The following is a 72,089-nucleotide window of genomic DNA, read 5'->3' on the forward strand; positions in this document are numbered from 1 at the left end:
CCAATTGATATGAAGCCCATCAGAGCACCTACATCTCCACTTCAGCAAAAGTTCCATGTCTCAAGTTTCAGATGGAATTTTGCAGCCATCAGTAGACTGCCCATCTCCCCAAAAAAACACCTTACTTCAAGAAGAATTTTCTATATTAAACAATAAATTACCTTTGAGCAGTTGTTCTTGACTAGATGATTGGGTGAGAAGAATATGCCATTAGTCTGCAACAGAAATCTTAAAATAAATGAGTTCAAGCACAAAACCACTATAAATTTCAGTAGTACAGCATTTCAGTGCTCTGTTGGCAGTATTTAACCATCATCAGGAGCTCCACTCATGGACATTGCTGGAACAAAAAGGTAACCCCTGCCTCAGAGACTTCAAACCTCAGTACAGACCAAGGTACTATAAACCAAAATACTATAACTAAAGCAAGTATCACAGGCCTTAATAGTCCAGCCTCCGTTGCAACCTTGGGAAAAAGGACTGGTGAAACTACATAGGGCATTCTAAAACTGAATAGATATTCTAGGAAAGGACATCTGCAGATGTCTCCATTCTAGACACGAGACACCTGATTTTTATTATTGTAGACCTGCCATTCCATCTAAAAATGTATATCTAAAGCTTGATTTATCATCAAAGCTTCACATCTGTCAAATTTATCCTTGGATCTTGCTTAGGACAAATTATTTGTGGAGTTTGGTTCATTTAAAAGAAAAAAAAAGAAATGATATGTTAAAAAGATAGGCTGGTCACCCTTCTGCTTTCAATGTATATCCAATTAGATATATTTTATGTATGCAGAAATATAAGTAAGTATCAGCACAAACATCTTCACCCTCAGAAAAATAAAGGTGCAAAATCAGGAACCTCAGATTCACAAAATTACTACTTTCCTTTGATTAGTTGTAACTGCATTGCTGGCATATTTAACATGACTCTTCATTTAGATAAATTACCATTAATTTGAAAGCATAAGAGATTTAAATTCCATGAAGGAGGCTATAGGTCAAAATTAAGTATGTATTAGCCTATTTCTGTTGTTTCCTTTATACTCAAATGCCTTAAGCATATACAAGTAATCTCAGGGAAAGGAGAAATAAAATAACTGAAGTATAACAAAGCACACTGATATAAGGAAATTGAGTCCATTTCAATTACCTTTTGATGGTCATTAACTAAAGTGAAGACATGGAGATTCTTTTAAGGGGCTAAGTGATACTGACACATTAATTAAGTGTACATCATAACAGAGTGGCAAAGTAGTTGACACAAAGGTGATTCCAACTTTGCCTTTTCTCTCACATTAATAATGTAATTAATAAATGTAAGTTCATGCAATTAGGTCTGTTCCTAAGTTCATCAGATTTTACTGATATTAAAATCCAGAACGTACCACTTGCTTAATACAAGCAAATTCATGCTTTCCAGCTAGTACTTCAAGAAAACTTTGGCTAAAAAAGGTTCTTTTGGGGTTAGAGAACTTCAAACTAAACAATTTAAAACATTTATAAGAATACCAGCTAATATTACTCACAGCAAGTTAACCCATCCATTACACCACCGGAGCAGTGATGCATTGGATTTGTGACTTTCCAGAAATAACATTTAAAATGTGGAAGCATGGACAGCATGAAGCTCTAATACACATTTTTGATTCCTGATTATGTACATCGTGCATAAACAAAATAAACACATATCCACATGAAGAACAAATGTGTGATAAAATCCAGGAAGTTTTTTGACACACATGTTACATGCCATCTACCTGGACTTACGCAAAGTGCTCAACACTTCCCACATGACATTTTTGTCTCTAAATTGGAGAGACATCAATTTGACAGGTGGACCACTCGGTGGATAAAAAACTGGCTGGATGGCCGCATGCAAAGAGTTGTGGTCAATGGCTCAATGTCCAGCTGGAGACCAGTAAAAAGTGGTGTCCCTCAGGGATCGGTGTTGGGACCAGTCTTGTTTAACATTTTCATCACTGACATGGACAGTGGGATTGAGTGCGCCCTCAACAAGTTTGCCAATGACACCAAGCTGTGTGGTTCAGTTGATACGCTGGAGGGAAGGAATGCCATCCAGAGGGACCTTGACACGCTTGTGAGGTGGGCTGATGCCAACCTCATGACGTTTAACCATGACAAGTGCAAGGTCCTACACCTGGGTCGGAGCAATCCCAGGCACAGCTGCAGGTTGGGCAGAGAAGAGATTCCGAGCAGCCCTGCAGAGAAGGACTTGGGGATGCTGGTTGATGAGAAAAGGAACATGAGCTGGCTTCAGTGTGCGCTCGCAGCCCAGAAAGCCAACCGTATCCTGGGCTGCATCAAAACGAGTGTGACCAGCAGGTCGAAGGTGATCCTGCCCCTCTACTCTGCTCTCGTGAGACCTCACCTGGAGTACTCTGTACAGTTCTGGTGTCCTCAGCGTAAAAAGGACATGGAACTGTTGGAACAAGTCCAGAGGAGGGTCACAAGGATGATCAGGGGACTGTAGCACCTCCCGTATGAAGATAGGCTAAGTTGAGGCTATTCAGCCTGGAGAAGAGAAGGCTGCATGAAGATCTCAGAGCAGCCTTCCAGTATCTGAAGGGGGCCTATAGGGATGCTGGGGATGGACTCTTCATTAGGGACTGTAGTGGTAGGACAAGGGGTAACGGGTTAAAACTTAAACAGGGGAAGTTTAGATTGGATATGAGGAAGAAATTCTTTCCTGTGAGGGTGGTGAGGCACTGGAATGGGTTGCCCAGGGAAGTTGTGAGCATTCCATCCCTGGCGGTGTTCAAGGCCAGGTTGGACAGAGCCTTGGGTGACATGGTTTAATGTGAGGGGCGTTGGTATTAGATGATCTTAAGGTCCTTTCCAACCCTAACTATTCTATGATTCTATGATTCTATGCTGTCTGGATTTTTGGCAGGCATTTATTTTCACAGAACTCTAATCTTATTATTTTTAAACATTAAACCTTTAACATCAATATACCTTATACATTAAGACTCCAACCCAAGGCACCCTGTGACTAAAGACAGCCCTTGAAATACCCCAGAAGACTTTTGGGCTGGGCATTATAAAGTGGCCAACAGCTGGATCAATTAATTCTGCAGACTTGCAGGTGTTATTATAACCTTAGTACATTTTGTCTTACAACATCAACACCTCCATGTTTGTATTCCCCACCCAGCAATAACTACTGATCTTTATACCATCAGTACTTTCCTGCCATGAAGTAGGACCGGGCTAATGGGTGCAATGCCACATGGGCCAGAGGAATCAAGAAGATTAACTGTGCAGCTTGCTTTGTTACTCTAATCTGTGTGTATTGATGCAAATCCATCTTTTGGAGCCTTAAATAAATAGCTGATGAAGTTCAACCAAAGTGGAAACTAAAGGTGGAACAAGCCTTTTGCCCAAGGTGTTGTGAAAAACAAGGCTCAAAGGAGAGTTAAACTTCCCAAAATACTGTAACCACAAAAAGGCAGTACAGAGTATACTACTCAGGAATGGGTAAACTGATATTTCACCCACACAGTTACAGACATTCAAATTGCATAATTCCCAGCTCCTTCAAGGAAAAAGGAAAAAAAAAAACCCAACAAAAAACAACCACAAACCCAAACAAAAAACAAACCAACCCATAAAAAGCAGCAAAATCTAACGTCAGGTTCTTCCAATAATTTCTTCACCTTTGGAAAAAGTCACACATTTATATAAAACATATATTTACTTTTCATTTTTCTTTAATGGAATTTTCTCTGAAAGATTGTGAAGCTGGAAAATAGAAGCAATTTCCATAAATTTACTTCTGCATCTTTTGAAAACAAACAAAGCAATATTTTTTCTTCTTCTTATATGTAATTTTCTCTCTTGGCTATCTAATTTAATTTATATAACTATTTTTATAAGTTCTTTTTCTCTTCATAAATGGAAAATCTATTGTTTTGCTGTATAGCCTCTCTTAAACCTCTTACTGTTGTGCTAAATCAATGCATATTGAGGCTAACCTGTGTAAGTGGATTTTCTCTCTCTTATCCTTTTTCTCTCTCTCTGTTACAGCTCACTGATCAACTTCATGATGAGAAAGGCAAACTGCAGAAGAACACTGCCTTGTCCACTCAACATCCCAAGGGTTTTCACATTTCACACAATCACTATGCAGAGACAGAGTGAGGAACATGCTCTTCTTACTAATAAGAATATCTTTGGCAGTCCAAGGTCAAGATATGCTTGCTTCAAAGGTAATCTGGAATAGCAAACAGCTACTGCAACATCCTACAAAGTCTGTCTCAGAAAAGAAGTTCATACAGCTGAAGAATTCAAAAGACTAAGTAGCAAACTGCCTAACGCCATGCTTACCATTTCTTCTGTTGCTTTTTACATTCTCCCATACTAAGTGACCCCATCTGCTCACACAGCTCCAACTACCAGCACTCCACAGAGAGCTTCCAAGCTCCATTTTACTTTCTGTAGCATAAACCCCTGCAAGCAAACCAGCTGAAAAAAAACCCCACAACAAACTAAGCATAAAACCAAAAACCACTGGCATTACAGAACAGGAAAAGAATAGACAGTGTGTTCAGTAGCTTAAAAGACGGCAACTACCATCCCAGTAAATCCACTCTTTCTCTTTTTTGCTCATGAAACAGTGACATATTAGGCTTGAAAAAACAGAACAGCTATGACTTTTATTTACAAATAGTGGGAAGGAAATAGATATTAAAGAAGGTGGCTTTTCAGACTGGAACAACATTATTTAAAAGGGGGTGGGGGGAAATATGGGAAGAATTATCCAATGTACTCTGACTAATCAGTACCACACAGTGCCCCCACTGGGAATGAAGAGTTCTAGTTTAATCCTTAGGGCTGTTTGCTTTTTCTCTGAATGAATTTGGTAATTTAGCTAAAAGAAACCTAGTGAATGTAAGGTCTGACCTTACTTTATCCTAAAATATTTTTACCTTTTATCATAAAAAAATGGGTCATATGTGCCTTAGACTCAAAAAGGTATTATCACGTGTAAATTTAAGTGTGTAACTGAAGTCTGTATGTATACATGTTCAAAATTATGAACATTTTCAAATATTTTGCTAAATGTGTTCCTTAAACATTAATCCAGTGTTTTCTAGATCTAAATGCTGATTCATGGGCAAGTATCAGACTCAGCGCACTACGAACATTTATATATAACAGTCAATGCCTATCAGCATTTTTTTCCAGAAGGCATTCCATGAGGGAATATTTAAGTTTAAAAAAAAAAAAAAAAAGTAATATTTAAGAGGGAATCCTAACAAAATATAACTACAGAGATTAGATGCAATTTATGCAGAATTTTGTGTTATTTATTTGAATAGCCGATATTCAATGTAATTCACCTAATCAGGTCTATAAGGTCATTTACTAGCTTAAATTAGGAATTAAATTAATGCTGCATTTTACAATAAAGAGGCTTAATTAAATAATTGTGAGTTAACTCTTCTGAGCTGATTAACAGCACTGAAAGAGTTTGTCTGACAGCTGAAAAATATGTTCTGGGGGCAGCAAGCTAAGGAGAATATATATTTTAACTGATTAAACTCAGTAAGGGGAGGGATCTAAATACTTATGACTGCTCTGGGAACAACACCACTATTAATAACTCTTCAACTCCTATGGAATGACTAAAGTGTGCTCATTAAAGCAAAATGCTTATTAAGCAATCTTGAAAATGCAAATGATGCTTCCCAAATAACATTTTCTTTTTTCATTCAGTTTCTTCCCCCTGGGGTTTTCATACCAGTAGAAACACCACTGTAGATAGCGAAAAAAACAACAGCAAACAAACCCACAAAAATCACAACACTTTATACAAATATACATTTTAATATTTGAAATTACCTGCACAGTTTTTCCTCTGCTTTTGCTAGAAAATAAGAATTAAAAGAACAGTGAAGGAGCCTGCTAATCACCATTATAGTCAGTAAGGAAATTCCTACTAAAATTATTTAATCAGAAAAATATCAGATTCATTAAAGACTTTGTTTGGGAAGCAGGGGGCAGGTAGGAGGGTTCTGGGAGTCTGGATATTATACATATATATACATAAAAGTTTTGTTCAGTTTATATATAAAAATATTATTTCTGTTTTATACCAGACCAATCAGCCTTTTGTAAATAATATTCTCTCAGAGTGGGAATATAATAAACTAGTGACTATTAATTTCACAAAGAAATACTACTTTAACAACCTTAAATCATGAGCAAGAAGTCTATTTTGGTTGTTAGCAAATTTATCTGTAATATGGATAGACTTTTGCAGCCAGCTCTGGTTCATTCCTTAAGGGGAAAAAAAACCATTAAAATAAAAAAAGAATAAATAAAAGCTTGTATAAGAATATAAGCAACTCTCTACAAATGCTTAATTTAATTAATGTATGGCTCATGTCAAAATACTCAGATCTTCAAGTTCTGATAATGATCTAGTTCTTGTGATTATTTGACTACCATATTCTTTATCAAGTAAACTCATGATCATACACATAAATTATATTACTCTTCCTATCATCAACCACTTTTTTTATCAAAAGATTTTACAAAATAGCGCCACTTGGGGAAATCTTGCTTTCCATCAGAGTGTGGAAAGCTGACAGGCATCCTCTTAACTAATGCATTTCTTGAACAAATTAGTATTCTTACCCTTCCAGTATTGATCAGCATACACTTCATTTGTTAGCATTTAGAGGACAAATTATTGTCATTTGTACTGGACTCAAGTGCATTTTACTGAACTCCTCATGTTAACATTTAAGTGCCTTAGAGACCACCATCCCCAAAAGCACCAGCACTGGAATTCTGAAAACTGGATTCCCTCCTCTCAACTCCCCCCACCCTGGCCCCAAATCTGTTCCCAAGAGATTAGATTTTTCCTGGCAGTTGCAAATTATTTTTTCCTGGCAATGTAAATGAGAACACACACAGACACAATTACACCCCAAAAATCCCAAACATAACACCCAGACCCACAATGCTCTCCCTTCACCCCAAAAGCAGGGAAGCAAGCCATATGCTAGAGCAAATCTCTGTTTCAAAGTATTAAATGCAATAACTCTCAAATACAACACTGAGAAACAGAAGTTATTGAAAGAACAGGTAATATACAGAAACAAACTAAACACCTGCAAACAATCCAACATACATCTCTGTTTAAAGCAGAAAAATATCACAGAATCACAGATCAGTTTGGTTTGGAAGGGCCTTAAAGCTCATCCAGTTCCAACACCCTGCCAAGGCAGGAACACCTTCCACTAGACCAGGTTGCTCAAACCCCATTCCAACTTCCAGGGATGGAGCATCAATGGCTTCTCTGGCAACTGTCTCACCACACCCTTAGTGAAGAAGTTCTTCCTAAAAGGTAATCTAAATGTCCTCTTAAGTATGCTTCCATTACCCTCTTGCCCCTTCCTCATGGCCTCCTTCTCCCTGACGTAGCTCAATTTCCCTCCCACCTCACCTTGGCATACTTGCCCATACACTGTCTAGAATCTACAGCTGCTGATATTTCATTGTAATACTTTAGTTTAAGAAGTTAAGCCAGGCAACAAAACTGATAACCAATTAAAAGAAACATCATCTGTCTCTGAACCAGTAAATATCTTAATAGGAAAGTCTTAGTAATCCCCACCTCCAAGAAAACAAACAAAAAAAGCAATCCAATGAACTCTAATAAAGTCTGGTACCTTACAGATTTCTGCCCTGTGGTTGACCTCCATGTGTATTGAAGCTGTAAGCTCCAACTGAAGCTTTTTCCAATCTCAAACTTTTACCTCATTTTTACTGGATCATCAAGTAACACAGCATGTAATTTGGGATTGTTATCCATCTGCTTATTTTAATGTGGTTTTGTCTTTGAGACCTTTATCACACTGTCGAACATGGTCAAAATAGATTCTTATGACCAAAACCAACTAAAAGTTGTTAGAGACTGGAATACCACGTGACTAAAAAAAAACTTGTTTCTCTGGAAAAACAAACTAAAAATACCAAACATTGCTCTAGGCAGAAAATGACTTAAGAGTATCCTTAGCAGCAAGGTCCTTCTGATTCTCACAACTTTTCTACACATTTACTCCATTAAGTACTTCACATCCTATTAACCCTCCAAAATTCATATAACCTAGCTGTTCAGCTTGATCACCCTCTCCACCCCCTGCTTTTTTTAAGCTTTAACTACACTGTAGACCCTAATTTAAATTTATGAGAAAGATGTCAATTTTTGCTCAACTGCTACACTTTTTAACATTTTTATGAGTCATCAAAAAATTTGCTAACATTTCTTTTGAATATATAACTTTTTTTTAGCTACAATAAATAATATAATTCCTTTTTGTTTTTAAACAGTTTTCTAAATGTCCATGAAAACCTAAGCAGTTTATTCAAGCTATTCAGAAATTAAGGTATTCAAAATGTTTAAAAAGTTTTATATCAGCTACAACAATGGTGAGCATGACCTGCAAAGCAAGAAATAAGACAAACAGCTCATACCCTTATGTACAATCTTCATAATTTTCTCCCAAAGCCTTATTGGCAACTTTTTCCTCATTAACACAAAGCCCCAGGAGCTGCTAAAAAAACCCAACCAACAAACCAAAAAATTAAAATAAAAAAAAAAAATTAAACCATAGGAAAATTTTTAATCAAAAAATGTGCAAATCTTTATTTGCCCGATATAGTTTTAGTAAATTTCAAATTAACCAGAAAGCCAAGAAAATGACATGGTAGAAAAACATACACAGTAAAAGCACAAGGGAATAGGAAAACCTTGTCACAGTTTCACGAGAGAAAACTGTCGGAAATGCCTTCTTAGTAAACAGAAGTAGCAAGTAAAGACTACTGACGATGCTTGAAGCTGCCTATGCTGATGAATACTGAAAAAGAACAAAATCTCCACAGATAAGATGAAGCAGAACAAGGAAAATTACAAAGGACCAAACTCAAATGTTTAGTTTTCATGAAAGCCAGGAATAAGCCTAATTTTATGATGACTTTCCAGCTACTGAAACTTTTTTGTCCCTTCACAAACATATAGATTGCTTTCCTTGTTAAAATCATTTTTTTTCTTTTTTTTTCCAGATCACAATCACTGTATCTCAGGAATCAGAGGGCTGTAAATCCAGCTCTCCTTGACTGCCTAAATACAATTTAGGAAAAAAGCTACAGATCCAGTGACAGCTGTGAAAAGTACCGAATATCCCATTGCTCCCTTTACAGAAATAGTATAACATATGGCTAGTGTGGGGCTTTCCTTATCAGCTCAGACTGGCGCAAAATCATCCAGTTAGAGTCAGCTTGCATGTGTAATATCAGAGCACAGTGTCTACAGATCTATAAGGCAAAAATATTCACAACTTTGGGAAATGGAAACTTGGAATTGCAGATAGGTTTAGCTGATCTTAAGTCCCACACAGCTACTAGCTAATTCTCAGGCATACAGGGAATTAAACATGCAATTCCCATCATTATCAAAGATTGCTGCTACTCAGAGTCTTCATATGCTGAAAACCTACCCTCTAGTGTTTGCTAATAGCATCCATTTAGTACAGCAGGTGAAATGCTGATTACTTAATTTATTTCTCAGCCATTTTGAAAATGTCCCACTGCATTTAGTTTGCATATCCTGCTTTTCTTCACCTGAAGATGAAGGCCACTGAAAACTCCTCAGGGATACAACAGGACCATGGCACAACAAATGAGGATCACAGCATGCATACATTACAGGACATCAGGGTGCAACACAAAAATCTTCTCAACAATCCATTTACACACTGTGAAATAAATTCAGTCACTGTATTTGTATATGAAACTTCTACCTACCCCTGCAGGACTGATATGTGCATACTCAAGAGTACACTTCAACCTTTGATTGCTTTATCACCTAGCTCATAACTTCACAGATAGAAAAATAGATGACTCAAAAGCTTCAGAAGCATTACATGAAGTAGGGAGGTGAAGAAATACTTTGATACATCAAAATTTAGTAAGTTGATTTTCCGAACAAGAGCCAGATCCTGCACATTCTACATTCCCTACTGAGAGAAAACAACCTCAATTTGCTACTAGAGAAAAGTAAAATCTAATTTACTCATTATTTCAGACTTTTCTTGGCCCATGCACTCCTGATAGTGGCATTCCTAGTCTCTTGCTAACACTTAGATATAAACAGCATTTTATCAGGAATACGTACTGACCATAGGTTTTGCAAATAATAAATACGTTGACCTATGCAGAGAAAAGAAAGGTAATGTTTCCAGTTTGATGTTGCCTCTTATAACACTGACTTGCACAAGAAAAGGGAAAGGAATTCCTGATGTGTGGTATGAAGTTCTTACTTCATTCTGCTTTATGAAGATACTTGTGCAGTGTCCAGAAACAAATATGTAAATTCTGCACAGTACCCATCAGTACAATACCCTAAACTCTGCTAAGGTTAGGGTTTCAGGGATTTTATATGGTCTCTGGACCTCCTCCTTTCCTTGATTACAAAATGCTAAATTACATGAGCTGTCATGAATTGTCATGTTGTCAAAGACAACTCTTCTTCTACAGAAATGCTTTTATTTCCTCCCCTTTTAAAAACAAACAAACAAAAAAACCCAAAATCAAACAAAAAATTACACCACCCACATCAGCACCCAGTACCAAGCTTCCCAGCAAAAAAATCTTATTCTTTACTTGAAACAATTGTCTTTTAGTAATAGATGCTGAGGTACGACTCAGAAATAGCGGAATTCTTTGTTTCCTCTCTTCTTTTCCCAGATTTTAAAGAATGTCATCACCTTTATTCCAGCATCCATCATCTCCACACACTTGTTTGTCTTTATTATAAAGTGTGAAAGACCTGCTTACCTACTAAACAGCTAGTTTGTAATCTGGCATGCTTCTGTCCTTCCTGTTCTCTAATGGCTAAAAAAATAACTTCACTGGCTTTGCTAAGCAGTGCAGGAATCATGTAAAGGAAGATGTAATAAAATGAATACCTTTCAGGGACCATTTGCCACCAAACTTATTTTATAATTCATCTATTCTCTGATAGCAGGAGTTACACTATCCTGTAAGGTACAACTGTACTTCCAATGCACTTCTTAAATGTTAATGGAGTGAAATTGCTCACATCCATATTTTAACAGGCTTAAGTATGTCAGCTCGCTCACTTCTGCAAAGCAACTTGATCTTGAGTTGCAAAAAAGAATCTACCAGAGAAATTCAATGGAGATGTTAACTACGAACAAATTACATAAAGCTGTCTATTTCAGTGGGGATTTAGGGAGGAGGAGTGTTGGCTTTTAAGGGTTTGGTGGGGTTTTGGGGGGATATGGATTTCAATATGTGACTATATCATGATTTACTAGTAATCTTTAGCTTTTAACAGTCAAGTAGAAGATTGTGAAAGCTTATGCTTGAGAAAATTTCTTGTGCTTTAGTGCTACATGGAATGTTTTCCTCCTTCTCTAAATACACATTTTGTTACATATTAACATGCCTGTTCTCTAGCTTACAGCTGATTTAATTAAACAAGATTATTTCAGCCAATCAATGGTGAAATGCTCATGACATAATTTGATGTAACTTGTGCATGTTGTGCTTGTATAAGGAACAGAACTGAGACAATTGTGGATGCTGAAGAGCCATATAGACAAATAATACATATAGAAGATATGCAATATCAAACTGAGGCAAAGTCAACCAAAAACCAAAACTTGGACAGTTTTTAAACCCTCTAACATCATCAACCAGAAACACATCTGCTCTTTGATAAACTGTCTGCTCCTTCATAGAGGCATTTGAAGCAGACAGTTAAACAACAGGAAGGAAAATACGTGGCTGACTATATCAGTTACACCAACAGCACAGGAAGAAGCAGATGGAAACTGCTTCAGAGAAAGAACTCGAGGAAAAAAATTACCTATTGGGAAACAAAAAAACCAAAACCAACCAACATGTACTTATACTGAAACATCCTATTTTGCTTCTCCATCCCTCAAAAGCAAATGAAGTCATAATCTCAAAAAAACCAAGTCTATAGTCTATTGCATCTGCAAGATGGCAACAAAGCTGGTGAAGGGGATGACAGGAATGTCCAGGGAGAAGTGGCTAAATATACTGGGATTGTTTAGTTTTGAGAAAAGGAGGCTAAGGGGCAACCTCATTGCTCTCTCCAGCTTCATGAGGAAGTGGAGAGGGAGGTGCTGATCTCCTCTCTCTGCTACTCAGTGGTAGCACACATCAGAATGGTTCAAAGCTGTACTGGGGATGCTTAGACTGGACATTAGGAAGCATTTCTTTACTAAGAGAGTGCTCAAACCCTGGAAGAGGTAACATTTGGTCACCTCTGAACTGCTCAAGCAATTAGACAGGATGATCATCACTGTAGGTACCTTCTAGCTGAATTATTCTATTCTATAGGTGCACTAGTCTAATAAGTAACTAAAGAATCTGTGACTTTACTAAGCAATAGCGGTAATGGAGGTGAGGGTGGCCTGGCGAACTCTTGCAGTTTTCTTAACTGTCTTACCTCACTAGCTTGTTCAGTCTCCTTGTGGTCCTTATTTTCTCGTGTGCTAAACTAACAATTATTCTCACTCGACAGGAGTTAAATACAATCAACTAGCTGTTCATATGGTTGAGGGCTGTTTGAGAGAAGTATCTTAACTGCAGCTCTTGCACACAAGAAAAGGCAACATAAAATACTGCTTTTAGAAGAGTCATTTGACATCTCAGGTTCTCTCAAATGTAACACAGAATCTGACAATCTGCACTGACAGTGTGTCAAATGTGGAGATGTAATTTTAGAGGAAATGTCATTTAAATAGATCAGGTGATTATGGTGTGTTAAAAAGGCGACAAGCCAAGAGCCTCAGAAATACGTATTTAGAAGACAGAAAATGATACAGAAAAAAGTCCCAGCATCCAACTGACACAGTACGTTACCAGGAATAATGGGAGTAAGTGGTCACCCAGACAAAACAATTTGGAACATGAAAAGGAAGGAGTAAAAACTTTATAAAAATAAGGTGGCTATCCAAATAATAGCCTGCTCAACCTTACTGTGTAACGGCTCAGTGTGTTTTAAACTGTGTATAGCACAAGGGACAAATTAATATTCCAGAACAGGTTTAAGATGCTGACAAAGCTCTGATCACCTGTGTGCTTCAGAGCACACCTAACACTTGCTGAACCTGATGAAGAATCTAATTGATTAAAATTGGGGAGTAACCACAATAATAACAAAACCCAACAATTCAGCATACACCAAATGAAAGAAAATATAAGGGATGTGACTTTTAGACCCAATACCAGCCTAATTACTTGTTCAGTTCCATAAAGAATTACTTCTTTATTCAGTACTGAAAATCAGTTTCTCCCTGAGGTCTAAAGAATTCCCATAATATATATATAATGAGGGAAAAATGGTGAAGGACATATGTGCATATATACATATATATATAATAAAAAAAGTGCTGCAGTACTGTTTTTTATTGGCTGAGAAATATATTTCAAAATACTGAATAAGTCTTCTTAGAAGGGTTTGGATAATCTTATTTAGGTTCTTTAAGCATAGGAAGAAATTATTACAGGTACACCAAAGAAAGAACATCCTTAGAGAAAAACGTCGTCTTCAAGTAGGGTTATCCCTATAATCAGAGGAGAAAAAAATTCATTACTTTCAGGGGTATTATACTACTTTGGAATGTTTTTCAATAAGAAACTATGGGATTAATTTTGCACATTTCTTCCTCTTGTGAATTTGTGGTCTACTGCAGGAAGGTATAACTCTTCATACAGAAGTCAGTATCATGAACTTTGCTGCAACCTTAAGGACTGAACAAGTGCATACATGTAAATAAATATAGTTTCCTCTTATGATTTTTAAATACAAATATTTCTGTCCCTGATAATAGTCTGAGCAATAAGCTGTGAGTCATCCAGGCTCTTGACAATACAAACTATGACAACAGAGAGCAAAATTTGCCTTTACAATGCATGCTGTGATTCTTTAAAACACGTTCCTCCACATAGAACTTAAAGCACTTCAACTCTTGACCTCAGCGCAGCCACTCTGAGGTCACAGTGCTGAAAGATGGAAAACAAGTAGTGTTTCTTGAGATGAGGACAAATTTTCACCTAGGATGTTTGGGTCAAACTTCAAAAGGCATTCACTTATCTAATTCCCATTAGCTTCAAAGTGAGAAAAACACGTGAACACACGTCATAGTCTGGCCTTTTATTTATACTAAATATCTAGGGCTTTCTACCTTCATATTTTTTAAAGAAGTTTCTTTTTCCTAGTTGTGTGCAGCCTATTTCCCAAATTTCTTTTATCTTGAATTAAACAGCTTTCAGATTTTGCCCTTTTGCTCTCAAGTGTTTAAGGATGCAAAGAAAGCCATTTTTTCACCCTCTTCAGCTGCAGAGGGCAAAGGAGAAATGAGGGAGCTTAAATGTGCTGTTAAAATATGTATGCCAATTTATGACAAATGAGAAATTATTAAAAGTGTTACCACAGTTATAGATAAAAGAAACAAACAGTACGATACAAAATGAGCAGACATCTCACCAAAGCATTCTGAAATTTGCATATAGTACGAAAACATGCTGTATACTGACAGTTTCTCTTTCCAAAAGCACATTCCTTACAGCTGTGTTTGAATTAGAGCTGAATATCCTAAAAGCCAATGTGCTTCAAGATTTCCAGGTGAAGTCTGGAACACCACAGACTTCACTTCAAAATGTTTAAAACAAAAATTTGCATTATTTTATTTTTTATACATGAACTTCTTACTACTTAAGTTTTATTGAGAAAAACATTTGCTTCTCCATCAGCTAACCAAGTAACAATCCAATATGGTACACTAAAAATGCACTAGCTACTCTGAAGACATTACCCTTGCCTTTCTGGTAGAGGTTGACAATAGTGAATCCTGTCAATACAGGTTAAAAAATTAATATATTTCCCAGCATCAATATTTTCAAACTCACAGGTTATTGGTGTTATATTTGTTTGGCTCTTTTTCTTTCGAGTTTTTCTGACTAAACAATGCTTTGTGGTTTTAGCAGATAATAAGAAGACATTCATATGCAACTCCCAAGGAAAAATAACTGAATATATGAGAAAACATTCTCTAATATGATCGGCCCTAGATATTAATAAAATCAAGATAGCCAAATTTAGAGGAAATTTAAAAGCCTGATTTGAACAATTCTACTTGTTTTTATTAGAGCCTTGTTAGTTAATTTGTGTTAACTACTAAAATATCATTCTATGTTGCTCTCTCTCACACACAATATTTAAAATATGAAATTTAATGTTTACCCATCATTAAAGTGCTGTGTTCTTTTGGGCATTTCCCACCACCAAAACATAAACCATTATGAAATACACTTCTATTTCCTCAGAAAATTATCTTAAATATTTCTGAAAATAAAAACTGCAGTAAAAGCAGGATAACCTTCCCCAATACTCACTTTCTGCATAGCTTAATTTTTTCATAAACTTTTATGTAAAAAAATGTCAGCTCTAAGGAAAATAAACAAGTCAGATACTAAAAGCAGAGAAGCCTACAGAAGCATACCAATATGTCTGTTTACATGAGCTAGAATAAGCAAGCAGTGGTGCTTTTAGACTCCCAGAAACAGTCCACAAGCTCCATTTTGTAGACTCCATACTTTTATCAAGACACGTTTTGTAATCTTCCATAGCATTGTTTCCTGGTGTGGTTAAAGAGGCCACAACACAGCTTCACCTGAACACACACAGGATCCTGTACAGATTATCTGCTTGCTTCTGATTTAGTTCTACACAGCAAGGCAGAGGTGTTCTGATCCTACCTTAGCAAATTAATAATCATCCAGGAAATTTTAAATTAGAATAATAAACTTATTCCATTTGCCTGTCTTCTGGTTTTGTTAATTAATAGAGGTTGATAGGCAGCCAGATGTCTGCAGAAGTCAACAGTGTAAATGTCCTTGTCCCTATCCACAGACACATGATGTTATCATGTGTATGGTGTGCCTATGATACTGTGATTATAACACAGAAACATCAGTTAAAACTACAAAGAATGAAAATAGCATGTCTGATTTCTACTGGGTTTATACCACACAGCAGATGAATCATATACTTAAATGTACATGAAAGAAAATACACTTAACATCAATCCATGAAGCTTCATTAAACATGTTGCTCTGGCTACAACATAACACATTATGTTTTCCCAAACTTTTTAACACCTTTAGGTACTCATTAGGGTCCATTCCGCTCAAAAGCATTTAAATTAGTCTCGTATCTGCCAACACAGCTTCAGTATATAGTTAACCCAATGAGCGGTTCCCCATCACAACTCCTACAGGCTTAAAGCAGAAATGACACATCTTTTCTTTTAGGGGCTGGCCTTTTGAAACAACAATTTAACAATCAGATGAAGTTACATCAGCTTTCTTTTAAGCTCTTTGCATTAATGCCTACGGAAATTAAACATGAAGGCAAATAGAAAAGTAATGCACCAAACAATTACTTATAGAGAGAGGCCTGGATGATGAGCAGGAACAATTTAGTACATTTATTTTCAGAAGCTAATATTGTTTATACAATAAACCTGAGCTCCTGAAAGAACAATATTTCTAGGAAAATAAGCTTATGATAGCTTTTTACAAGAAGTATTTCATCATTTCAGATGAAACAGCTGAGCCCTGTGGTATTACCCTCTGTAATTTGGGTAAAACACTATGGGATCAGTTGCTCTTAGTACACTTGATTCAAAAATCTTTGTATGAACTGTAAAAAAGTTCCTTGTCTCTTCTCTCCACACATTTCTTTGAATTTACAGTACTTAAGCAAATCAACAGAAGTATTATTTACCTTTTATAAAAATTCAAACACAGAAGAAATGTGTAACAGTTTTCTGGAGCACTTGACAACAGATCCATCTTCTTAAATCCCTTCAGAACCTTTTGGAATATTTGAGAAAAACACTCAGTACCCTCAGGCACTAGCCTCAAATAACGGAAGAAGAACCGTTCTGCTAAGTCATTGTTTCAACTGTTTCTAATTTCTTTAACCCACCCAGACTGCAGAAAACTTGCCCTGTAAAAGTATCTGATCAGCTCTACACTGAAAATAAATACACTGTATTTACTACAGTATGGGAAAACAAATTTCTTTTTGCCTGCCAGTCAATGGTGTATCTAAGAAATAAAAGAGCAAGTTGTTCCCAGCCTGGAAGAGAGCTCCTGTGCCAAAAAGGTAGTAAGTGAGAAAAAGCCAGAGCAAAATACTACTCAACTCTGTGACCTTTTGGACTCAATAACAAAGTGTGTTTCTCATCACTGCCAACAAGGCAGAGGGATCAGCACTGGGAGCTCAGCTCTCAGGCACTGGCAGCCTGAGCTCCAACACACAGGGTTCCTGCAGGAGACAGCGGGCACATGTACGCGCAGGGTCCCCAGATGCATCACTGCAGACCACACATGGCTGTTGCTGCTCCTCTGTGTTGAGAGACAAGCACCAAGACTGAAACCTTTGCAAAGCTCCCCTTTAGAAATAGCCTTAAGGAGGATGCCTCAAGCCCTGCCTTTTCGCCTTGGGATTTCCTCCTGTGAAGCATTAGCTTGTATTTGTATACAACTTCAAGAGAGATTCTGGTGGAAGGAGAATGTCTCATTCCCCACCGCATAGCAAGCACCCACACCAAGAGCTGCTGAGCAGGTGTTGATCCAAAGGGCAAGCAAATAAACACAGCAACTAAGTTGGCAGGATGGCAAATACTGCCTGGGAAACACCCACCTTGCAGAAATCATGGAAACAGGTTCTCATGAATCAATTCTTACAAACAGAAAAGCTTCCTTGTTTGAGAGAGTGAAAGTTGTGGTCTTTCCTCCCAAAATACTTCCTTCATATTTCTCCATTACCTACCAATTGTAAAATTTTTAAATCCTCTGGAAGAGGAAACAGAACTTGATAGTGCACTAGTTCGATCTATAGATATTTTCTATAGACTCAGCTCAGTCCAAAAAAAAGGAAGCAAGGACAGGAGTGAACATCCTCATAAACATGCATTTCTCACTATTCGTGCAAGTGAAAAGTATAAAACATGGATAGCACATACAACACATCACGTGCAGGGATCTCATCAGTATATGCAAATACCTGAAGGAGACAAAGCCACACACTTTAGAGTGTTGCCTGTGGCAGGATGAGGCACAAACTGAGAAACGTGAGGTTCCTTCTGAACAGTTTTTTTTACTGGGAGGGTGAATGAGCAATGGCGCAGGTTGCCAGAGGGGTTGCAGAGTCTCCATCCCTGGAGATACTCAGAAACCATCCAGAAATGGTCCTAAGCTACTTGTGTGGGGTAACTCTGCTTGAGCAGGGCTTGGACCAGAGACCCCTTCCAACATCGGTCATTTTGTGATTCTGCATCAGTCCCACAGCATTCACACACACATCTCTTAACAGCAGAGGAACTGGCTTGGGGGTGAAAGCATCTGAAAGTAAACCAATCTTAAACACTTTTCCCTGAAATAGCACTGGCAATGCACAAACATACACATTTTTAATCACTAATAAAATACAACTGCTTCATCCAACTTAGAAGATTAGGTAGAGCATTGGCTGACAACACTGGTCTAAGAAACAATTTCTTCTCCCCCCCCCCCCGCTTTTTACACAGTTTTTCAAGGCCTTGCTACATGTGGTTGATATATCCCCTCATCTATCCTATTCTCACTCCTTAGTCTCATGTCACTGAATCAGGAGAGAAACATGAAAAACTTATTCTGGAGGAGGCTGCTTCTTGATTCATAAAACCAGTAAATGAGTATAATCTTGATACCAGTACTACCTCACATACTTCATAACAGGTTCTCACAGTTTCCACTAAACAAAGGTTTATACTATTGCAGCCTTACAGTAATAAATACGCAGTACTGTAGAACTTAGAAATTGTTGATAGTTACTCTCTAATCTTAGAATCATAGAATAGTTAGGGTTGGAAAGGACCTTAAGATTATCAAGATCCAACCCCCCTGCCATGGCAGGGACACCTCACACTAAACCATATCACCCAAGGCCTCATCCAACCTGGTCTTGAACACTGCCAGGGATGGAGCATTCACAGCATCTCTGGGCAACCTATTCCAGTGCCTCACCACCCTAACAGGAAAGAATTTCCTCCTATGTTTTCAGGTAGTTCCACTAGACAGTACTAAAGGTGTCATGTCTAGTCTTGATGACAAACAGACAGGGATAGCTGTTTCTCATGACTTTTGGTCTTTCGAGTCTTCTGAGATTCAGAAGAGCAGAAAAAAAATGTAATTTAGGAACAAAACCCAGAAACAACTTAAATAGACACATTTCCTCCTTTTTTTTTTTTTCCTCAAGGAAAATATGGGAATGCATACATTGCATATACACACTTGAGCAGTGCATAAAGCAAATCTGTAAATGTTATACTGCCTGTATTAGAGAATTCTGCTTGAAATTTAGAAATCTGGATTTCAAAAGTAAAATCGGACTTCAGAGCAAAGCCACTGTCTCCTGTCAAAACAACCTCCTCCCCTCAAAAAATCTTTTATTAACATGTAAGCAGATTGGCAAAGGTATCGACACAGCTTCAGGTGTGTCTTACACGTTAAACGTTACTGAAGCAATAACTCCCCTTTGGTTTCTCGCGTGGTTGCCTGTGACGCTAATTTTCAGTTCAAAAGATTATCTCACACTTCACTAGCTTTGCTACCTTAGTATAATCGTCTGCTGTGAACTTTTTTCTGCACTTCACAGACACACTGCAGGGAACAGAGCAGTCATAAAACATTTTTCCTAAAAAAAAAAAAAAGAAAGGAAAGGAAAAAAAGAAAGAAGAAAGAAAAAGAAAGAAAGAAGAGGAAGGAAGGAAGGAAGGAAGGAAGGAAGGAAGGAAGGAAGGGCTATAAAGCGCCACAGACAGTTTCATCATAATGGCTACTGTTTTCTTTAGGTTTCAGGCACATTTTCACAAATTTTCTTTTAAGTATTATTCAGGGTGAATATAGATCAGAATGCAAATAAATTACTTTTTCCTGTTCTCTTGAGGCAAGTCATTACAAGGTGTCCTGGGTTTAGCAGTAGCAGTCATTTTTTTCTCTTTCTTGATAGCTGGTGCAGTGCTGTGTTTTGACTTTCGGGCTGGGAACAGAGCTGATGATGATGTTTTGGTTTGGCCAAGGACTTTGTGAGCCTCATGCTCTGCCAGGGAGGAGGGGAAGCCGGGAAGAAGCAGAGACAGGACACCTGACCCAAACTGACCAAAGAGGTATTCCATACCACAGCACATCATGCCCAGGAGGTAACTGGGAGTTACCCAGAAGGACAGAGGGTCTTCTGGGTCGGACTCGTTTTTCGGAAGGTGGTATTGTATTCATTTCCCTTGTTATTTTCTCTTATCATTGTTGTTGGTGGTGGTAGGGGTGGTGATTTGTGTTGTACATTGGTTGCTGGACTCTTCTTATCTCAACCCATGGGAGTTGCATTCTTTCGATTCTACTCCCCATGCCGCCGGGAGCAGGGAAGGGGGGGAGCCCCCAAGGGGGGATGCGGGCATCAACTGCTTCCAGCGTGGCACCACTCACCGAGAGTGAGTGCACAAGCTGTCTGGCTGGGTTTAAACCACAACACAAGGTCAGCCCCTGCACATAAAAGAGTGTAAGTTTTCTATTTAATTGTGATTAATGCCATTTTATCATCAGACCACATACTTTAAAACACTCACGTTGCAAGTATATACTACACATACTATTACACACTCAAGTAAATGTGTAGCTACATTTATATGTAACAGTCTAGAGATAGTCCAATTTGAATTTTAAGCTGTATAAATATTATGTTTTGATATACTACTATAATTCTTTATGCTGCCCTGCTGATACAGGAATTGAGTTTAGAAACACTGAAGCAGGACAGACAGCTTATGCTACAATGAAGTAATCAATTTATAGGACCTGTCATCCTCCCATTTATTTAATAGCTGCAAGAATATAAAATTATTCAGCTCTTTGGCAGATCATTTTTCTGAAATACATATACATATTATATAAAATTAATAAATTATAAATAATATATTAAAATTGTAAAATTATACAGTCTATAGTATGCATAAAATATATACACATTCTGTAAGTATATATAAATAATTATGTACTGATAGAGCAAGCAACAGAAATTCTCCCCATTTACCCTCAGCTATTCAGTACTAGAACAGTTCTGAAGACCTGAAAGAGCTGGCGAAGTTCTTCTTGGCATAAAAAAAACAAGGCTGTATAAATTAAGATTTGATTGATTTAAAGACCCAAATCTTCAGGGTCATTTGTATGAATTAGGGGTGCATAGCTGGAATTACAATGTGTTCAAAGAAGTATACAAGGAGTTCATTTTCAAATGGGAATTTAATCAGTTATATACCTTTTTGTGTATACAAATGCTGGATTTCTGGCTTTAGGAATTTAAGGGCAAATATTTTTCCAATGGCAAACACAGATTTTCTGTAACCTAAAACTTATTAAAAATAAAGAAACTCCAGTTAAATTTGTAGCAATAGAAGAAAAAGCTTTTTTATTAAATGCAGAAGAATTAAATACAATTCCAGAATAATACTCTAATTACAATACATGAAATTTCTGTGATATGATATAGTGACTTCATTTGGGTGTCCCATATTCCAGTTGAGATCCCACAACCCTGTGTTACTCCAATACAGTCTCCTGTAGGAGTTGCTCCAGGGCTTAACTTTCACAGTATCACAGTATGTTAGAGATTGGAAGGGACCTCAAAAGATCATCTAGTCCAATCCCCCTGCCGGAGCAGGAACACCTAGATAAGGTTACACAGGAACGTGTCCAGGCGGGTTTTGAATGTCTCCAGAGAAGGAGACTCCACAACCTCCCTGGGCAGCCTGTTCCAGTGTTCTGTCACCCTCACTGAGAAGAAGTTTCTTCTCAAGTTTAAGTGGAACCTCTTGTGTTCCAGTTTGTACCCATTGCCCCTTGTCCTATCATTGTTTGCCACTGAGAAGAGCCTGGCTCCATCCTCGTGACACTCCCTCTTTATATATTTATATACACTAATAAGGTCACCCCTTAATCTCCTCTTCTCCAAACTATAGAGACCCAGCTCCCTCAGTCTTTCCTCATAAGGGAGATGCTCCACTCCCTTAATCATCTTAGTTGCCCTGCGCTGGACTCTCTCCAGCAGGTCCCTGTCCTTTTTAAACTGAGGGGCCCAGAACTGGACACAATATTCCAGATGAGGTCTCACCAGGGCAGAGTAGAGGGGAAGGAGGACCTCTCTCGACCTACTAACCACCCCCCTTCTAATACACCCCAGGATGCCATTGGCCTTCTTGGCCACAAGGGCACAGTGTCAGCTCATGGTCACCCTGTCGTCCACCAGGACCCCCAGGTCCCTCTCCCCTACACTGCTCTCTAACAGGTCGTTCCCCAACCTATACTGGAACCTGGGGTTGTTCCTGCCCAGATGCAGGACTCTACACTTTCCCTTGTTGTATTTCATCAAGTTATTCCCCGCCCAGCTCTCCAGCCTGTCCAGGTCCCTCTGGATGGTAGCACAGCCTTCTGGCGTGTCGGCCACCCCTCCCAGCTTAGTGTCATCAGCAAACTTGCTGATAGTACACTCAATTCCCTCATCTAAATCGTTGATGAATATATTAAATAATACCAGTCCCAGTACCGACCCTTGAGGCACTCCACTAGATACAGGCCTCCAACTAGACTCCGCCCCATAGACTACAACTCTCTGGCTTCTCTCCTTCAGCCAGTTCACAGTCCACCTCACTACCCGATCATCCAGACCACACTTCCTCAATTTAGCCGCAAGGATGCTGTGGGAGACCGTGTCAAACGCTTTGCTGCAGTCAAGGTAGACCACATCCACCGCTCTACCATCATCCATCCCCCGTGTTATTTCCTCATAAAAGGCTACGAGATTGGTCAAGCACGACTTCCCCTTGCTGAAGCCATGTTGACTGCCCCTCATAACCCTCTTATCCTTGATATGCCTTAAGATGGCACCAAGGATAAGGTGTTCCATCACTTTCCCAGGAATGGAGGTGAGGCTAACCGGTCTATAGTTACCCGAGTCCTCCTTCTTGCCCTTTCTGAAGACAGGAGTGACATTTGCTTTCCTCCAGTCCTCAGGCACCTCTCCCGTTTCCCAAGACTTGGTAAAGATGATGGAGAGGGGTCTAGCAATGACCTCCGCCAGTTCCCTCAGCACCCGCGGGTGCATCCCATCTGGACCCATGGATTTATGGATATCCAGATTGCTCAACTGGTCTTTAACCCATTCCTCATCGACTAAGGCAGACCGCTCCATTGACCTATCTTCATCCGAGGTCTCAGCGGTACAGGGCTCTTCAGGACTGCCTCCGGCAGAGTAGACAGAGACAAAGAAGTCATTCAGTAACTCTGCCATCTCTGTATCTTCTGTCACCAGGGCACCCGTCCCGTTCATCAGCGGGCCTACATTGCTTCTGGTGTTAGTTTTACCTGCCATGTATTTGAAAAAGCTCTTTCTGCTGTCCTTGACCCCTCTCGCCAGCTTTAATTCCAAGGAGGCCTTAGCCATCCTAGCAGCTTTCCTACATCCTCTAGCAGCAGCCTTATATTCTTCCCAAGTGGCCAGCCCTTCTTTCCATGACCTGTAAACTCTCCTCTTCCACTTGAGCATACCGAGCAATTCCCTATTTAACCACGCAGGTCTCCTGGCCCTCTTCCTTGACTTACTACGTGTCGGGATGCTCCGATCTTGAGCTCGGAAAAAGCAGTCCTTGAACGTCAACCAACTATCTTGGGCCCCTTTCCCTTCAAGCAGCCTAGCCCACGGGATTTCCCCTAGCAATCGCTTGAAGAGGCCAAAGTTTGCCCTGCTAAAGTCCAGGGTTGCGATTCTACTTGCTATTCTACTGACCCTACCACACAAGATCCTGAATTCTACCATCTCGTGGTCACTGCAACCAAGGCAGCCCTCAACCTTCACTCCTTCAACCAGACCCTCCTTGTTAGTGAGGATGAGATCCAGCAGCGCACATCTCCTGGTTGGCTCATCCACCATTTGCATGAGGAAGTTATCATCCATACACTGGAGGAACCTCCTGGACTGCGGCTGGGTTGCCGAGTAGTCCTTCCAGCAAACATCAGGGAAGTTAAAATCCCCCACGACGACCACGGCCTGTGACTGTGAGGCCGCTCTCAGCTGCCTGTAGAAGGCCTCGTCAACTTCCTCACCCTGATCCGGTGGCCTGTAACAGACCCCCACAACAGTATCGCCCCTGCCAGCCTGCCCCTTAATTCTCACCCACAGACTCTCGACTCGCTCATCATCTGTCCCCGGACAGAACTCAACGCATTGTAGCTGCTCTCGCACATAAAGAGCAACCCCACCACCCCGCCTGGCTGGCCTGTCTTTCCTGAAAAGGACATAGCCCTCCATGACTATATTCCAGTCATGTGAGCTGTCCCACCACGTCTCTGTAAGTGCCACCAGATCATAATCTCCTGACTTAACACAGGTTTCTAGCTCCTCCTGCTTATTTCCCATGCTGCGCGCATTGGTGTACAGACATTTCAGGGAGCGAGCTGAGCACACCGATTTCACCCTAGGATTACAGGAGGCCTCCCAGTCTTCATCAGTTCCGGAGCGCTGTCCCACTGAGGCAAGCCCAGCTACAACCCCATCCCCCTTCGAATCTAGTTTAAAGCTCTCCAAATGAGCCCTGCTAATTCGTGCCCCAGCATCCTTTTACCTCTGTGCGATAAACCTTTCCCACATGCCAATGTCCAGGCCGGTGCCCTATAAAACCAGCCGTTATCAAAGAATCCAAAGCCCTGCCTGGAGCACCAGCCTCGAAGCCAATCGTTTATGGACTGCATTTTCCCATTCAGTCCCACATCATCAACAGAAGATGGAAGGAGCGAAGAGAAGATCACCTGAGCCCCAGAGTCTTTCACCATCCGCCCCAAGGCCCTGTAGTCTTTCTTCATCTCCCTCAGACTGCGGGAAGCAACTTCCCCCTCACCCGTCTGGAAGACCAGCAGCAGGTAGTAGTCTGTTGGGCGCACCAGGTTGGGGAGCACCCTGGTGATATCCCTGATCCGGGCTCCAGGCAGACTACACACTTCCCTATGATGAGGGTCAACTCTGCATATCGGGCCCTCTGTTCCTTTCAGAATGGAATCACCCACTACAATGACCCTTCTTTCTTTCTTACCAGAGGCAGTCTTGAGGTGCAAAGTCAACTGCTTTTTCCTATGTGGCCTTGTAGGCGGGCCTTGCACCACATCCTCACCTACCTCTCCTTCCAGATCCAGAGCCTCAAACCTATTACAGAGGGACACCTGGGGAAGCGGGGCAGGAAGGGAGGAGGGCTGCCCACGACGCCGAACCGGAACTCGCTTCCAACCCTCCTCATCTTTTTGGTCCCCTACCTCCGGGCGACAGCTACATGACAGGGGCTGTCTCAGGCCATCCCCCTCTGTCTGAGAGGGCAGGGGGTCCATCCTCTTTTGGGGGGTATCTCCCTGGAGCCGTTCCAACCGGTCAGCCAGGGAGTTACTCCAGCAGTCGATCTCCCTTTCACACTCCCTGATGCTCCTCAGCGTCTCAACCTCCTCCTTAAGTTCAGCCACCAAGCTAAGCAAATCTTCCACCTGCTCACACCTCACACAGGTGGAATGCTGTCCTCCCTCCCCCGGCAGCAGCAGGCTCTGGCACTCCCTGCATCCAGAGACCTGAACAGCCACGGTTAGGGCCGGGGTCTCTGTCTGCGTTGCTACAGCCCTCTTACTGCTAGCTCTCTTTCTGGAGGCGACCATACTGGTCAGCACAACGACCTACCTGTTCCTCCCTGCACCTACTGGGCAGCGACGTCGCTGCCCTCTCAAAGGCTTTTTCAAGTCAAGGGGCAGGGGAGTGGTCGCCGTTCGCCGTGGGAACGCCCCCCGCCACGTCAGCCGCTCTTTCGCAAGGGCTGCTGGAACTTCGGGAATCCGGAAGTGTTGGCTAATGTGGGGAATCGCGGTGGCTCCGCTCTATCCCCTCTGATTTTCCTGATCTCGGTAGAAGATCGCGGTCGCTGTAGCGTGCCGGCTGCGGCTCTAGCTAGGCTAGCTCCAATCAGCTGACAGGTGGAAAACCTTTTCCAAAACAGCTTGGATTAAAAAAGAATATATGCACATTCTATTTCCATTAATGATCATTTCTTTCTAACTGTAATTGCAAGTCTGCTATTCCAACAACCCCCCTCAGATTTTTATTTATTTTTTTAAATGAAGATTTTCCAATTGGTTTTGTTATTTTCTGGTTTCAAAATCATCACTACAGAGCTCAGGTATGTCTAAGCTCCCCTAGTTCTACAGCTAAGTCCTAACTACCAGCAAAGAAATAATAACCATGGAAAAATAATAACCAGAATATCCAACAATGGCTCCTATACAGTAATTTCAGAATTACTTCTGGCTTTTCTAGAACAGCAATGTATTGCTAACTGCACCACTGCATAGCTAATTATTCCCCATCTCCTCACTCCCACTTGTCTTCATTGATCTTATTCATCACAAAATTTAATTTTACCACAATCATTTTGAATCTTAAACCTGGACTCCAAATGCTTGCTACCCCTTACACTGTAACACCCCTCTCTAAATTTTAATAAATACCTTTTCTGTCACAGAACGTACTAATAAAAAATGAGCTAAGACTCAACCCATAATGAATGCCTTTCTAATATTTTCATCTCAGCATCTTGTACCTTTACCTCTTGGTTATTTGCTTCTGAAATGCACAGAGGTCAGTGGAAAAAACCTCTGTGAAGTCAAAATGTGTCACAGCTGCTGCTTCTCTATTACCCAACAGTCCATGAAAAAAATACATCAATTTGATATGGGCTGTTCTTGAAAATCCATGTTGGCTGTTTCTTAAATCATTAATTCCCACATTAAATAGAAACCAGGACAAATTATTAAACATTTCTAAAGGCATTTATGCCAATAACATATCTACAGTTCGCTTTTTATTGTAACCAACACAGATTTTTGCCACCAATTATTTGGTTTCCTTTCAAATTTTGCAGCTGGCCTGTACCTTCCTTTACCTTTCTCTTTTAAGGCAAACTCCAACAACATATTTATTGCAGATTTCAGATGAGAGATTTGGATTTTACCCTATATGGTCATGGTATTCCTTTACACTTCTCATTTAAAGCACTGGTAGCCATCAAACCTCATGATTGCATCTAGCTGGATCCATGCCAGTTCAAACTATCAACACCTTACTTCAAAACCTTTATCTTTAAAAATCAATATTCACAGCACTATGTTATAGATACTGCATAGATAGTATCAATGAAAATTATTTAGTCATATTTACTGCACAGTTCTAAAGACTTCAAACAGTATGCAAATACAAAGAACATCTAAATGCATAAAGTCAGATGAAGCATTTAATGAATACATCCCTTAATGTTGCACAATAATTTCAAAGTAGTGTTTGTTTAAGCTGGATAGTCTAATCAGATTTTATTTCTTCAACTGCCGTAATTTAATTTTATGGAAAATTATCTCCAAAGCCAGCACCCACAACAAAATTAAGCATACAGAAGTTCTAGATAATCAGAATAAAACTGCTCTGAGAAAAGCAATTATCTAAATAGTTCCATTTCACTGTGCACGGGACTCAGTGGAGTTTTTCTGTTTGTGTATTCCTGAGTGGCAGAACATGGCAGGGGGGCCAGAGCACAGCCAGGGATCATCTGTGACTCAAACTCAGTTTGATCTTCATTTTCCTAGTCCCTTATCTTCAATAAAATGAAATAATAATTAAAAAAAAAAACAAAACACTCCATGAGAATGGCAACAGTCAACTGTCCACAAATAAACTCAACAATTAACTTCTTTCACACTGCCTCATGGCCCTGATTGGTATATTAGTATGATTCAGATCATGTGGGTACACAAATAACTTTTCCTATCTCTTTCTACTTCTCAGGCAAGACATAGCCACTACCACTGCCTGATCTAGTGACAGCACAGAGTTAATGTCTTTGTTGTGGGAAATTGATTGTTTCCTTCTCTTACCATTTACTATAAATAGAACATATTCCAGGATTTTTAACAAGGAAGAAAAAGAAGAGAGGGTGGAACAGTAATGGAATGACTCCACAGCTAACTTCTCTCTTTATAAATGCCTTATATATGAAAAATAAACAAAACATAAATTAAAACATTTACATTTTCCTTACAATTTTTTCAGAAGTTGAGCATGAAAAAGAATAGCAAAGCTTCAGTGTAATGCCGGCTAAAATATTTTTTTCAGTGACAAAGGCTTCAGAAAATATATTCCACACAGTTTTTCAGAGATACATCCCTAGCGTGAACATTTCATTTTCTCTGATTATCATAATATCTGCATGCTTAATTCACCACTCACAAGAGCAGATTGGTTTCTGAAAGAGGGATAGTAATGGCCAACAAAGTGAAGGCATTCAAATCCCTTGCCACTAAAAATCAATAAACTGACCAATTTGAAGCTGAGCTGTTTTATTACACAGTAATGAAGCTTAGAATTTTGTAAGACACTTTCTTAGATTAATCAAATGATTCTGCAAACATATACAGATGTCCAAAATTATTATACGTAAGGGAAAAAATTTTCAAGCCATGTATAGCTGTACTGAAATTGGCTCACTTTGTGCTTTTCATATTTATACTTTCAAAGTGGTAGAATGGTTTCACCATCTGAATCAAGGAACTTCGCTTTACTCCTGTGAGATAAAACCCACTTAAATACCAATAAAGCCACAAACCTTATTTACTTTACCTTGCATTTATAGAGACAAACTCAAAATGTTTCAGAACATCTTTTTTACATAAATGCAGCTTTGTCTAACACCAGCTGTTAACAGGGCTTGTTTTTCTTCAAAATTCAGAGAACCTATTTCCTTTGAACGACTTCACCCATGCATTCTGTGTATCTTAGAATTTTAACATTCATTACTGTTGGACTTTTCAATACTGCCACTCAAAGAACAGAGAGGTTTTCTCTTCCTTCTTCCATGATACAGGCCTGAAGGTAAATTCCTATTCCCTATGATGAAGTATAAATAAATTCATTCTACCCCATGGCCCTGTAAAAATAATTAACATGTGCTTCCATCTGATGGAAGATACAAACATTTCTGTAGCAAGACAGAGGAGACAGATGTTTAAAACTGCTTACAATTTCGGAGAGATGACTCCATCCCATCTGTGATGGGCATCCTGATGTTTCCCTGGGAAACAGTATGTTATTTATCCCATCTAGAAAATATGTTCTATGCAACTACAGAATTTATAGAGCCATTTGTCTTGTATTTCTTCATTTGCTCTTTTTAATCTTGATATGTATCACTAGCGACTTACAGCTTTTTTTTGAATTTTGATGGCTACCTCCATGCATAATTACATCAATACTTTTATTCGAGTCTCCACATTTTCAGGTTTGTCATATAGAAAAGGGAGAGAACACTTAATGTTCCTGTCTCCCACAACACTCAAGCTTTTCCTGGATTTAGTTGCCACTGATTGCATTGCTTGCTGCCTTTCCTTACTTTGCCTCATTAATTTCTGCTATCTGCTGCATGGCGTACTGAACAATAACATATGCTCTCTGATCTCTCACTCTCTCCTGCAACCTCTTCAAGAACACCTAGCAAAAGAAAACTAATTTGTTTGTAGGTTATCTCTGGAAGAATTACATTACATTTGGCAGAAGTGTGAATACTCATTCAAGGCTAAATGTTGTTTGCGCAACAGAGTGAAACTGAGTTTCACCTCAATATATTTGATCATGCATCAGTAAAGGATAGGTATAGTTTGAGTTCTATGTATTAAATATTTAGGAATACATATCACCATTATAAAAAAAAAAAAAAACAACCTTACAAATATATGCCAGTAGTATATTTTGCAATTATTCTTCTTACGTGTTTAAAGGTTGCAGTGATTCCCTCAGTTCCCCAACACTTTCATGAAGAGTCCCTGATAACATACACCTTGAGATACTGATATTCACTTCTAGACATCTAAATGGAGAATTGCACATATCTGAGTTATGTTTCAAGAGAGCATTCTGAGTGCCTTAAGAACCATGAGTGGCCAAAAGAGTTTAACAGCAATATGAAATGTTCCGAGAAACATGCAGGCATGCTACCACTGCAGAAGGTGCAGGCAAGATTGAGGGTCTCCATGCTAGTTCAACAACCAAACCCCAAAACTGAAACTCTACAGTCCAACTGAATTTTATATATTTTGGCAGTGAAAAGAGTTTATTCTTATATTTTGCATAAAATGTTATCGAATCAGAAAAACATCTTTTTGAAATATATACATGTACACGCAGACAAAGCTTCATTGCAAACATCTGTGGGAAAACAGGACCTTCAATTTCAGTGACATTTTCATCTCCCCTGAGAGTTCCACTTCTCCCTGTTTTTAACTGTCTGGTGTGGCCACATTCTTGAAAAACTGCTCATATCACTAATGTTACCTGCATATAGGAGATTTTTTGATAACGTGTAAAAGAAAAAAATGTGTCAAGTTCTATGTGCTCAATTCCATCCTCTGTCTCATATGTAAGTGAAAAGCTTTGCAATGCTTTTTTTTAGCAAGAAGAAGCCTGCTCTCATTTCTATTTGTCTACAAAGTCTATGAGCTTATTTCCTTTAAAATAAGTTGAAATCTGGCTTCTTAAGAGGCATCCATATCTTCTTTTGTCATTTTGCTCTTCCTAGCAAAACCAGCCCTTGCATATCTGCTTTCCTGAATTTTATTCAGGATAGAGCACTTCCTGAAGATTTGACTTTTATCTCAGCTTTGTAATTTGAATGGATTGTAACTCATATAAATGTTAAAATACTGCTCTACTAGAAAATTAAATATATGCTTATGTAAGAAATAAAAAGGCACAAAAACCACCCAAGCAAAATCCCTATGCAACAGAACACGATTTTTTTGAAATTAACTTTTTGTATAACACTAATATAGAAATGATTGTTATGAGTTTTGTCAGTTTTGGCCAGAGTAGCAAGTCCACGGTCTTTTCTATCATTCCTTCCTACATGAACCAGAATTTGAATTCTTAGAGAGAAGGTGCAGAAGGCTTCACAGAGCTGTCCATACCTCTTCATACACTACCTGAAACACAACAAACTTGCTCCTTAGCTGAGAATCACGTTCAAGATTATTCAAGAATCACCTTAATAATCACCTTTTACCTTTATGAAAAGAAAATCATGGCCACCCATACACAAAACTGAATCCCGTTTACCATGACAAGAGTAATTTTAGAATTTTCCAGAAAGAAATGGTCTAAAAAAAAAAGATGGTGAAGAAAACTAGAATCTATTAAGGACAAGAGAAGATAATTATATAGCACATAAAAAATGGATGGTTTATGTATCACATTTTGTCAGTTACCATGCTTGGTGTTTCAATATTTTAGCTGCACATGATGGTTTACCCATCAGAATAATTTCCTGATTCGAGAGGAAGCATTAAATAGCTAGAATTATTGTTCATACAATGATTCAATAAGTAGGCTTCTAGGGCTCATCCACTGTCTGAATTTTAAGTTAAACAACAAAACTGTAACCCTGTATGCAATTAATTCCCCAGTGTTTCAACAAATTGTGTTGTGAGAGTATTCACCTGACTGTGACTGCAGGAACTGACTGACAAGGCTCTCGACCTGTCCAACACTCCAGAGCAGCCTTTGTTAGCAAATTCTTCTCCCTCAGCCTCTCTGCAACAGTTACAAATAAATTACACCCTGGATTCCCATACGTACATGGCTAAAGCTGAAGCTCGATAAGCTTTATACCCCTAAAATGCTATACAGTCAAAGCAGCAATGATAGCAAAAGGATATTATTCAAGCAGTGTTACCATGCCTAAAAAATCTAATAGTGCTACTAGACATAACTTCTGAGGAAATTCCCATCAACAGTATGGAATATTTTTTTCACACTTCTAAAAGCCACTGCTGAACCATTTTACACTATGCCTTGGGAGTTTTAGTCAAAAGAATGAATGCAGTATATTATTTTCATTCAAGAACCACATCTCAAAACACGGTTATAAGCAGACATTTCGTTATAATAATGCTTCTCCTGTGATAGAATTTTTTGTTCTCCGTAGACCTTAGAAACCACAGAAACACAAAGGAGAAATCCCCATTTATTTCATCATGAGTTAAAGTAGTGTCTGCAAATCTTGGAAATTCTATCAACCTAACACAATTTATAATCCAATACAAATGCAGCAGGAATACTTAATTGTGTTTTTGGATCCTGTGTCATTGGGCTGTCATGTAAACTATAATTAAGGAATCCTACTGTTATCAAAACTCAAAGCTGAAGAACTCGTCTCTCTTGGACTTATGTCAAACAGAAAAGTCAGGATTGACCCGTAACTTAAGCACCTTTAATACAAGAAGCAGCAGTAAGCATGAACACCCTTATTCAGTCATTTTCTAAGCAAAACTCTTACTGTACTGCAAAGCATAGTATCATAAAGTATAACAACATTAATAAAATTTCGAATTTATAATTCATTAGAAAGTTCAATTTAAAAGCACTCAAAAAATGAAGACTTTTGTCTTTCCATCATCTGTATCTTCTCCTTGGAAATATTTTACTTCCTTTTGTTATTGTACTTTCTCTGACCTACACAGAAGTATCTTTGTAGCCTAATTAATGTCACACCTTAATTAGAGTAAGTGAACTTCTTACCATTGCTATCTCCGTTATACTGGGGAGCCTTCTCTCTGCATGCACACAGTTTAGACAGTGACATATGAAGGATGGGTTGTGAAAAGCCAAGAAAGCTTCAGATCCAGCAAAAGAATTATGTCAGAAAATGTTTGAAAATACTAAAATATTTACAAAGGGTAAAGCAAATCCCTTCTTGTAACACTAGAACTAGCTGGCCCTTAATCAAATGGGGCTAAGTTAAGAAACAGTATTTTTCCCGTACTCTGCAGTTCGCAGAGTCACAGCATTTTTACTGGAAAGTCATTTAAAAGTTTAAGAAGTAATTACATAAGTTAATGGAATAACAATCTATGAAAAACCTTTATTAAACCACTGTTTCCCATAAAAAAAAAAAAAAAAGGTCAAAATCTCTGTGCTGCTTATTGTAGAAATCTGAGACTGTTTTTGAGGAAAGACCACTGCATACTTATCTTCTTTCTTGGTTATTTTCCTAATCATCCCTCCTAATCACTGCTAGAAATAACAAACTGAGTTAGGAACACCTCATCGCTCAGTCAGTATGATCATTCTTCTCAACAAAGCACACAGGCCTCTACTTGCCAGGTGTCTTCACAAGCAGGACACTACTACTATTCTGGGCATTCTTGACTTCCAAACCACAAGTTCAGTAGCCGTGTTCTTTCACATAGACCTCAGATTAAACTATTGCTATTACTGGTAAAAAAGCATCAGCAGCTTTAGCTTGGCTTCTTTCTCATTTTGTGTCATATTCACCTCTAAGACAAGCAAAAATACTGGGCAGTCTATACCCAAAGAAAAATTATTTACCTGATGTTTAAATTTAATATTTCTTACACTTTTTTAGTAGTAGAACACTCTTCTTTTTTTTACACTGAAAAACTCTTTAACATCAAAAGGGAACATACCATAAATACGGAGCAAATAATTTATTGCTCTGAAGTCTTAATATCTAATCAAAATACAACAACAAATAGGTATTACCAGTTACTATAATGCATACAGTCAGAACCCACCTTAACTACTGAACAAAGAAAAGCCTCCAGAGTCAAAAGCTTTTTAGAGAAACACTTACCTACCCAGTGTTACCTACTCAGTTACCTACCCAATGTTACCTAACCAGTTTTCTATAGGGCTTCTCCAGCTCACCCTGTGATGTTCTCTTGGGTTCTAAGGCTGATGCTGACAATCTTCTGCAGAAGTGGATGGAGGTGTCACAGTAACATCTGTATGTTTTCAGTGGGGGCCAGCAGATGATGACCCTCCTACTCTGTCTTGGGATCTGCTTGAGCTTATCCAAATATGCTTTCTTAACATATTTTGTTTTCAGATTTCCAGGTAAAGTCTGCAAAAAATTATGGTATTCAATTTCCATTTTTTGATACAAAGCCTTATACTAAGCAGATCATTTAGTCTGCCTTTCCATTCCTTGGCTGCAAAAAGGCATTAAAACACTATTTTTGCAAATATTCCGGAAATGTGTGTACTATGCATGGTTCATAATATGGCAGGGTTCCATTTACAAGTTGGTTTTGATGCATTAGTGTCATGCATCCACTAAGTAGTTATCTGGGACATACGCAGGATGCACATATACATCCCACATACACCTACATTATTCTATGTCTAGAAGAAAATATAGATTCAGGTATCTTGTGAGTCTATTTCCTACTTTTCATGACATATAGCTTATAAACACATTTCTCTACAAAAATAAAAGCCATCCAAATAAGCTGGTTACCTTACTGAAGAGTCAAAAACTAAGACTGTGGAAACATACAGCCCAAGAAAAACAGCATAGAAGCCCTCATTTTGTAGTTCATATTCAAAATTTTGACCCTTGTTCTACTTACTTATTATGCAGAAAGACTACAAATCTGATTTTTCCAGCATGTTCAGTTTATCTGAAGGTAAGAGTGGGTTTCTGCTTTTTTCTACCTGAAATAAAATTATGCAACATGCACTGAAAGTTTTCCCAATCCCCTTTGAAAAGGTGGACTAAAAAAAAGCAAAGGGTGCCAGACAGACCTCTGCACAAGACACTAACTGATGAACATATGATGTGGGAAGCTGCAGATTCATCGCTGGAAAAATATATATTGGTAAGATGATTTGTACCCCTTTGTGTGCAGTTACAGAAGCATTATTGAAGCTTCTCCATGGTGTACTTGCACCCCGTTAAGTCTTGCTGGATTTATAACAGTGATTGGAGAACCTTCAGAACTCAGCATCAGACAGTAGTCTCACCATTAAGGTGCTTATAAAAAAATATCACACCTTTTGCTACTCTCTTTGCTGTGACTTGTATGTTTCTTGTTTCCCCACTTGCTGTGATCACTGTTTCAATACCCTTCTTCCCCCACTCTCTCTGCCAGAGACAGCAGCAGTATTTCCATAAAAAGCTGACAGTTTTCTGGTCTCCCATCCTCTCTTATCCCCTTCCTCCTCCCCCCAGTTTACACAACTAGATGTGTAACCCACTTCAGTCCCTGGTTTATCTTCCTCCCTCGAAGGTCTCCAAGTTTGAATTTTCAAGTACTCTGACATCTAAGCAAGACAAATCCTCAAATGTGTCAGATTATCTTGCTTAGCTTATAAAACACTGAATAGCTCAAGGGATTGCTAATGGCTAGAGAGCCTGTTGTTTACAGGCTGTGGTTTCAATACCAAATCATGCTCACAATGGCCCTGAGTCAGTTTTATCTGATGCCTGTTTCATGAGGACTCATAATGCGAATTGTTGAGCTCAATGTCAGCTTTTACAATAGATGATCACAGCTAGCACTTCTGTTGTCAGTCTTGGGGGAAAAAAAGGCTGAGTGCAGAAATGGAGAGTAAGGAAATTCACTACAGGTGCAGAGATCCCTGAAGCAGTGAACACTTGTGTTACTACAACTAAACAACACAGTGCAGCCCAGTGCTATGCCAAGTTGCCATCTTGGTCCTAGAAGTGGTACACAGCTATAAATACATCAAGCTAGCTTTATTAACTCAGGCATAGTATCTCTCTAACAAAGGCGTACTTCTTCAAGTCCTAATCTGAACCCTAAGCTTGTGCATCTTTCTAGAAAGTGCATACACACTTGCAGAATCACCACAAGGAAGGCTGTCTTTATATTGGGGAAGATTGCTGGGGGAGAGCTGCCTTTGGATATGCTTGTGTAACCCCAGACAGCAGCCTGGAGCTCTGGTGCTGTCATCATCAGGACTTAACTCACCCAACACAAACCCTAATATCACCTTTCCTTAAATAAGTAAAAAATGTTTTCCTATCCTTAAGACATGTGAAAGAAAGAACCTGTATATTCTCTCAACCATTACCTACAACTGGGTTGTTCAAATGTCTGTTTGCTTGTGTCAGAATGCACTTGATCAAAACAAGGGTCCACCAAGTTTGCTATCACAGCTCCAACAGCAAGCAGTGTCAGATATTAGAAAAAGCATAAGCCACACAAATAGAATGATAGAGCTACATGCCCCCAGCATCCATTAGTCTGAAGGCTGCATGTGAACACTGGACTTAATAGCTACCCATGAACCCTACCTATATCTGTGACATCCCTCAATTTTAATTGTATAAAAAGGATCCAATGGCTATGTTAGTGGAATTATATATGTGTATTAAAATTTATACAAAGAACAGTAACCAGGGAACAGAATAAAACCCCCAAAACATCAAAACCTCCCTAATTTTGCAACAGAATCAAATTCAGACTGGTTATATCCCACCAGCTCTTCCCATCAAAATCACTCCCCTTCTATCTGCCCAGCAAAAGGGGAACTGGATTACTGTACTAAAGAAGAAATGGTCCTGTCACTGTTCCAGAGTCAATTAAAACATGTGAGAGGAGGGAGGGGATGTAGAGATGTTGGGATTATTTTTTATTATTTCTTCCCCCAGTTAAAGTTAACTGGAAGAAGGAACTTTATTTAAAACAGGCAATTTTAGACCTCTCCTGAGGAGACAGTATGAATAGCTCACAGCTGCTTAAACCTTCCTGAGATATGCATAAACTACATTTTTTATTAGAGATGGATTATACTAGCAGCTATCCAGGAGGTTCAAATGCCTAACCACTGGAGACAATCAGAAGCACACAAAGATCTCTGCATAATGAACATAAATATCCTTTCAAATAGAAAATCATAATCTAGTCAGCTGTAATCAAGTCTATATTGTGACATAAAGAATTTTCAGCAGAAGAGCAATAGACAGGAGAAGGAATAAAAGAGAGGAACAAAAGAAACTCAAATGTTTCTTCATGAGCACTCCGTTTTATTCATTTTTTCAATAAAATAGTTATATATGATAATTTATTACTAGCTGGTTTCTTTCATCTCTTAAGTACAATTCTAACACTAACAAGGTAATCCTTGCATCCTCATATTTGAAATCAAAATTTCTTTCCAGAGTTTCAAAGCGGGTCTATGTCCTGGGTTTAGCAGTAGCAGTCATTTTTCTCCTTGGTAGCTGGTGCACTGCTGTGTTTTGACTTTTGGGCTGGGAACAGAGATGATAAAAATGATGTTTTGGTTTGGCCAAGGACTTTGTGAGCCTCATGCTCTGCCAGGGAGGAGGGGAAGCTGGGAGGAAGCAGAGACAGGACACCTGACCCAAACTGACCAAAGAGGTATTCCATACCACAGCACGTCATGCCCAGGAGGTAATGGAGAGTGAGCCAAAAGGGCAGGTGGACTGCAGGGTTGGAGGAGGTATCAGTCAGTGCTTGGTCGGGCTGGGGGGGTGAGTTATCAGTCGCCTGGTGATGAGGTCTTGTATTCTCTTCCCTTGTTATTTTCTTTATCATTACTATTATTGGTGGTAGCAGTAGTGATTTGTGTTATACCTAAGTTACTAAACTGTTCTTATCTCAACCCATGGGAGTTGCATTCTTTCTGATTCTCCTCTCCATCCCTCCAGGAGTAGGGGGAGGGCAAGAAGTGGGGGGAGTGGGTGAACAAGCTGTCTGGGTGGGGTTAAACCACAACAGTCTAGGATTTCAGCATATATTTCTGCATACATACGCCTCCAAAGCATACAGAAAGTCACTGCCTATTGGCAGCACTATGGAACTGCCTCAGTTCAGAATCCTTTCAAACAAGGGCAAGTTCAGTGCCAAACCTCTACCCAGGTAAAGAGCTGAATGCCAGAGATGCCTGAATCATCTTTTATCCGTTCTTCATCCATCCTGATGCCATTTTTCTGCCACATAACTGGTGGTGGGTGAACTTTGGCAAGTGACTTCTCAACAACAGAGAAATAACATCCCCATTTTGAATTTCACGTGCCTGCCTTGTAACATTCATAAAAGAGGATTGTACACAAAATCTGGCCCCAACCTACAGAAGAAAATGCAGCCTACTTCAGATAGCATTTGTCCATCTCTCAGTAAATTCATACCCTAAATATTCCAAGGAATTGAAAACATATTAAGTCGTACTTATCCAGAACAGATGTTGGCTTTGGTTTCTTGGCAGCAAAATCTTTTCAGAGGTATTACTTTTACTGGATACCATGAGCAGGAATTAAATAAAACAGAATAGAACAAATGCATTTGCTCTTTGAGAGAGTCCTGCGGCAGAAGGAGGACATTGATAGTTGCAGCTGAATGTACTGTAAAATAGTTAGAAGAGTGTTCAGAAATACTTGTTGCAAAGACTTTCCTATGATAACCCAAAATAGTTTCACAAAAAAACAGTTGTTTATTAAACAAGTATCTCATGTGTCCATTTTACGCCTAAGTATGACACATCTCCAGTAAGTGCTATTTAGGGGGCACAGTTAAATGACTTCCCCACTGTCGTGGTTTAAACCCAGCCAGACAGCTTTTTCACTCACTCCCCCCCCTTCTTGCCCTCCCCTTACTCCTGGAGGGATGGAGAGGAGAATCGAAAAGAATGCAACTCCCACGGGTTGAGATAAGAACAGTTTAGCAACTAAGGTATAACGCAAATCACTACTGCTACCACCAATAATAGTAATGATAAAGGAAATAACAAGGGAAGAGAATACAACAGCTCACCACCCGTCGACCGATAACTCGCCCCCCCCCAAACAAGCACCAACCGATACCTCCTCGAACCCCGCAGTCTCCCAGCCCTTCTGGCTCACTCTCCGTTACATCCTTGGCATAACGTGCTGTGGTATGGAATACCTCTTTGGTCAGTTTGGGTCAGGTGTCCTGTCTCTGCTTCCTCCCAGCTTCCCCTCCTCCCTAGCAGAGCATGAGGCTCACAAAGTCCTTGGCCAAACCAAAACGTCATTGTTATCAGCTCTCTTCCCAGGTCGAAAGTCAAAACACAGCACTGCACCAGCTACCAAGAAAGAGAAAAATGACTGCTACTGCTAAACCCAGGACACCCACATTCCTGAGAGCACCTCCAAAATATGTGAAACATTTCTACTACATCACACAGCCTTTTTTAGGATAGGTTGTGGTAATTACACCTGAATGCAGAATTGAATATTTAGGTAATGATACATAAAAAGTTGCAACAGTCTATTCACCCATATATTTCATACTTTAAGTGTGAAAAAATCAAACATTTATTTGAAGTATAAAATTTACTCCAATGTAGGTATCAGAAACCTCACAATAATCTTCATTAAGGGCTTATTTCTAGAGAAAATATATAAATAAAGCCACTTTAGAAAGACTGCATTAAAAAGACAAAAATACAAAGACAAAAAAATGGAAGCCCAAATAGAACTTGAGGTCAAGCTTAGCCTTGCATGTAAATCTAAGTTACATACTAAATGAGTAGTCTGCATTGCAAACTCTTTTATCCATTCATCCCACAAGTGTGATGATATTTCCACAATCTTATTACTTTATTACTAACAAATCTAAAATCCAATTAGAAAAAAAGAAAAAGTAGGTGTAACACTACACAGTTTATGGATTTTGAGAGCATGCTGGAAATGCTGCTTAAAGGAAACTTTAAGGAAAGAAAAAAAAACACAAAACAACAAACAAAAACAAAAACCCAGAGAAAGAGAGGAGGGGAAAAATTCTGTCACGAAATAAAACTGTCTTAATAGCAGGACCATTGTGCTCTGCATTAGTTTCCCAAGATAAATGCTGAAAGCCTTATCACTTCATTAGTTAAAGCATTAGGAAATATACATTCTGAATTTACCAAGACAATCTTGCACTGGATGAGATTTAGCTGACTGGTATAATATGCATTTTTCCAATTCTGATTATGAAAATACTGCATTTAAAATGGAGATGTATTATTAATGGCACCTACAGAGCTTAACAATTTACTATCAGGTTTTATGTTACCTAAACAACTCAGTATATCATTTTATTAGTACATGCAGTTCTCAGGATAGTCTAACCAACGGGGGGGGGGGGTGGGGGGTGGGAACAAAACAAAATCATTTAGTTTTTCAGGAACGTAATAGCTATTTACAGTCACAGGACAAGTACAGAGTAATAAGGAACAGCAGGTTCTACAGCTTGTAGGGCAAAAGCAGAACTCTGCTTCGAGAAGAGGAGGAGATACATAGCACTGCTTCAAGTTTAAAAAAAAAGAAAAAGCAGGCTTACATGTGAGATGACATACTCGGATGACATGAATTGATTCAGGTCTGCCAACTTTGAAAGGGCGGCTTTGGCTATATAATGTAATAACATACTGCATATACAGTCAGAGAAATCTAATTTGCAATCATCTAATCCATGTAGTGCTGATGTCTGTATTGCTGAGAGAGATCACTTACACATAACTCCATATCTCACATGTCTCTTTGGGGGGTGGGGGGGGTGGCAGGGTGGAGAAAAAAAAAACAATAAGTAAAAAGGATCCTTTTAAACTACCTACCACTACTTCTACTTAAACACAAGAGAATGCAACCACCACTTAGCTGCATAAACACCTTGAATATGAAAACAAACAATCAAACACCACTTAGGAATAGAAAGCAGTTAACCCTCTTTTCATGGAAACATCCTGACAAGAAGCTAATAAGACAAAGGCTGGATACAGCTGCACAGCACGGATATGGTATCTTATATAGTGCTATTCCCACTAATATGAAAGAGAAAAATATTGTAAGATACTAGTTTATTTACAGTATGTACCTGTGACAAGGCTCAGGATGTTTTGACCACTCGCCATCTCTATATTCACATATATGAAACTGTACCATTTTTCAAACTATGCTTCACATTGGATTCCTTGATGGAAAGGTAGTGAGCACAGTCAACTGCATGTCTGCCTCTTAACAAGGACATTTTGACAGCCTGCAGGGAAATTTTCTACTTCTACTCCCCTTTGGCCATTAACAAGGCCATGGAACATATTAAGATTGAAAAACAGGCTTTCAACTTGGAAGCTGTGGCTGCCCCGTCCCTGGCAGTGTTCAAAGCCAGGTTGGATGGGGCTTGGAGCAACCTGGTCTAGTGGAAGGTGACCCTGTCTGTGGAAGGGGTTGGAACTAGAGGATCGTTAAGGTCCCTTCCAACCCAAACTGTTACATGATTCTATGATTATTAACCACAGTGACTGGGTTTCTTCTTTCCACAACATAGGTCTATGCAGGGAATCCTCAGCAGCTAACTCAGAACACCTCTGTGCTGTCAAACTGTATAAAGGGACATAAATAGGGTCTGCATGCTATCTAATGTATCACATTTCATAAAATAAATAAACAAATCTTTCTTTAATCACAAAATGCTATGTTTAAAGCTATCCAATTTCATTTAAATTCAGAGCTCTAAAAACATCCGTTTCAGACAGACAGGAATGTGCTGACTTAACAAACAACATGCTTTATTGTATTTTGTAGGACTGCTCCACTAACATCAGCTTTTCAAGCCTGCAGCCACCAGGAGCATAGGGATCAAAAAAGGGAAAAACAAACCACACACACACCCCACCCCACCCCCCCCCCCACCCCCCCACACACACACCCAAGTAAAACAAACAAACTGAGCAGCTCAACTCTTAAGTGACAAAATACAAAGAACTGGGTTGGTCTCATTTTCCCTCTTGGAGGCCTTCAAATAGCAGCCTTGTAGAAAGCACTGAATCCTTAATATTGACAAATCATTTGCATTTAAAACAAAAATTTACTTATAATTCAGCAGCCTTTCTGCATCAAATAGTCTAGGGGGACCATTACATAAAGCCACCCACTCTATTCTGACACTTAGCTTACAGACAGAAAATAACAAAAACCGTTAAAAAGAAACTAAACACTTCTATTGCCCTAAAAATCACTAAGGAGCACTACCAATCACTGACATCTACGTGCTTTCACTCCAAAATCACAATGCTACTTGACCGAGTACTCTTCTGTCCTCATTCAATACAGTGGGCAGATTCTATCATCCCACATTTCAAAAATAAATGGTGTTGATGAAGTGAAACAATGTAAGATTGTCAAATACCTCTTTAGTTTACACAAATTACACCTCCTTCTCTGTTGCTCCTAAAGACAGTACAGTACGTTCCGGAAAGCACACATGCGATGTTTTGCAGGAATACAGCCTGTTTCCTTCTTACACATTGGCAGTTTGACAAAATAAAGTTGTATCAGCTGGCATCCTCAAGCCCTCAGCTCTCGCATCCAGCAGAGCCTTCTTGCAGGCTCTTTTTCACCCTTTCTAACCTCATTCCCCTTTCCACACAGACGCAGGTTACAGTAGGGACTGGAGGGCAAGAACTAAAGCCCTAAGCATGCATTAAATTAGCTCATTTTAAATTCACAGATGCATGGACAGGCCAAACTATTTAAGAACTGGTCTCAGGGGCAATATTTTATACTGCCACAATGTTCTATTTTCACTGTAGTGCATCTCCAAGTGAAAAGGCAGTAATTTAGCTTAGCTTTAACCTGATATCGCACTCTTGTAATTAAAGGGAAATATTTAAAGTAGGACACAAAAAAAGATGATTTTTTAAGTGCATGAAACGGACCTGTCCTGAGATAGCTGTTATTATGTAATTGAACACCTATCAAAGCATTTGACAGACAGAACTTTTTAATTATCTTTTCAAAGTCAGTGTTATACTTCAGTCACAGTTAACAGTATCTCGTTGGAAGGCATGGAAATCTTCAGTAGTGCTCCACCAAACAAGAGAAGCTGTCAATTTCGAATGGTCAAATATAGATCTACAGATCTAACATACATACATACACACAAACATAATTAGTAGACGCGTATATAAAATACACACACACTTTTTGATGAAAAGCTGATTTCTTCTGGACTTCTGTAGCCACCGAGATACCAGAATTGCAACTCCTAAACAGGAGTATCATTTCGGCACAAACACAGCCTCCTATCGACACAGAAATGGTCATACTCAATTAGGTGTTTAACAATTTTTTGGCTTATTTGTACCACTGTGATTACTCTTTTTAAGTCAAGGCAACCAGCAGAGTTGCTACATAATTAATCTTTTAAATATAACTTTTGTATTTTTCTTTATTTTTTTCTCTCTTCTTTAAATATTTATGTATTCATGTGGTGTAATTGTAAAAGTCCTTCACTGTAGTGTATACACTCAGGGGGATGGAGATAAGGTTGTAGTGGGAAAAATTAACGGTGAATTTCTTGACTTGTGTATAATAAATAACTATTTAAATGCTATATTAATTTTCATATATTTGATTCCTTAATCGCTTTAATTGAGAGAGACCAATTAGTGAGGAAAAAAGTGCCTATTAGCCCACAATAAAAATAATACATAGAAGTACTTCATTTTGTAAAGATGCCTCTGCTGGGTTTTACTGAAATTTCCACTTAGGGAGATTGCTGTTGTTTTTAACCTGCTTTTTGAAAACTGAAGAAGTTTGCATCAATTATACCATAAAACTTGAGGAACTTCAAGGGCTCTGCAATTTAAATCAAGATATGTCTTCATAAGTGGATGCAGAATTCAAAACAAACCATTGTTGATATTTTTAAGCCTACGTGACATTCTGCTAGGTTTTTCCTTGTTATTTTGTTTAACCTCTAGTAACTCACAGAGCAGGCTATTAAGAGAAAGTGAACTATTAGAGTGAGAGGAAGCACTATTCTGATGAACAAGCACTTCAAAAATCTTGTTGAGTATTTTGGTTTCCCACTCGGCTATTCCTGAGAGCAGAAGAAAGGAACAACAGCAAAAACTATGCCTGAAAATTGGCACTTAGTTTTAACAGCTAAAATTATATTCTTAACAAATACAAAGTATTATAATGCAGTGCTGTTTTCAATGTGTTTTTAGACTCATCCCACACACTTCCTCCCCTTTTAACTCTAATGATGTTTCTACTGCCAACAACTCCTCAAGTGGAAAAGAATCCATCCTACAGGAAATATATGCAGGAAAAGCATAACAACATTCTAAGAAAAGAAGAATTATCCACCCCAGTTTATTAAGACCAAATAGAAATATGCTACTAAATCCCTAGGGCACAAAGATTAATAAAAAATTAGTAGTCTTTGCCAGTGTCTTCCTCCTTCAGAGCTATTTTCTACCGTGGATGTTTGGACATTTTCAGTGATGCCATTACTTCTATGTGGAAGGAAGATTAAAAAAAAAAATTAAAAGGGTAAACATGCGTAAGAGCCATTTCATCCAACAGCTGCATCACAAGGCTATGTGAATAGAAAAGAAAATCTTTGGAAAGACACTGAAAGTCAAAAACCACAATTGTTCTCAGCTAATTTCTGACAATTTACAAATGTCATGACTTGCTAATTAGCAATGCTGAATGAATACAGATGGATTAAGCTGTGACAGGTGAACTTCATAATACTCACTTCACAGTATGGGCAAATATCCACTCATAAAACCTGCCTGTTACTCTTCCCTGGATCCACCAGCTTCTAATGCATTCACTGTAATTTGCCTTCCCAGATAACTGCAAGAGATTACTCTCTGGTGTGGGGAGTGAAGGCAATAAGATTTGCATGAAAAAGAATTTGGGAATGAGCACTGAGGCCTTGGTGCTTGACAAGCCCTGGGGTGATGAGTTGAAACCTTGAAGGACAGGAAAGGTAAACAGGCAAACCTTGGGAGGATGGGCCAGGATATAGTTGTGGTGGGAAGCTCAGTTGGTGGCCAGAGGATGTGGGGGTTGTGAGAGGGTCTGCAACATTGTGATTGGACTATTTACCTGGAGAGTTTCACAGTGGCCAATGAGATTGAACGTTGTATGCATGTGCAGGTTGGGAAAGTACTGAACAAGGGGATAAAAAGGGCTTGGTGGTAATAAACGAGGATTTGAGACTCTGCATCAACTTGAGTCTGTGTCGTGAAATGCCACACTCTGAGACAATTGTTCTAAGGAAAAGGGCATTATTTTTTAAGGTGAAGTTTGTCCACAAAGAAAGATGGGCTGCCTACCTGGAAGAGATGGCAAAGCAGACTACAAGCTGCTATGTCTTTTTTAAATAAAAGTATTTTACTATGAAAAGCAAATGCTTAATGTTTTAAAATAAGAACCAGTATCTGTACAACACTCTCAGCACCCAGTTGTGTTGTCACAAGTGGTTTTGTATTTTCAAGAGCTCCCTTGCTATGAAAATTTTATAAAGAGAATAAAAGGGAGGCAATTTTTTAGAGAGGTTCTTTTATGTTGGCTTGGGTTGTTTTCTTGGTTTTAGTATGTTTAAATATGGTTTGGGTTTTCTTTAACAGAATCTTGTATACTTCCTGTGCAGGACGGTAATGTGTAACAGGAGACACTGAAAAGACACCTTAGAGAATACTAATTGAGAATAGAGCATTATTCAACAATAAATAAATAACTTGAAAAAAACTGAAGGATGACTTGATAATGGGATAATGGTACACACTGCATCAAAGCCTGCTAATTGAAGGTTTGCCATGACCAGTGAATAACATTCATTGTAAATGTCTTCAGAAATATAATACCCTGCTAAAAGAAAATGATCAAGAGGAAAGAAAATTGTAAAGGAATGAAAATTAGTAGACTTTACATACTAAAATATAATGGTAGTTCTCAGAGCCTAGAATGGCAGGCTAATTTTCCAAATTAGACTGGTTAGTTAATTGCATACTCCAATATGCCAAGCATTTCTGAATAATAATAAAAATGATCACAAGTTGGATAGGGAATATAAACCGTCTAAGAACTATAGTAGCTTGAAGACATGCATACACAAACCAGAAATGACAGAAGCAGCCTAGCAGAGCTTTACTGTCTATATAACTAATCATCTGGGGTTCAAAACTGTCTGCAGGTTTGGAAAAAAAAAAATATATTTTTTAAAAAGTTACTATCTCACATGCTTGAATTTTTCCTGTAAAACTGAAGAGCAGAAAACATAGCTTTGACATTGAATAATAAGAAATATTATTGATTTGGAAAAAAAGTAATGTTTTAATATATATGTAATACATAACATCCAGTACTGTAAAAATTCAATCGCATATATACCTCTCCTTGAATCTGATTGTGGGTACTTGCAAATGTAGTGTTGTCTTCACAATGAGACACATACATGATTTAAGAGAATACTGCAAAATTTACTATCTTTGATTTTGCTGTCACAAGTTGCCAGAGGGGGAAAATACTTCAATTCTTACAGAACTGTACCTGGAAATGCTATAAAGAATGAGAAGGATATATTTAAAAGATGTTATTAAAAAATAAGATATGCATTATCTTATATTTACCTTATCAATATGCATAAAAACCTGATTTTAAGCATTTTGCGATTTTATTCTATTTAAATATCCCTGGTATCTGCTCATTACTAGACAGAATAATGTCCTGTAATATTCAAAAAACTATTTCGGAACAAAGAATGGATCAGAGCATAATTTTGAAAAAACACTCTTTCAAAGAATGCCATGGGTGTGACGGCCTAGGAACATTTAGGATGCATAAGCTAACCAGATCTGGACATACACAGAAAAAGCAAAGCAGACACCTAATGAATACTGAGAACCCTTAAAATTAACCAGGAAGGGAAATAACCACATTGCAAGAGACAGGATTTATGTGGCTGTTCATACAGAAACATAGGGAAAGACATGCGAAGGATGACAAATTAGCAAACTGCTCTAAATAAACCAGTTCAAAACCGCGGAACCCCAGAAGGGTACAACCAGTGAAACTGAAAGAAGAGTATTAAAAGAAAGTCCTTATCAACACGAATGCAATTAGCTTTTGGAAATCTTTTTCACAAGGTATAACTGAGGCCAAGAGATTAAAAGGATTAAAAATCCTAATGCAAATGCATAAAGATAATGAAGGAATCCAGAACTACAACAGCAACTTAATTTGTGTTTATTTCAGAAGTGCAAGGAATCTTTCATCGTCTAAGAGTCACTTTTGTTGGACACCATAATATCTTAAGAACCTAAACGTGCACAAGTCCATCGGACCTGATAAAATCCATTCCGCAGGTCCTGAAGGAGCTGGCGAATGAAGTTGCTAAGCCACTGGCCATCATATTTGGAAAATCATGGCAGTCAGGTGAAGTTCCCAATTACTGGAAAAAGAGAAATATAACCCCCATTTTCAAGAAGGGGAAAATGGATGACCCAGGGAATTACAGACCAGTCAGTCTCACCTCTGTGCCTGGTAAAATCTTGGAGCAGATTCTCCTGGAAGGCATGCTAAGGCACATGATAATCAACAAGGTGCTTGGTGACAGCCAGCATGGCTTCACTAAGGGGAAATACTGCCTGACCAATTTGGTGGCCTTCTATGATGGGGCTACAGAACTGATGAAGGACAGGGGTAGAGCAGTTGATGTCATCTACCTGGACTTGTGCAAAGCATCTGACACTGTCCCAAATGACATCCTTGTCTCTAAATTGGAGAGACATCAATCTGATGGATGGATCACTCAGTGGATAAAGAACTGGCTGGATGGCCGCACACAAAGAGTTGTGGTCAACGGCTCAATGTCCAGCTGGAGACCAGTAATGAGTGGTGACCCTCAGGGATCGGTGTTGGGACCGGTCTTGTTCAACATCTTTGTTGCTGACATGGAGTGGGATTGAGTGCGCCCTCAGCAAGTTTGCCGATGACACCAAGCTGTGTGGTTCAGTTGATACGCTGGAGGGAAGGAATGCCATCCAGAGGGACCCTGACACGCTTGTGAGGTGGGCTGATGCCAACCTCATGAAGTTTAACCATGTCAAGTGCAAGGTCCTACACCTGGGTTGAAGGAATCCCAGGCACAGCTACAGGTTGGGCAGAGAAGAGATTCAGAGCAGCCCTGTGGAGGAGGACTTGGGTTGATGAGAAAAGGAACATGAGCTGGCTTCAGTGTGTGCTCACAGCCCAGAAAGTCAACCACATCCTAGGCTGCATCAAAATGAGTGTGACCAGCAGGTCGAAGGAGGTGATCCTGCCCTTCTGCTCTGCTCTCAGGAGACCTCACTTGGAGTACTGTGTAGAGTTCTGGTGTCTTCAACATAAAAAGGACATGGAGCTGTTGGAACAAGTCCAGAGGAAGACCACAAGGATGATCAGGGGACTGGAGCACCTTCGTTATGAAGACAGGCTGAGAAAGTCAGTGCTGTTCAGCCTGGAGAAGAGAAGGCTGCTTGGAGACCTCATAGCAGCCTTCCAGTATCTGAAGGGGGCCTATAAGGATGCTGGGGAGAGACTCTTCATTATGGACTGTAGTGATAGGACAAGGGGTCATGAATTAAAACTTAAACAGGGGAAGTTTGGATTTAAGGAAGAAATTCTTTCCTGTAAGGGTGGTGTGGCACTGGAATGGGTTGCCCAGAGAATCTGTCACTGTTCCATCCCTGGCAGTGTTCAAGGCCAGGTTGGACAAAGCCTTGGGTGACATGGTTTAGCGTGAGGTGTCCCTGCCTATGGCAGTGGGGGTTGGAACTAGATCATCTTAAGTTCCTTTCCAACCCTGACTATTCTATGAGTCTATATTATTTCTACATGATCAGGGAAAACATTTTTTCCTTTCCTGAAGCAATTAAACCATTAAAAATAAGAATAAAAACTTCTGCTGCTATGAGCATACTCTACAGCAAGAGGAACAACACACGAACTATATGTGGAGTAAAAGAAAAAGGTAAAAGGCCAATGAAGACATGCACTGGTAAAATTTCCCAATAAATTCTGATTCAAAGATTCCTAGGCAAGATACCTGATCTGTGTTATGCATGTGGTCAGACTAAATTAACCAAAGGATCCCTATCTCTCTTTAAAACCTATGAACATTATTTTAATGGTCCACTAGAGCTTCATAGCATATGGGAGGGAGATAGCAAGGATTTTGCCTTCCCTACTACTGGCTACATTCAGAATGGAAATACTTTGGGAAAAAACAAAGCTTACATAAAAGTACCTATGTAATTAATCCAGCACCCCTTAAAGACAAGATCCCCACAGCGTATTATTCATTAACATGTTGTCTAGCTAATCCTAGGTATGTCAACAGTTCAACTTCCAAGCACTTCCCATAGGGATCTTTCAGGATAACACAACACCATTACAAAAGTTTTCTTCATTACATTGTAGGACAGATCTATGTTATCACGGTGTATGTTCTGGTATACAGTCTGATTATATTCTTCCAATTTCACAACTCTGCCTGTGATTACTACCCATCAGAAATAATTTTACAAAGCTATGCATGGGGTCAGGGGGAACAGCCTGAGAATTCTTCACATTCTTAAATCTACATTTAAACTTATATTTAGAAGAAGGAAAATTCAGATAAGTTAGCCATCTCTTGTGTTTTCTACAACTATGAATATGACTTTGACTTCCAGATTAAAAAAAAATTCCCAATACAAACTCAATCTAAACTGACACGAGAGGTGTCATTGTATTTGTTTGCTTGAAACATTCATTAATTAAATAGAAACCATTTTTTAAATTGCCTATATGACCTTTTTAAAAAAGTTTCATCCTTTAAATAGGCTTTGATAAGTAAGGTGACATTATAGTCTACAAAGGATATTTTCCAGGATGTGTGGCAACATAAAAAAAATCATTCATCCATCAATACCCATGCAACACAGTTAACTACTGTAAAAAAGAAAGAGGCCTCCAATAGAGCACGTCATTCCTCCTTGTTTCAATTAGAAGCTTAGCAGAAGATAAGTCAAACACTTGAAGCATTCTAAAGTAGTTCCCAAGATGCATAAATCTTCCTTGGCTTCCTCTGGAGCATCATAAGGAACTGGTACAAACTCCTGGCCCAGTGTCAGCTAATACAGAGTAAACCCATCTTCATCCTTCAGTATCTGCTATCACTTCTCAGATATGACACAGGGTAGGTGATAATAGGTGAGGTATTTATCAAAAAGGGTTGAGCTCTTTCTTGGTCAGCCCCCTAACAAGCAAATATTGATGGGGAACTGTTATTTTCTTCACTAGCTCATCCATTTCTATAAAGAACAGTACTTTCTGGTGATTTTTAACATTCTCAAGCAATCACCAAGTGGACTGATTAGAAATATCTTACGTATCATGAATCACTGGTTGAAACATAAAATGGGTCTAGCTGATGCTGCCCTCTCTAGCACATACTAGTAAATTAAAACATGCAACCAAAACAATAAACAACCCTACTTGCCAAAATAATATGTTGCACACACCCCTTTGGTATGAAAGAAATTATAAATGATGATATAAACTGATGAATAAATGAGAGACATCTTGATAATATAGGGATAGGTGAGATACAAAAATCTAAGCTTCCTAGTATTTTAATCCCTTTCTTCCAGTATCTGAGAAATATCAATCTCCCCCTCAGAATTATCAGTCATATTAACGAATAAACCTTCTTTTATGAGACTGCTAAAGTACAAGGCACAGCACAGACATTGGCTATACAGCTGTCCATGGAAGGGGGGGGAAATCATCTTTTGAATAAATAACTTTAGATTAAAGGAAAAACCATGTAATACAATAAACTTCAAGAAAGGAAAAAGGATAAACTAAATCTTCCTTTCAAAAAAATTAAACGGTTATGCATTCTGTGCCTGCCTATTTTCTGATATAGGAAAAAAAAAAAAACCAAAACACTAAAAAATGCTCGTCAGGCAAGGCAAGCCTCTCGCGGATACACTGATTTCAACAAAATGTTCACCAAGAAAATTTTACTTTGCAGTCCAGATGAATTTCTGGTCAAAGGCCACAGGAGAGGAGTGCCTCCTTTCCAAATAGGAAGACTAACAAATCCAGGTGCTGTTAGGCTGAGAGAGAAAATTTTCTGTCTCATTTACTTGTCTTTGTGTATCAGCCTTTGCAGTAAGTTTACAGCTAGGCAGTTTTTTTGTTTTGGTTTAGTTTGTTGGTTCTTGGTTTTTTTTTCAATTGAAATGGCCAGTCATGCAACAGTATTAAAATATCTCAATGAAGACACAGTGGTTTTGCAGAGTAAACAGGATCCTTGTATGGTAAATAAAAAAGGACAGCAGAGAAGTGGCAAGATCTGTAGTAAAGAGATTTGCTCTGCTGTGCCTATCAAGGTAATTCAAATAGCAGGAGTTTGAAAAGTTGTCCCTCCTTGAACTAGAAAACATCAATAAAACCAAAATCAGCTTCACACAGAGAACAAGCATTGTATGTATGGTAGAACTTAGCACACCATGAAGCCAGAAGGTAGAACAGTATTTTGAGAAGCAAATAATCTTTTCCAACTAAGAATGTGCTACTCTATACCCCAAAGCATTGAAAATTGAGACTGACTAGAACAACTTGTCTGCCTTCTACGAGCTGCACTTGCCCTGATCTGATTGCCTTCTTGTCTAACACAGGCTGCACCCCAGCAGAGCTTCTAGCTACTGCCAACCTCAAGTGCCCTTCATGAATCCTTCTTTCCTTTCTGTGCAAGTTCTCTCTCTTATATGTGCTTTCTCACCGTGAGAGGTGACTCTGAAAAGCTTAGCACTGTAACAAGGTTTGTGGTTTCTGTTCCTGTCCCCCCCCACCCTTCTCCTCCCCACCACATTTGCCAAAGTTAATCAGTGTTGAGCAAGCATACACTTAATAGGTTATTGGTGGGTGCCTGAATACTGGAATTTCAATGCAATTCATCCATTGACAGGATCCTATGCTATCAGATCCTTACTTCTCAGACCAAAACTAAGAGGCAAACAGCACAGTAAGAAAGGAGTTTTCTCAGAGTATGTTATAGATAAATCTTTCCTTCTAAATACTGTACCTTCCCCACAACCATACTTATGTTTTACAACACAGAATACTCATTCATCTTTATTTTCAGATCTGCTGGACCCAGGTTCTGTTACCCTCATGAGGAAAACACTACTCTCAATGTTTGTTCTTGATGTTTTATTAACAGAGTGTAGGTCCTGTTAAACAATATATATATATTCAAGATTTTTAGCTGAAATGAATATATTCGGTTAAGAAATATGCCTCTGTATGCCATTTTCCTTTTTAGATTACTTTTCTTGCTGGTATATGTTTAGTCATAAAATATAGTCTTAAATTCTATCCCATCCATAGCTTCTTCCTTTTTATTTTAAAGCAAAAATAGGTAAAGAACTTGGAAAGAATACAACAGAACAACATTTACTCAGATAATAACTTTCTGCTAAAGTAATTTCCATAAACACTGAGTCGTTAAGGACATTCAGGCAGTCTCTTGAAGAACCATGCTGCCATCTATTGGTAATCAGAATATACTTCAGAAGTTATTGAAGAGCTTAGGAAAGCTATATTCTATTTAAAACAACTTTCCTGCATTTATAGATCACTCAAGACAATAACTCTCCTCTTTTCCTTTGCTGCTAAGTACATAATGGACTGAGTAATTCGGATGGAATCATCTGCACAATATATCAAGAATGGAAGTTCTGCAGCATTTAATACTTAAAGAACACTCAACTTGTGTACATTTATAACATACAGTCAAGTCATAGTTTTTTCTTACATATGTGATCACGTCCAAATACATTCAGCACTAATGCACAACCAAAAGGTCATTGTGGAACAACTGAATGATCACAGCAATCAGGAAAACAAATATACACATATAAGAGTAAAACTTAAGAAACAGGAGGCATCAAAATAAATTGCTGTGGGCCCTCTCTGGAAGCTATCAAGAGAACTGGCTACCCTGGATTTGGAGAAGGCTGAGGTTCTTAATGACATCTTTGCCTTGGTCTTCACTGGCAAAGGTTCTGACCACACCACCCAAGTCTTGGAAGGCAGATCCAGGGACTCTGAGATCGAAGACCTTGGGCCCACTGTAGGAGAGAATCTGGTTCAAGACCATCTTAAAAACCAGAAATGACACTGTCCATGGGACCTGATGAAATCCATCTGTGGGTCATGAAGGAGCTGGCGAATGAAGTTGCTAAGCCACTGGCCATCATATTTGGAAAATCACGGCAGTCAGGTGAAGTTCCCAATTACTGGAAAAAGAGAAATATAACCTCCATTTTCAAGAAGGGGAAAATGGATGACCCAGGGAATTACAGACCAGTCAGTCTCACCTCTGTGCCTGGTAAAATCTTGGAGCAGATTCTCCTGGAAGGCATGCTAAGGCACACGAAAAACAACAAGGTGCTTGGTGGCAGCCAGCATGGCTTCACTAAGGGGAAATCCTGCCTGACCAATTTGGTGGCCTTCTATGATGGGGCTACAGAACTGATGAAGGACAGGCATAGAGCAGTTGATGTCATCTACCTGGACTTGTGCAAGGCATTCAACACTGTCCCACACAACATCCTTGTCTCTAAATTGGAGAGACATCAATTTGACAGGTGGACCACTCGGTGGATAAAGAACTGGCTGGATGGTCGCACACAAAGAGTTGTGGTCAATGGCTCAATGTCCAGGTGGAAACCAGTAATGAGTGGTGTCTCTCAGGGATCGGTGTTGGGACCGGTCTTGTTCAACATCTTTGTCGGTGACATAGACAGTGGGATTGAATGCGCCCTCAGCAAGTTTGCCAATGACACCAAGCAGTGTGGTTCAGTTGATACACTGGAGGAAAGGAATGCCATCCAGAGGGACCTTGACACGCCTGTGAGGTGGGCTGATGTCAGCCTCATGAAGTTTAACCATGCCAAGTGCAAGGTCCTACACCTGGGTTGAAGGAATCCCAGGCACAGCTACAGGTTGGGCAGAGAAGAGATTCAGAGCAGCCCTGTGGAGGAGGACTTGGGGGTGCTGGTTGATGAGAAAATGAACATGAGCTTGCTTCAGTGTGCACCCGCAGCCCAGAAAGTCAACCACATCCTAGGCTGCATCAAAAGGAACGTGACCAGCAGGTTGAAGGAGGTGATCCTGCCCCTCTGCTCTGCTCTCATGAGACCTCACTTGGAGTATCGTTTATAGTTCTGGTGTCCTCAACATAAAAAGGACATGGAACTGTTGGAACAAGTCCAGAGGAGGGCCATGAGGATGATCAAGGACTGGAGCACCTTGGTTATGAAGACAGGCTGAGAAAGTCAGTGCTGTTCAGCCTGGAGAAGAGAAGGCTGCTTGGAGACCTCATAGCATCCTACCAGTATCTGAAGGGGGCCTGTAAGAATGCTGGGGAGGGACTCTTCATTAGGGAGTGTAGTGATAGGACAAGGGGTCATGAATTAAAACTTAAACAGGGGAAGTTTAGATTGTACATAAGGAGGAAGTTCTTTACTGTAAGGGTGGTGAGGCACAGGTATTGTTTGCCCAAGGATGTTGTGAATGCTCCATCCCTGGTGGTGCTCAAGGTCCGGTTGGACAGAGCTTTAGGTGACATGGTTTAGCGTGAGATGCTCCTGCCCATAGCTGGGGGGGGTTGGAACTAGATGACCTTAAGGTCCTTTCCAACCCTAACTATTCTATGATTCTATGATTTCAATGGGTTAAGTGCTCACTGAGAAAATTATGTAGCTAGGCGGCTCCTAACTAATCCACCCTTCCACAATAATCCTAAAGTGTTTACGCATTCATCACCACTTATGCATTCTGTGAATTTCAGTGAGTTCCTGATACTCCCTGCCCTGTTCTTCATGCTAAAGATTATCTGATGGATAAAAGCACAGCAAGCTATTTTAAATCAGTAAGTGCTTAAAAGAAAAAAAAAAGAAAAAAATAATTAAGTGTGGTATTTCCTTTACTACTTGTATAGCAACACCTTCTTGTCATGTCTTTTTTAGTGTTTGTCTGGTTTGTTGGTTGGTTGGTTTGTTGTTTTTTTTAATCAGACCACATGCGCTTTCAGGGAACAAGAACAGCAGCTGGCAGCAGAGATACCACAACACTTACAAACTGTTGAAGCTACATGCTCAAAGTATCGATTCGTTTCTTTCTTAGCTCCAATAGGTTCTTAAAATCTTATTTTAGGAAACATCTTATTTTAGCGTGCACTATTTCTGAGCAACTGAAAAGCCTGATCACTTGCATTCACGTTTGCTAAAGATGACACTTCGAAAATATTTTCAAGTTAAAAGATTCTGGTTTGGTTTTAGCAATGTCATTTGTCAGGACATGACCAACACCACTATTCATCATACAGGATAATTAGACTCTGAATTCCAAACTCAAAACTTTAAAAAGTTGTGTTATTCTATTTGAGTTACGTTTCCAATAGGAACAAATTTGAGTTTTTCTTTTCTCCCTTGTGACATAGACTGCAATAAATTAATGCTGGATACAGTGGAGACACTACAGATTTTTACTTGGTGGCACTCCTCCTCTACTAAAACCCACCACTGCCCAAGCACACCCTACATGGTGTTGTAGAGTATACTGGCAGTAGTGTATGTACATTACTGTCATGGTTAGCCTAAGAGGAAAAATAGTAACTCTTAAGATTTTACTTGGGATTATGAAGTTGTTCTGGTGGGGATGGACTCCACTACTCCACATGGTAGAAATAACATTCCAGGATCCCTAAATAAGAATATATATTTTATTTTGTTTCTGCTCTCATTATAGCTGACAGCCAATGTCACATATAGACATAAAAGCTATTTCACTAACATGAAATAGCTTCTGTATGCCCAACTGCTTTAATAAGATCATGCAAGTCTGGATATAACCATTTGAAGAGAAAGGAACATGCAATCACACACAGAAAATATGAAAAATTTTAATGAGATTTTGGTAACATATTTCTCAACCTTAGGAGACAAAGGCTCTTTAAAGCTGTTTTTCATCCTTTGAATGCGCCCTCTGCAATTTATTATTACAAAGCAAGATAGGGGAATCTTATTTGATACACTTCATTGTATTTTATATTAAAATTCAGGAATTCTAAGCCTTTTTAATGCATAGAAATGTGAAAGAATTTACAACTTCTACTTTAGTAATCAGCCATGTTATTGTCTGTTACCCTTAGCTGAATCTAATGTCAGAAGCAATACCCTTATCAATGAATCATGGGGGACCAAACCAGCAGTTTTTGCTCATGCAAACTATCACTGACTCCAATGAAATTACTGCACACTAACATGCAAAACCACACAAAGATCTAAGGCCTTTGCCAAAATTAAGCCTAAGAAACATGCATAATTTTTCTCATTTAATGTACACGGTAACAATAACACTATTTTTAAACACACTTAAGATATTAAACCCTTTGTTATCTACATTACAGTGATCTTTGCTTAAATCAAATTAAGTCTCTGTTTTCATACTGACTTTCTAATTCCATTTAAGTACTTTCTTCAATGAGCTTTCTATTCTGGGACTTTTCTTTTATGAGACACTAATTGATACCATAACAGTATTTGGCACACTGTAGCATAATTTCTCCTAGAAAGTTCATTTGAAAGAGAAAAATAACTAGTCTAAGTTACTGCAGATTGGAACTGAGGGCTATTGGTATAGTAGCACCTGAAAAATATAAATAATGACTTTCTATACTGTGTTTCATTTTAGAAAGAAGTATAAATCCTCCATCACTAATACTATTTAATTTTTTAAGGTAACAATTTGCCTGCATCTAAAAAGTTAAGACAAATGCTGGCAATAGAAATGATAGAAACATGCAACAAAGAGAAATAACCAAATAAACAGAGATAAGAAGGCCAAGACACAGGCCAAGACCCACAGAAGATGAAATGTTGGTCACCGTTACTAATGTCAGTGTGCTGCTTTTTTTAGGGAGGTCAAGCGATGTTTTATTCCCAAAAAAGCTTTTAGTAGGACAGATCAAATGGGCATATTTTCAAAGCAATATATGTGGAGGATTAAGGCAGGCCATGGAGCTTTCTTCGAAGATGACCCTAACTCACAGATTCTATTTCTAATACACTGTATTTTATTTTCTTCTTTCCCATGTCTGAATCTTTCTTCTCCCTGTCGTCCCAACCAGCTCTTAATGTGGATTCTCTTCCTTTACATTTTCTCCCTTCCATGAATTTGGAGTTAACTCATCTCCCTGTTGCCTTTTTTCTCTGTTTAATCTACCCATTGGCAGCCATGCCATACTTTCCAAATTGTCTGTGTTGTTCAGCATTTAAGAGCACTTCCAGATTAATGCTTCAAACAGGAGGGTGCAACAGCTGGAGCCAAAAGGAAATCCCCCTGAGAAAGTCAAGTATTTCAGAACTAGTTTATCTCTAGTGACTTCCATATATGCAGCGTGGTGGCTTCAGCTGGCTGTCACAGTGCAGGTCGCTAGCACAGGCTCTGAGCAACATTATGACAATGGAACATAACAGAGTATTGTTTCCCACTGTGGTAAAAAGAATACATTTCAGTGATATTTGGCAACTCCATAAAGCAAGCAGCATAAATTCCCACTACTCAATCTTTCAGCTTAGCTGTCTGTCTCATTAGGACTAAGCTTTTCATTAAAGCTTCCATTTTATCCATTCATCTCATGTGGAATGTTGATTCAAGCTACTTTTTACCTTTTTTAAAAAAGTTTTTGTCTAGAGTTAATTATCACTCTTAGTGGCCAAGCACAAAGCATCAAAATTAGATTCTCTATAAAGCTTTGTATGTATAGATATACTAGGCTTGAAGGTTGCATCTAAAACACATGACAGGATGGCATCCACTGTCCTAAACGATGGTCCCTCAGTTCAGAAAGTTGCTTCTCTTTCTGAACACTCTGGGAGAGATGATGACTCTCTGTACTTCAAAAAATTACATTTCCTCCCAGCAGAAACCAAGGTGAAGGGATGAACAAACAGAGGGAAGAAGAATTTAAATCAAGCACCAATGTATATTTCAAAATGCATTTTAATCAAAATGCAGGGGAAAATGGGGCTTGCATAAGCTTTTGGTGACTCTCCCATCCAAATACTGCAGTATGTTGTCCATTCATAAGTAAGTGGGTAAACTGAAGCTTTCATGGGAATTTTAATTCAAATGTTTCATACTGTGTTTTATACTGTAGGCTAGGCTACTCAACAAGGTAACAGTGTATTTTTTTTTCCACTTCCTGCAACAGGCAAAGTATATTACGGTTAAACTGTGCAATTAATTTATTACTGCAATCACATTTTACCTCAAAAGGAGCATGCTTAATGCAATTCAATTTATTTTGCACTCAAAGGAGTGTTGGACTATTTCCACTCACTGAGCCCAAACATACTGGCCACTTGCAACAGGGGGCTTTTTCAAGGGCTGGTGGGTGGGAGAGAGTAACTGCCTCCTGTGACCTACGATGACTACTAACTGTGATTATTTACTGTGACTATTAACTACTCATGCTTCATCCATGGATGTTTTTAATTTAACATACTGATGCTTCCTGTTTTAAACCCTGGACCATACATTAGAGCACTGCTTTATCAGCATCTCAGCTGACAGGATCATATTTTAATTAGCAAGAACAATCTCTAGGCTTCTCAGTCCTTTATCTTTCTTCTGAGAGGCTATGACTAAACAAAGGTATAATTTCTATTTTAGTCTGAGCATGTTCACTGCCAGTTTCAGATTCTTCCACCTTATCTGCCAGCAGCTGGACCTCCTATTCCCTGTTTACCTTCCGCAGAAGAGGTGGAACCTCTACCAGATCTGCAAGGGCTGGGGAACTACATCCCACTGGACCTTCCTTTTCCTCTCCACTATTTCAACGCACTAGGAACTGGCAAAATCATATATAACAGTTACATACAGAAACACTTTTGAAACACCCTACAACTGGTAAGACTAAAGGCACAGAATAATTTCTGAGAAAACCATCAATCTCTTCAGCAACAATTCCTTTTGGAATAACACCGAAGACCCAAACTGATAGGTTTTATCCATCTGTAGACAGCATGGGCAGAACATAAATCTGTTTGTTTAGCTGACTCTACAGCTTCTGTCTCTTTTAGAACAATTGGGGGTGGGGGGCATTATTATTTTTTTCTAACTTACTTCTCCCTGTCTTGCATTCTTTAACCTTAAGATGGTGCTCTGCTGCATCACCAGAGTGATAACATGCAGTAATGCTCATGGCAGGTAGCCAAGAATCTCTTGTAATTTAAAATAGCTTAAATCAAGGACAGTAAGAAATCAGGCTCTGTAAAAACACCTCTGTGCCTGGCAAAATCTATGAGCAGATTCTCCTGAAAGGCATGCGAAGGTACATGAAAAACAACAAGGTGCTTGGTGACAGCCAGCATAGCTTCACCAAGGGGAAATCCTGCCTGACCAATTTGGTGGCCTTCTATGATGGGGCTACAGAACTGATGGACAGCGGTAGAGCAGTTGATGTCATCTACCTGGATTTGTGTAAAGCGTTTGACACTGCCCCACACGACATCCTTGTCTCTAAATTGGAGAGATATCAATTTGATGGGTGGACCACTCAGTGGATAAAGAACTGGCTGGATGGCCACATGCAAAGAGTTGTGGTCAGTGCCTCAATGTCCAGCTGGAGACCAGCAACAAGTGGTGTCCCTCAGGGATCGATGTTGGGACCAGTCTTGTTTAACATCTTTGTCGGTGACATAGACAGTGGGATTGAATGCGCCCTCAGCAAGTTTGCCAATGACACCAAGCAGTGTGATTAGGTTAATACACTGGAGGGAAGGAATGCCATCCAGAGGGACCTTGACACGCCTGTGAGGTGGGCTGATGCCAACCTCATGAAGTTTAACCATGCCAAGTGCAAGGTCCTGCAACTGCGTCAGAGCAATCCCAGGCACAGCTACAGGTTGGGCCAAGAAGAGATTCAGAGCAGCCCTGTGGAGAAGGACTTGGGGGTGCTGGTCAATGAGAAAATGAACATGAGCCGGCTTCAGTGTGCGCCCACAGCCCAGAAAGCCAACCGTATCCTGGGCTGCATCAAAATGAGTGTGACCAGCAGGTCGAAGGAGGTGATCCTGCCCCTTTACTCTTGTGAGACCTCAGCTGGGAGTATTGTGTGCAGTTCTGGTGTCCTCAACATAAAAAGGACATGGAACTGTTGGAACAAGTCCAGAGGAGGGCCATGAGGATGATCAAGCGACTGGAGCACCTCCCTTATGAAGACAGGCTGAGAAAGTCAGTGCTGTTCAGCCACGAGAAGAAAAGGCTGCTTGGAGACCTCATAGCATCCTACCAGTATCTGAAGGAGGACTATAGGGATGCTGGGGAGCTTCTCTTCATTAGGGAATGTAGTGATAGGACAAGGGGTCATGGGTTAAAAAACAGGGGAAGTTTAGACTGGACATAAGGAGAAAGTTCTTATTGTAAGGGTGGTGAGGCACAGGTATTGTTTGCCCAGGGATGTTGTGAATGCTCCATCCCTGGCGGTGTTCAGGGCTAGGTTGGACAGAGCCTTGGGTGACATGGTTTAGTGTGAGATGCCCCTGCCCATAGCTGGGGGGGTTGGAACTTGATGACCTTAAGGTCCTTTCCAAGCCTAACTATTCTATGATTCTAAATACCAACTTCCAGTTTTATTACAGGATTAAGTCAATCTGCAAATCACATTTTAATTTCTGCGCACATAGAAATTTCTACATATTTAGAACAACGTCTGTTTTTCCAATCATCAGGCATCAAACAGATAGAGAGAGGCAAGCAAACAGGTTAGGTGATACCTAGATTAAAGTAGTGTAAATAATTCATTCTTAAAATTGGTGCTTGATCAATTCAAAACTTCATTTGATCTTTTCAGGGAACCGAACAACAGAAAAGTAATTTCAACATTAAGTTGACTTAAATATTTTTGAAGTGAATCTTTACAAAGAAAACTTCAGAGGAAAAATAATGTCATGTATCATCACAAACACCTCAGAATATCTGAACTTTCAGGAGAGAGGAACAAAGAATTATTTTGTATATGAACCTGAAAAGCTAGTACTTGGTTAACTCAAAATTTTTCTTTTAGTGAATTATTTTAGTGAATTATTCAGGAAAAAAATCGTATTAGTTCCAATTGCAAAAGTACAAATCTGCATCAGTTCTCAAATACATAGAATAGAACTTGAGAGCTAAATTGAGGAATTAAAAAAAGTCTAACTGTTGCATGAGATCATGAGCTATTTCAATAACACCAGCTATGTTTCTCAAGCTTTTTTTTTTTTAATTTAACTCATTAATAATTGAATAAGATTTACAGACAAATACTTGACTGTGGATCAAATATCAAGAGTTCATTCAATACATCTCTGCAAATAACAAACAATATTTGTCTAACATCCACACCACTATTATCTATTTATATAGCTGCATCCAAAATGTTAACTATAATAGCAGTATAAGTTCTGAAGTGAACTTACATAATTAAGTTCAGTTCTTTCACATGAATGTTTTCCAAAATAAACTTGCAGAATCCTCTCACTATGAAGGTATATAAAAATAAACCATATGTCATTTGTATTTAGCTTTAAATATTGTATTTTATAGTACACATGGTAAAAAGGGCCTTCTAAAGCAAACACATTTAATATAGTGGAAGCCATACATCTAGGGAAAAAAAAAATTAAGGCTATACTGCAGCAAAGAGGCTCATGTACAAACAATGGAGCAGAAAGGTCATTTTATCTCTAAATACAGTGTCACTGGAATCAATGCTGGAATACAGTATCTGTTTCTGATACTCTGAAAAGAATACTGAAAATTTGAAGGTGTTAAAAAAAAAAAGGAAGAAGAAAGGAACTCAAAATATTTTTCAAGGATTGGACAAAATGTCTTAAAGCGAGCACACAAAATAGCTCAATCTGTTTAGCTTATAAAAAGGAAGACTGAGCAGTAACTTAATTAGTGTGTAAGAACATTCACAGGGAGAAAGCATCGGGTACTAAAGTGCTCTTCAAATGTAGCAGAGAAATACCTAGCATTAAGAAAGGGCTTGACATTAAATCCAGACAAATTCAAATTAAGAATAAGTCATAAATATTTAACAGTGATGGTGATTAACTACTGGTACTGCTGAAGCCACTGCCCTTCTCTCAGTACTTTCAAATTAAACCTGGGTATCTTTTTGACAATAAACTTTTGTCAGACTGGTCACTGGTCTCCTAGTGAGGCTGCTGGGGTGAAATCTTACAGGTTATGGATTAAGAGGGGACAAACTAAACCTGCTTGCCTTAAGATCTATAAAACATACCAGCATTCATCCCACCAGCTCCCTCAAGGTGTTAATATAACTTTCTCAAAGTGCCTAGTGGAACATGTTCATTTCTCTCAACAAAAAAAAAAAAAAAGTTCAATTTCCCATTCTGCCAGAGAACTGTATGAAACTCTCTGTGCACTAGCCAGAACAGCATATATGGGTCATCTGCTTTCTCTTAAACCTAACCGCATTTGTTCAAGCAAAACATAAACCAGACATTACTTATACAAGGCAGTCCAACAGTTTACACCAGCACAAGGGTCAGCTCACCTCTAAAAAAATGCAGTTGGAATCACATGGGGTTAAGAGACAAAAGGGGAGGAAGACAGAGGATGAAAATAAATAAGAACAGAATTTGCCCCCTCACCATTTCCACATTTTGTAATTAATAAAACTGTTTTAAAATGTATTTTCAAATGTATGTCAATGACATCAAGAACCAGAGCACAAATCACAAAAGATACTTTGACTTAACGCTGTCAGATTTTTTTGTAACATTAAAGGGAACTGATGTGAGCAAAACAGATTCACACATGATTGCTTAAACCTCTTTCCCTTCCACATGGCCTCCAAACCACCACAGTGGCAGCTAAGAGAGTCACATGTGGGTATGTGCATGCCTGTACGATCACCTCCAAAAACTTCCCCTTAGGCTGAGCATGATGTTACCCAGTATGGAATATCCCTTTGTCCAACCTGGGCTAGCTGCCCAGGTTGTGTCTCTGCCCAACTTCTTGCTCACCCCATACTATTCACTGAGGGCAGTGGGCAGAGCAAGAAAAAGAGAAAGCCTTGGTGCTGTGCAAGAACTGCTCAGCCACAGCAAGAACATTGTTTGAGACACAAATCTGAAACACAGCACCATATGGGCTGCTGTGAAGAAAATGAACTCTGTCTCAGACAGATCCCATACACCGGTGTATTTAGCCTTCAGCAGACAAGAGCTGGAAATTACCACTCCAGATCTTCAAGGCTCATCAAAAGACTCAACTGAACTCAACTGAAAACAAGAAATAGGCCAGAACTGTAATATAAGTTATAAAGTAACAGAAAATAGTTATATATCCAGAAGAAAATATTTATCTTGACCTTCCCAGTAACAAATCAGTCACCACTCTTGCTCTGCAATAGCTATGAGATGAAAGAAGGTACAGAAAGGAAGATGAAAGTAACTAAAATTCCATACATTTTTCATCTCTGTCATCTGTACACACAGCCACTCTATCAGCAACCCCTGTTTTTCTCCCACTTGAAACAGAGCATGAAATTTTACTTCCCCTCATACTCCTGAAAGGTAGTTATGATACAAACCCAGATGGCCAAAATACTGGGTACTGCTGTTAGTCAGATCTGGGACTATTAACATTATTCTTACATAGCAAGGATAAAGACTCCCTACACAGGACAGAAACATCCTTCTTGTCTATCCTGTGCCTCTTTTGCAGATGGAGAAAGGACTTTACCTCCTCTGGCTGTCAATATGGTTCTTTACAGAAGCATCAAGATTCACTTTCAAGTCTGAATAATAAGGATTGCAGACCCTTCCACACTGAAAAGAAATAAATAAATGTCAGTCAGACACCAGTTTAGTCACACAGGTAAGCTTTTTTCTAACCACATTGCTCAGATTTATTCTTTACATTAATCAGAATTCAAACAGAACAAAAATCAAATGTCACCCCGCCACACTAAGATCCATCAACCACAATGATTACATCTACATCAATCATTTGATATAATAGGAGTGAAGTCATTATAACAGAACGCTGTCAAAAGATCTGGAATTGTTCTTCTATTTAGTATTCCATCATATAACATCCACAAGATTATTTCAAAGGCAGCAGTGCCTGCTTTGAAAATGGAAGACAGCTTGCTTCAGCATTTTTCTGGCAGCAGACCGTTATTCAATGACAGCATTCTCTATGAAGAAGTAACATTACTGATTTGAGCTTTATAAAAGGGGAGGGCACTCTATTTTCTGTTCCATCTGTTTTTGAACTAGAAGAAAATTAAACAATTACATTACTTTCACATACACATCCTGCAACTTATCTGAAAAGAACCTTATCATTCAGCAGCAGTGTTGGTTAGATCACATAGTTCAGTAAATTCATTCTAGTGTCTTCCTTAGTTTCTAAGTCCCACTGACTTTGTCTCCCTTCTGTTCCTGAAACACCTCAATATGTCATTCCCAAGTAGTGGTTTTCAGAAAAGGGTAGTGCTACCTGAGGGTTACATACGTTAAAATAGCACACTAGTATTTCAAAATGTAAAGTTCACCTACTTCATTAGAATGTCTTCTCAGTTTACAGATTGGACTGAAGTCTGATTATGCTTTGTGGTGCTAAAAGGCTGTTAAAAATTCTGCATACAGACTGTGTATGCTTCACTCCACACTGCAGATAGGCAATTAGAAGCAAAAACCACAGCAGAGAAAAAGAGAGCACAGACAGTACAGGAAGTATCCCCTTTCTGGACATCATGGGTAATTTCGTCACTGCCACTTTAATCAAAGACATTACATACAGTGACCTTTCTGTGCATGAATCACCTCAGCAAGCACGAAAACCCTTAACCACTGCCAAAAATACTCTACCTTTACATGGGAGGTATTGCATGAAAAAATGATAAAGACAACTAGTAAAATGAAAAAGACCATGCAAATCCTTTAGCTCCACCACTACAAAGATGACGACCATGGAGACCTTATTCCACTTGACTTGGAAAGCAGACGTATAAGGAAAACTGTTTAATGTTAAAACAAAACTGACAGTGCACATCAGATGTGCAATATTGCTTGGACTTTATCAGTCTAATGAAGTTTTTTTCAAATAATACTGACAGTAGTAAGAGTTTTACCTAGATGCAGTGGTTTATAAAACCAATTTAATACTCACAAGAGAGTTTGACGGAACTTATGCCATCACCTGGTTTCCTCACAGGCTATTTGTACCTTGACCCTTACTGGCCACTGCTCATGTATTCATGACGAGTCATTTATGACTGAATGACTGAAAACCAGGATTTTATATTAATATGCAAACTTCCAGGAGGCTGAAAATAGCCTTTGTTAGTAAGTCAGATTTGTTAATGTCTTTTCAAAGATGAGCTGTAAAACTGCATCTCCATTTACATCATTTGCTATTTTTACTTCCAGACAGATATCTCTGTCTAGTCAACTACTTAAGCTGGATGTGAATGCACCCTTAGAGCCACTTTAACTAACTACAAAAAAGCAACAAACTTGCGTGCATCACCTTTATCTAACAAATAATGACTTAGACAATGCTTACAGATCATACAATTGTAAATACATTAATGCTAATAATTTTTTTTTCAGGCATAATACTTTAAAACCATACAAATATTTATAAAAGCATACAAATAATGTTTATCATGCACACATGTTTAGCTGGCTTGCAAATCAATGACAATTCCTTTAATTAGTATAAGCTCAGATTTGCAGTAAATACATTACAGATGTTACTCACCTGGGAATCAAAAAAAAAAAAAAAAAATCACAGAAAACCCCCACTAATTTAGAATGCAAATAAAACATTTTCTGCCAAAGGCCGTGACACTATAAAATAATAGACCATAATTGCCAATATTATCCAATCTCATTTTCATAGCTGTGCTTCCATTAGTGAAAAAAGCTACATCTCTGCAAATTCTTTTTACATACTTATTATAACAGTCATATGTTACATGTAAACAGCAATGGTAGTGTTATATATATCCCCACAGAATTATCAAGATTTAGATGGTGAACACTGTATATTTACTTGGCATTTCAGTGAACATTAACGTTTATAGTTCTGAGGGAAAATTGACTTTGGCTTTACTTCAGTCAGTATTTATTTCTCCTTTCAATAAACATTGATGTTTGCCTCAAGAGAAATCAATATCCTGTTAATGTACATTACTTGAATAACATCTGGGAATTCCTAAACAAATAAGTCAAATTGAGTGGATCAAAGATAGTGGGACCAAGAAAGACCTTACAGGTAATTTGTTTAAACTTGCATTCTCAGCAGAGCTATCAAAACATGATGGGGAACACCCCTGTTAACAATCCCTCCTTAATCTTCAGCATGCTCTTTGGTACAGCCCACTGCCCAAATGTTTATGTGTAAAAACTTCATCCTCCACCCTTCTTCAAGGCTTCTGAGGCTAGCTTCTCCTTGAAACATGCTTTGCTTCAAAGATCACGTAGCTTGTACCCAAATAGTCTTAGGTTTTCCTCATTTAATCTGTTTTTACCAGCATGTCTTATATTGGTATCTTCAAAAGTTCTTGAAGGAATTTTGTTTACAATACTCAGAATTTTTACTGGAAGTTCATGCTAAAGGATTCTGGCAATAGAGCTCCCTTCCCCTGTGATCACAATACTTTAATATTATTAAAGTTTAACACACTTTGCTCATGTGAGGTAGTAAAGCAAAGAAAATAAAATTTAGAAGGAAAATGGATGACCTTAAACAGTGAAAGTATTTGCAGCTTCCCTTAGATCTCAGCAAAGCTGTCCTTTAACGTGCAAAATTATATGAACAGTTGAATTTATGAAATTTTCTTAACATGTTAGATATTAAAAGGCCAACTGTAATGATAAACCTTAGCAACCTGACACAGAGGAAGTGATGGGCACCATTAGCCAATAACAAACCTATACAACAAGATGTGATAAAAGTTTAGAGACTGCTTTCCATTACCTGTATCCTCTTCCTTTTTGCTTAAAGACACTAACTACAGTTGCATGGTGGATTACAAATTCGGTAGAGAGAAAAATCCAGCACTGTCATGTCACATCACATTAGCAATTATCGGTTGAAATAAAAAGCCCTGAATATGTAGCAAAATTAAAGACAAAAAAAAACCCTCAGAACAACAAACAAACAAACAAACAAACAAAAAATCTTACAAAGCTCACTCTATTGCTTTTTCAGAGTGTCCTCACAACTTCATATGCAACATGATCATCTGCTAGTGACAAATTGGGATATCCACTCTGAGTTGGCAAAAATTGAAATGAAATATTTTTTGTGTTTATTTAAGTTCACAGAGAAACGCCTTCTTTTGTGGAGATCTAACTCTCTTGAGACACAAACACCACAGACTTTAGCTACTGTATTATACTTGCACAAGCATGAATATAAGCCACAGGAAACACTATCAAAAAGTCATATTTTTAACAGCAAAATTATCATAACTTGAAAGATTTTTTTTTTCTGTAAAGTATGATTGGAAACAAAATGTACATATGAGTAAGAGGTACAGACTTGACCAGTTAGTTTCCAACTCATATTAGCTTCCCCAGATTTTTTCAAGCAACCCATGCTTAACAGAATGAGAGATGGGGAAACAGATCACATACTGGACATCAAAACAGTTCAAAAGCAGCCAGCTGGTCCTCACCACTTTTATGGAAAGAACTTGACTGGAGTTTGAATTTTAATGCTCACCTTGACATCTGTAACAAGCTTTTGCCACTTCAGAGAAAAATTATCAAGTTTGCTGAAGGTTTAATGTTTTCAGCCCTCTCCCAGAAGGTGTCTCAGAAAAAGTAATGATAGCTGCCTGCACTATAATGGCGTATGCGGCCTCATAAACCAATTTTTGGTGGGCTGGGGTACTGAAGAGGGGAGCCACTGCTATCAGTGTATTCCTTGTGTTTACTCCTCTCATAAGTAAATTTAAGCAAAAAAGCCGTGATTTGGAATACATCTCAAAGCTACAGATGAACTCTGGATAAAAGTATATGCATCACTGGTAAGGTACAGAGAGGTAAGAAGATGGCCGCAGCACTGTCTTGCTGTTTTGGTTCCTTGTATAGCTGCTGTCAGGTTCCCACAGCTGTCAATCCCGAATCTGCAAACCTTTTACAAGTCAACCTTTAGCCTAATCTTTCACCTATCAACCTTTCTCAAATACTAAATTCACATTAAGTACATTAGGCATGAAAATAATCCTCTATTCTAATACCCAGAAACTGCCAATTAAATCTGTAATGCATGGACATTTTCCCCTTACTTGCCCTTTTTATGCAAAATAACATTGTAGGAGGTCACATGCAATACCAACATGTCGATCATTTTAATTATTTCTGGGTATTTGTCCATACTCCATTAGATTAATATAGTCTCTAAACTGATTTATTCACTTTCTTGTAAATTGCATCTTAATGCATTCACAACCTGTTAGCATTCATAAACAAAAGATCTAAATTAGAGCTCTTTCCCAGTTAAAATGGCCAGCTTGTCTTCACAAATTATGATTAAGCAGTTAAATGTATTTAATATTAATTCCATATTTGCACACGTCTTGCAGTATCTTATGAATACTAGTGAAAGCTGACCAAAACTCCTAAGAGTGGTAGTCTTTTACACTCTCTGAATACCTACAGCACAGTGTAATATTTTTGGGCCTACTGTGAGCTGTTCTTTGTAACACACTTGTGATTAAAGACAACTTTCTTTTAAAAGGAAGATATGGGGTTATAGTTCCAACAGTCAACAGTAATCATAGAATTCTGATCTCCCTCTCCCTGGTGGCATCATCTAATGTGCTGAGGAACGTTTGCACTAGTTGAAAAAGGGAACAAAAAAGACCCAAACACACAAACCTTTAAAAATACAGACTGAGTAATTAGTACGTTTATATTACACTGAAGATTAATTTAATGCAATTTGCAACCTAACCTTCTGGGAAATGTGTATCATCAAAAAAAATAAAAATCTATGTACTTGTTTCACATTTGGGGCACACCAAAACTAGTCAAAACTGCAAGTAATTCAGATAAAATTTTGGCTCTTGCAATTAAATCACTAACAAAGTTTACTATATTTACTATTTAAAGAAATAAAGAGATGGCAAACTACAGGAAAAGCTTTATTTTTCTCAACTAAATCAAATTTGTGAACTGAAGTTACCTCAGAAACACAAAGTATGTCTATGTCCACAGTAGCTTGTGACTGAAACCGTATATTGCCCCCTTTTGCTACTAAGTAGAAGGCAGGGTATTGAGGTTAACATTCATTAGCAGAACGTATGGGAATCAAAGCTGAAAAATCAGGCACTGAGCTTCCACTTCCATACTAACTGTATAACTCCAGTTGTACCAAGGAGATACTTGAGTCTCCTCCACAGTATGAACGACATAAGAGAGGGTAGCTGCAGAGAGAACAGACAAGGGGGAATACATCAATGGCTAAAAATCTATTCCTACAAATAGACTGAATGAATTGGAGAGATTACTTACTCAATTAAATCAGCTCTACAAAAGGCATAACAGGACCTCTTCCCTGTTTTCCTTATCTTAAACAAGAATGCTAAACAAAATACATACCAAAAGTCAAATCATATGCAAGCCTTCGCTCCCATAGGTGGCCTAAGCACATTATTTCATTCTAAAAAAAATAAAAAAATAATTAAAAAATTCATTATTTTCTAGGAGGTGCTGTCTCTGATTGCAACAGTATCCAGTGACATTTATTAGCTACCCATTAGAAAAATACAGAATTTTCAAGGAAGGACATTTCTTATAAACAAATAATAGCTATAACTATTATCAACAGAGCTTAGTTCTTCAAAAGTATCAAGACCATGTGCAGCTCATTAGTGCACCTCGATTCTTGGTTAACCGTAAATACATACAGACATCTGTAAACATCTCAAATTCCTCACTGTTTTAATGGAACAATAACTGATTTTTCTGAGGAGATATTTTAAAGAATTTAAAGATGATTTGACTACCTTAGCACAGTATAGAAGCCTAATATAAACAAAAAGCTTTTTTTAAGTGCCCTACAGAATGTGACAAATTGTTTCGTGATAAAGCTCTAATACAGAAATTTTTGATTACAGGAAAAGAGAGATTTCAGTTCTAACATCAAATTCAAAGACTGAAAAAAAGATAAACTACCTAACTCTCATGTTATATCCTAAAAATTATTGTGTAGAATGATTTGTCAAAACTTCTGTTAATTTTGTTTGTACCTTTTGCTTTGGCTGAAAAACGCAGCTTTAGAAACTGGTATCTATAGGGAAACTTAAGTTCAGTTGTGATATCCTGAATTCTGTTATGCCTTGGGGGTAAAACTGTTATGTATCATTCCACCAACCAACAAGCCATTAAATTAGTTCATTATAGCAGAAATTCGATGTGATATCAGCAAAAGAAATATATGTTAAAAAAAAAAAATTTATTGTGGGGGATATCAAGATTGTTTGGGTTTGGGGTTTTTTAGGAGATTAGAAGGCAATTCTAAATATTAGCTTTTATTTTTTTTTTAAGAATAATAATTTTAACACATACCAAGTCAGTCAAAGTATTACAGACTATATTTTAATGTGGTACACTGAGTTCCATTGATTTCAGTGGATCAGTCCTTAAAGTTAGCAAATATGGTTCAGATAAAATATACAGAACTGGTAAGTAAAACAGTAATTAACTCAGAAGGAATGGAAGGCACAAAGGAAGAGATTCTGACTGAGGTATGCATATACAAGTATTTGGGCTCATCCTAATCTATCAGAGAGATAATGACTTGAGTTGCAAATCAAATTCCCTATAGAGCACCCATTTTAAGCCACACTAATGCCACGCTTGCCCATGAGGTTCCTAGCTCTTGATTCAAAAACTTTCAAATCACTACTTCGAATAAGAAACACTATACTAGGTTTACTGCAAGTAACTTCATCATTCGCTTGCTTCTTTCAATATCAGATTGCTCCTCTTCAAGCCAAGTAAGAACAGAGTATCTCCAAACATCAAGTAACACTCGACCTGCCAGTGAGCATCACAACAGAGACTGTAAAAAAAAAATAATTATAGAACTGCTTCTGTCTTATTGGTGAGAGAACTTTCAAAGAAAAATATTTTTGACTTTTAAGTCACTCAAAAGTCAAAGTCAGTCAGCTATGGCATTTCCTCTAGTTGTGGATCCATGAACGGATGACAAACAGGTGAAATAAATGTGCTTGAGATACTTGCAATGACAAATGCTTACAGACCAAATAATTTCTCTTAGTCTGTCACTGTTGAACTCATGAAATGACTTAGATTTACTTGGTTTAGGTGAAAAGGGATCAGTGTCAAATCCATTAGAATTTGGGCTGGAAATTGTACTTTAGGCTTTCATATCTACCAAATCATAATTCTAGTTACTTATCCTTGTCCACTAAATAGCATGTACATAAAAGACAAACAAACATAGGCTATTGCAGTGAAATATTTGTGGCGAAGTATCTTCGCTGCATTTCCTATTTTTAACATTATTTTGCTTGTGTGTATGCATTAAGTATATTGTTTAATTTCACATTTTATAAAAATAGTCGATTTCCTTTCCCCTGCAGTTTAATTTTAATGCTGTTTACTGACTGTGACAGAAATGTACTTTGCTCACTCAATACACTTTCTCTCACGTTTTAATATCCTACTTTTTACTAAAGCTTATTTTTACATTTTTTTGCAATTTCAATATCCCAAGCATCATTTTGCACGAAACATTTTACCAAGTAATTATATTAGGTTGCTCTTTGGCTACTGGCTCTAAAAAAAAAAATAAATTTTAAAGATTAATGGGTTTTATTTATTATAGCTCAAAATACTTCACTGTCACACTTAAGTACATTTCCAGTATTTCATGTCTCTAAATTTAAAAATAACCTACCAGTGGACCATTGATTGATTTTTATTCACATCTTCATAAACCATTCTTTCATCATACTATGTAATTTTCCTTATTTCAGGGGACAATGACCATGCCTGATACTTCCCAAACAAAATCATCTACCTCTCATAATTTACACTTGTTTTTCCAGGTTATTTAAAAACCT

Source organism: Neopsephotus bourkii, unplaced genomic scaffold (assembly GCF_033783945.1).
Source record: "Neopsephotus bourkii isolate Nb327-2 ecotype Australia unplaced genomic scaffold, CSIRO-AGI_Nbou_v1 NB_741, whole genome shotgun sequence".
NCBI lineage: Eukaryota > Metazoa > Chordata > Aves > Psittaciformes > Psittacidae > Neopsephotus > Neopsephotus bourkii.